The following is a 72,089-nucleotide window of genomic DNA, read 5'->3' as shown; positions in this document are numbered from 1 at the left end:
GTGATCCACACATAAACCAATCCAAGGATAGCGCTCCTTTAATTTTGCTTCAAGAGTTCTAGTCCTTAGAACTCAAATAGCCTCGCATCAGTTAAGTTTCTTGAAGAACTTAACTTTATCTTCTCAAGGTACTCTTCTGGACTTCTATTCCTCTCCTTAGAACTTCTTTTACTCTTGTTAGGATCTCACTTAGGCTTTTCTTAAATATAGAAAGCCTTATCTCAAAACTAAGGAGAAAAGGAAAGTCTTGTCTTAAATTAGGAGGGGACTTGGGAAGAGTTTTTGGAATGGATTGGAATGATCTAAAATATCCAACAATGTGAGCCTTTTATAGGTGACAAAAGGGCACATGGAGAAGAATCACAACTATTTTTTACACCCCTCAGATTAGTCACGTGTCAGAGGAAGAGAGCCTTCAAATAGAAAGACTCTTCCAAACAACGCGCCCTTCACCCATCACCGCGTGCGCATGCACAAAAGGGGCATTTATGGCATCCCTTCCTCTATTAGATAATTTTGAAAAAATATCTTGAATAATCCTCATTCGAATTTGATTCAAATAGTAGGATTATTTAGATGGGGACCACCTCCTTCTGCCCTTAGCAGAAGGACTCTTTATGCGAACCATCATGTGACTTCATTCCTCCACGCATGTGCCCCTAGATCAAGAATCATTTTAGGCATCTTTTCCAGTTTAGAAAATTTTGAAAACTTACCACGTTAATCCTTATTTGATTAAGGATTCAATGTAGGTTTATCTGTAAGGAGTGCCTCCTTCTACCCCATGGTAAAAGGACTCTTTCTGCGATGAGTCACGTGACTCTATTCTCGCACGTGCACTAATCATTCCAAGATCTACTCCATGCCAAATTAAGTTCATTTCATGCTTTAAAAATAATGCCAAGAAGGATGGGACAATGATCAAGTTGCCATATGGGTCAAAGTTCCAAAGCAATGTAGGAATTGGTGTGGTCTCCCATGCTTTAGGAGGCTAGGAGAGGAGTTATGGCGATGAATCTAGGATTCTAGGGCCGATTTGGGTTATAGATATTGGAAAATATGTCCTAAAATCAATTATTTGATGATTGTGCTAATTATAAATAAATATAAATTGATAAATAAAAATTATTTGATCTTTTTCATCACAAGATTATGTCTTCTAACGAACTCCTATGTTGTGATGAAGTCCTTAGGATTATTTTAATCAATAAAAAAAGATTTATCACATAATCCTTAAACTAGTTCACGATCAAATGATATGCTATTATTAGGATGATAGCGATATTAAGTGTTGCTCATTATATGCCATATGCGTTGGTTGTCCTTGTAACTAATGATGTGGAGACACTGATATGGCATGTAAGTGAGATGTAGAAGTACATCTCATTGAACGTGATCAACTACGGAGCACTCTGCTATCAAGAGTAGCTCATGAAGGGTATGGGTATAAGTATTTCTTCGACTTGAGATCATCACAGTGACTTACAAGCAACTCACTGTACTTTGGTGTCGGACTAACTATGTTTTAAATTTAGTAATAAAAGATTTTTGGGTACAGTCAAGTACTTGTTAAGTCTGTACATGAGTCAAGATGGAATTGATCCCTCTGAATTATTAGAAGTTAATGTATTAATATATTTCAATTTAGCAACATCTAAGTCTAGGTAATCCATATGATGGATTTGAAAGATTAAAATAGAATGTGGATGACTCATCTAGGATTGACAGTTAAATTCTAGGTTATTTTTTAGCATTAGGATCAAAGGAATGAATTATATGGTAGCCATACGTCAATAGGTTCCTAAATATTGCCTCACCATCATTCGACCTATCCGGACGTTGGGTTACTATTGCTACATGATTATATCGATTGGTTCAAAAATTTATTTTTATGCTACCGACATAGGTTCGAACCTATGGGGTCATACTTAAAAAAAGGTTTTGACTGATCATGTGGCTGATCAATGATTGAGAATTGTTCAAAGGCTTAATCGTCAATTCGATTGATGATTAACCTTATGCAAAAGTTGTAATAAATTTATTCATCAAGTGTTAGTGAATTAATGAAAGATTAATTAATAATTAAATTATTGATTAGTTTAATTTAATTAAGTAAAGAGGATTAAATGAAATCTAATTGAATTAGATTCAATTTGGTTTGACCCGATTAGGCTATGAGATGACCTAATCGCTAAGGGAGAATTGTTCCTAATTTGATTAAGATTTTAGTTTACTCAATTCTTAATTTGATTAAAACTTAATTAAAAATCTATGAATCTAATTGTATTGAATTTCATCTATTTATTTGGGCTTGACCAGATGAGATTTGGTTAAAAGTCAAATAAGGAAATTAAGAGTCCATATTGGAATGGACCCTTCTCCCTTATGCACCAAACTTGTGATGCCAACTTTCTTCATATACAAATAGTTTTTACATGAGATTTTTTCACACCAAAGAGTCCTCTCATCCTTCTATCTCATGTATAAATTTGGTTAGGATCTAATTTTATTTGGTATATTCAAATGAGATTTGAATTGGATACCATATAGATAATGTTTGACATTATCTATAAAACCTTGCCGCCAACTTATATTTTTTTCTTATGTGTGCGACATTTTGAGGAGGTTTTTATCATAAAAAATTAGTCAAAAAATTTATTTACCATGAAAAATATGGGAAGGGGCATCCCATATTTTTTTGGGCATGTATTGGCATGGAATTAGGAGAGGGGGCGACATCTCTTGGAAGAGTCCAAACATTATTGGACTCTTCACCCTACCTTATTACACGCCAATAAAAAGGGGTTTATTCTTCTCTTTTGTGCATGTAAGAGAGTAGAGAAAAGGGTCTTCATGTGAAAGGAGTTGGGCATGGGTTCAGGGCATGAAAAAGAAGAGGAGAGTCCTCTTCTCTTGGGTTAGCGTAAAACCTAGTTTCTAGGGTTTTATTCTTTTGGGTTTGGAAAGAGAGAAAAAATATGAAAAAAATTATTTTCTTCTCCATCTTTCTTTCACCTTTTCATCTCCTCTAGAAATCTATCTTCAATCTCTGAAAATATTTTAAAGATTTAAAGAAAGAATTCAGATCAGCCAAGGAGAAGGTCTTCACGTGAGCTAGCACTTCTGAGAAGACCGATCAGATCGAGGCTTCGAGTGGATTTTTCATAGAGGTCGGACGTATATGCGGCTGCAAGCAATAGCAAAGATCATCTTCACCATATCTCTTAGCAACAGTGATCGTCGACCTATGCTCAGGTATCGAGTTTTAAACTCAGATAGGTGCAGATTTGATCTACTGTTTACATCCATGCATGCAAATTTTATCATATGATTATTTCTAATTTTATATGCAATATATCATATCATTGATCCTAGAGTAGATTGATTTGATGATTAGATCATATGTAAGTTAGACTAATATGATTAATCTAGATATTTTTTGATGTATTTTATTTAAAAAATTTTTAAAATACATGCATGAAATCGTCTATATTTTCCAACAGTGGTATCAAAGCTCAGATTATGATATGTTATATGTGCATATTAAATTTAAATTTAAATTTTATTTAGATCTGATATGTGATATTTTGATCTAAATTTAATTAATGATTAATCACACAAACTGAAATAAGATTATCCTGATGTAGGGTTTACCCCTTACAGTGAACATGTTGTCTTAGTTTATGCTGATTTTTGATAAAATCTGATTTTTTGTATTGCATGTGATGTTTATGATCTGATTTAGATGTGATCTAAGATTGTGATCAGATCTGATGTAATTTAGATTAGATCTAAATTCAAACATATATGATATGTGATTAAATTAGATGATCTAATTAGCAAGTACTTAGATTGGATTAATCACCAGGTCGTTCGGTCATAGGAGAAAGAAAGATTTAAAGACTCTCTCTTTTCATTGGATGGGGTGCTCTTATGACGTATAAGGGTGTCATGTGATTAGATCCCATGAAGAAGAATGCGAAAGAAAAAACTTATCTTTCTGTAAAATCTTAGATCATGAAATCTTAGGTTTGTTGTATGTGATACAAAGTTGTATAAAAAATAAAATATCTAATCTATATAATTAAAATTATTTTAATTATAAAATAATAAAATTTTGAATCATAAAAAATTTTAGATATGATGTAAAAAGATATTTATAATTGATTTTATTTTAAAATTATGCAAGATTTTCAGATTCAAAACTCTTTGAATCATGCTTACAAAATTACTGAGCTGACCCAATTTTGAATTGAGTTGACCCAGTCTCTTTGTATAGTCGGTTCAATGTTAATTGAGTCGACCCAATTTCAGAATAAAAAATCTTTGTATAACATTTATTATAAATTATTTATAAAATAAAAAATTAAAATTATTTCAAAATCTAAATCTAAATCCATGTTGATGTTGAAACTTAATTAAGAATTAAGTATAGAATCGATTAGATCTAGAATTATGATTTCAGATCTAATGATATGGCATAAAATATGGGGCATGGGTTAGCTCAAATCAGGTCCTTTTAATTGGATTAGACCTAAGATTAAAATCAAAGAGTTAATTAACTATGTAGAGAAATTGATTAAGTCTAATCAAATATTGAATTAGATTAATCAGAATTTTTCTAATACAATAGTTGTAGATGGTCAAGTTCATGTCTTTGATTAGATCAAATAGACCTTGATTGTGGCTCAATGGTTGATCCTGAATCATTAGGCTGGTCAAATCAAAACTAGTTAATCAATTGCTGTCTAAGATAAGTTTGGCATTTCAATCGATGGTTTTTAATTAGGAGCGACTTACCTGATCATTTCGATGGTGTCTAAGGCAAGCTTAGTAGATCCTCTCATCGATCTCACTTACCTGATCAATTTGATGGATTATGTCTTGATTAAATCGCTAAGTGATTCGAGTTGACCCATACTATTAAGGTTGATCAGTGTGACTGATCTAGGTGTCAGTTCGATCAGCATGACCCTAATCCGATTAAGTGACTTGGTGAAGTCAGTGGAAAGATTGTGATCTATTGATTGATCTCTTCTTCTCTCTTCTCTAAATTAATTAAATCTTCTAAATTATTAAGTTCATAAAATGAGCTAGTTATGGAGATAACTAGATCATAACCTTCTATTAAGGTAAATGGTAATGGGTCCATTATTTCTGATTAATATTGTAGGCACCATCCGTCTGATATTTTTCTAAATGATAGAATTATTATTCATCATATGATGACTCTATTATACTATCTGATGATGGTTGGATTGATCGAATCATTCTCAAGTCTGATCATTCATTAGCTAGAATCACTGAGTAGGTTCATGTTAATGGTTTGATCTAACCGAAACTTTCAATGAAGGTCCATTGCCTATTGAAATAAAATCTGAGGCTAAATTAACTATTAAAAATTATTTGAAAAAATAATTGATTGAAAACCTATCCATAGGTGCATATGGATTGACTGAGCCATCCTCGGGCCTGTATGTAGTCTGTGTGGATTTTAGTACTCGCTAAAAAATTAAAGTAATTTTTTGAATTAGAGATAGAGACTCTCAATTCGTATAAAATAGTAGAAGAATCTTTAAATTAAAGTTCAAATCTTTAGGCTTAATCAATTCATAAACATAGAGGTCATGTATTTTTCTTTCAGTTATGGCTACATGTCTGTTGCTCCATTCACTGTTTGACAGTGAATTATTTATAGGATCCAACTTTGATAGATGGTATCAAAAATTATAAATAATTATAGAGCACGAATGGATTTGAAATATGATTATGGATCCAAGACTTAAAGTTTTCACATCCAACATACATGATGCAATCAAAGGTACTTATTAGAAGTGGCCAAATGATCGTATCACTGTGTGGTGTTATTGAGAGCAGTGAAGAACATAAAGTTAGTTGTAAATTCGATGGTGCTCAGTGGGAGGAAATCCTTCAAATATTGAAGTTCTTTTTGCACCTCTGAAGATGTGTCTTCAGTAGGGCAAGAATCTTTTGAGAAAGAAAAAGAAGGTGCAAAGAGTCGTACTTGGGCTGAGGAGTCCGAACAGACAAAAGAGTCTAAGATTAATCTAGTCTGGCAAATTCTTTTAATCCGAACAGGCTAAGAAAGAGAAATCAGTAAAGAATTGCTGGATAAAGTACTTATATGATAACATATTATGATTTCTCTATATATAACACTACTACCTGGGTATTGAATATTAGAGTCCATGCAAATTGTTGCATCGACTTTAGATTAGTAGAAAAATTGAAAACACCAAAAGATTCCTGAATGTTGGAGTTGAAAGTCATATTTCAGTTCTGATTTTAGAAATTTTTAAGCAAGTTTTCAATTCTAATAATATCATTTTAGTGATTGTCACTATTGTCTAATAATTTTATGATATCATTATGAATGATGTCAAAATTATGATGGATAACTAAAAAAATGATATAAAAGTCATAGCCTGTTAGTATAACGTACACATTAATTAAACATCCTAAAGTAGATTATGTCATGGATTCCTATCTTTGACAATTTAAGCTCAATCATTTAACAAGAATAGGATCAATAAGAGATAATTCTCGAAGTCAATGATTATGAATCATTGTCAACCTATCAATCTTATCTTCTTAATAAAATGACCAAGTCACCTTTTGTTAGAAAAGGTGAATGAATCAATGATGTTTTGAACCTTATACATACTGATGTATTAGATCTACGAACATGTTTGTCATAAATTTAAATTATTTAAAATATTCAAATAATTTTTTAATAAGGTAGAGAAATGAACTGGAAAGAGCATTGAAACTCTTCGATCGGACCAAGGAGTAGAATGTCTTTCTAGTGAGTTTTTGACATATCTAAAAGAAAATAAGATTTTCTCTTATTGGAATCAACTTTGTTAGATAAAGTTTGATCCATGATGGGATTTACAAGTCTGTCAATCTTTTATTAGGGTTATGCTCTTGAGACTATTTGTTATGTTCTAAACTGAATTCCGAATTAATCAATCGCAAAGACTCCATATGAGATATGGACTAGACGTAAGCCGATATTCTCTTACCTTAGGATTTGAGAGTGTTTATTTTATATCAAGCATTTGCAGATCGATTAGCTTAGAATTCAATTCTATATGTATTATTTTGTAGGATATCCCAAAGAATCCAGAGGATATAACTTCTACCTTGCTTAAGGACAAGAATCGTTCGGCATTCCTTTTGAGAAAATGAGTACCTTGATGAAGGAACTGATGCCTTTAATATGAAACTTATGAAGTCTGATAGGTAGAAGAATTGACACAATCTAGAGAACTTATAAAATTAGATTTGATTAAATCAAACTCGGAACCCATTGTAGAAGCATCATTAAAGAGATCCAGTAGAGTACTGCATCCATCGGATAGATACTTCAGTTTCTAGTTATGGGATGTGATCTTGTTGAAGTCAATGAGAGCAACAAAGATCTGATTGCCTACATGGATGCCATGCAGAGGTCCAACTCCGATTAGTAGTTTGAAGCCATAGAGTCCGAAATTGAGTCTATGAAGGTCAACGATGTATGGACACTCATTGATACACTCGAAAGGATAAAGTCCATAGGGTGTAAGTAGATCTTCAATAGGATCAGAGGATGCAAACGAGAAGGTAGAGACCTACAAAGCTCATCTGGTTGTCTAAATATATTGTCAATGTTATGGTATTGACCATAAAGAGATATTTTTTTCTATGGCAATGCTAAATATTTCGGAGCTGGAATATGTATTTTGATAAGTGATCAAAATGCATGGCTTTGTTGAGAATGAAGATGAACCCTGCAAATACAAATGGGTTAATAGTTCTATGAGTTTATTTTTTATTTTGTATGTAAATAAAATTTTCTTAATCGAGAATGACATTCCTTACATTATAAGGAATAAAGGTTTCGCTATTATCATTGTTCTCCATAAAGGACTTAGAAAAAGCATTCCTCATCCTAGGGATGAAGATCTATAGAGATAGATTTAAGAGCCTGCTTAGGTTATCCCAGTCTATATACATAGAGTGTTATGAGTAGAATTTGTTCTATCATGAACACCATGTATGAGACCAGATATAGTATACTCACTAGGGGTAGTGAGTGGATACCTGCAAGATCTGGGTGAGAATCTCTGGAAGGTCATCCTTAAGTATTTGAGAAATACTAAAGATCGATGATTCGGCTATGGAGAATCAGATTTGAAACTTAATAGACTTTGACTCCAATTTTTAGTTGGATATAATAATAGAAAGAATGTGTCAGAATGCATCCTTATCCTAAATAATGGAGCAATCTGCTGGAAAAATTTCAAGCAGAAAATTATAGCCAAATTCAATTTGTGAGGTAGAATGTATTGCAGCATTCAATGCTTACAAGAAAACTATATAATTGTACAAGTTCACTGGCAAGCTAGGAGTGGCACCCTCCAATGATAGTTTTGTTGTATTGTACAGCACTGGAGCCATAGCTTATGTCAAGGAGCCAAAGTCCATTAGCTTACCAACTATTTTGTATCGCTACCATCTTATTCGAAAAATCTATTAAGGTGACATCAAACTTTAGAAGATCGACAGAAAGGAGAACTTAATCAACCCATTTACTAAAACCTCGGTATCTAGGAGTTCTGAGATGATAAATCGAAGATAGGTATATGATACTATACTGATTGGCTTTAGTCCAAGCAGAAGTTGTTGGAAAATATGTCCTAAAGCCAATCGTTTGACAATTGTACTAATTATAAATGAATATGAATTGATAAATAAAAGTTATTTGATCTTTTTCATCATAAGATTACGTCTTCTAACAAATTTCTATGTTGTGATGAAGTCCTTAGAATTACTTTAATCGATGAAGAAAGATTTATCGCATAATCTTTAAACTGATTCACGATCAAACGATATGCTATTATTAAGACGATAACGATATCAAGTATAGGTCGTTGTGTGCCATATGTGTTGGTTGCCCTCGTAACCAAATGATGTAGAGACACTGGTATGGCATGTAAGTGAGATGTAGAAGTACATCTTATTGAACGTGACCAACTACAGAGCCCTCTGCTGTCAAGAGTAGCTCACGAAGGGTATGGGTATAAGTATCCCTCCAATCTGAGATCACCATAGTGATTTGCAAGCAACTCACTATACTTTGATGCCGAACTAATTGAGTTTTAAATTCAGTGATGAAAGATTTTTGGGTGCAATCAAGTACTTGTTAAGTCAGTGCATGAGTCAAGATGAGATTGATCCCTTCAAATTAATAGGAGTTAATATATCAATATATTTTAATTTAGCAAAATCTATGCTCGGATAATCCATGTGATAGATTTGAAAGATTAAAATATAATGTAGATGACTTATCTAAAATTAACAGTTAAATCTTAGGTCATCCTTGAGCATTAGGATCAAAGAGAAAAATTATACAGTAACCATATGCCAATAGGTTCTTGAATGTTGCTTCGCCATCATTCGACCTATCTGGACGTCGGATCACTATTGCTAGATGGTTACATCGATTGATTCAAAAATTTATTTTTGCTAGATGGTTACATCGATTGGTTCAGAAATTTATTTTTGTGCTACTGATTTAAGTTTGAACCTATGGGGTTACACTCAAAAGAAATTTCTGACTGATCATATGGCTGATTAACAATTGAGAATCATTCAAGGGCTTAATCGTCAATTCGATGGATGACTAACCTTATGTAAAAGTTATAATAAATTTATTCATCAAGTGTTAGTAAATTAATAAAAAATTAATTAAAAATTAAATTACTGATTAGCTCAATTTGATTGAGCAAAAAAGATTAAATAAAATCTAATTGAATTAGATTCAATTAGGTTTGATCTGATTAGGCTATGAGATGACCTAATCGCTAAGGGAGAATTATCCATGATTAGATCAAGACTTTGGTTCAATCAATTCCTAATTTGATTGAGATTTGATTAAAAATTTATGAATCTAATTATATTAGATTTCATCTATTTATTTTGGCTTGACCAGATGAGATTTGGTTAAGAGTCAAATAAGAAAATTAAGAGTCCATATTGGAATGGACTTTTTTTCCTTATGCACCAAACTTTTGATGCCAACTTCCTTCATGCACAAATAGTTTTTGCATGAGATTTTTTCACACCAAAGAGCCCTCTCACCCTTCTATCTCGCATCCAAATTTGGTTAGGATCTGATTTTATTTGGTATGTTCAAATGAGATTTGAATTGGATACCATATATATAATGTTTGACATTATCTACAAAACCTTGTCACCAACTTATTTTTTTCTCTTTATGTGTGTGATATCTTGAGGACATTTTTACTATAGAAAATTAGTTGGAGAACTAATTTACCATGGAAAAATATGGGAAGAGACATCCCATATTTTTTTGGGGCATGTATTGGGGTGGAATTGGGAGAGGGGGCGACATCTCTTAGAAGAGTCCAAACATTGTTGGACTCTTCACCCTACCTTATTACACGCCAATAAAAAGGGGTTTATTCTTCTTTTTTGTGCATGTAAGAAAGTAGAGAAAAGGATCTTCATGTGAAAGGAGTTGGGCATGGGTTCATGGCATGAAAAAGAAGAGGAGAGTCCTCTTCTCTTGGGTTAGCGCAAAACCTAGTTTCTAGGGTTTTATTCCTATGGGTTTGGGAAGAGAGAAAAATAAGAGAGAAATTATTTTCTTCTCCATCTTTCTTCTACCTCTTCATCTCCTCTAGAAGTCTATCTTTAACCTCTAGAAAGATTCTAAAGATTTAAAAAAAAGATTCAGATCAGTCAAAAAGAAGGTCTTCACACGAACTAGCACTCTCGAGAAGATCGATCAAATCAGAGCTTCGAGTGAAATTTTCGTAGAGGTTGGACACATGTGCGGCTATGAGCAACCAGCAAAGATCATCTTCACTATATCTCTCGATAGCAGTGATCGTTGATCTATGCTCAGATATCAAGTTCTAAACTCAGATAGGTGTAGATTTGATCTACCACTTACATCCATGCATGTAAATTTTATCATATGATTATTTCAGATTTTATATGCAACATATCATATTATAGATCTTAGAGTAGGTTGATTTGATGATTAGATCATATATATATTAGATTAATATAATTAATCTAGATATCTTCTATTATATTTTATTTCAAAAATTTTTAAAATACATGCATGAAATTGTCTACGTTTTTCAACAAAAGGATGAAAGGCTGTCAGTCTTCATAGTCTTGAGATCCAGGATCTTTGGGCCTTGAGGGGCTAACTTGTATTGAGCTAAGTTTGAGTCCGAGGGTGTGCGATTGGGTCAAGTCATGGACGTACATGGGCTTCATGTGATCTCAATCTCATTGGGTTAGCCATGGAAGTTTTTGAGTCAAGGGTCAAGTCACATTGGCCATGTATATAAGCACACTATGTGTTAGGGTTTGCTAATGATGGAATACAAATTTTTTTCTCCCTAACTCTCTCTCTCTCTATGTGATTGGTGCCTCTCCTCTCTCCTTGTAAAAAACCCTAGCTGCCATCTAGGTTTTGGGGGAGAAGGGCGCCGCATCCAAAACCCCAAAACCCTAGCGCCTTGGATTTTTTGGCACCTCCCCTTTGTGGCCACCACTCCCCTAGTTGGACACCCACTTTTCTCGACTGGTTGAGGACTTCATCAAGAGTCCTTTCAGATCTAAAAAAAAGAGTTTCAGATCTGGAAGGAAAAGAGTTTGGATTAGAGAAGAAATCCTATCAAGTGGCTACCGCATCCAGAAATCTACTGCATAATGATCTGAACGCTTGTTCTTCTTGTAGCTGGTTCCTCGTGCCTGAGTTTCATAAATTTTAGATATTAAAATTGTAGATTCCTAAGTTGATCATGCCTCTAGTATTTTGATTTCGGCTCAATCTAATTCTAGGTGGATTAGGAGAGGAGGTGTTTCGAAGAGGTTGTCGCACAAAAATCTGCAAATACCTGCAGATTTTTCAGTAACCAACCAATTAGGTTTTTCATGCTTTTCTTTGTCTCTTCTCTGATTTACTAGATGAATACCCAGATTTTCACATAAGAGATCAATTCATAGTTGGTATTGGAGCAATACCAGATTTCAACAATTGGTATCAAAGCTGGTTTAGTGTGGAGGAGGAAGAGAATTCTGCAATAGAAAATTTCAGATCAACAGAGGATCAACAGCAATTTTTAGATCGAATTTCTTCAAGTTTTGTAAGGAAGAAAAAGATCTAGGGGCTACTGTCCACCCTCCCTAGTTAGATATTTTTTTCAGATCTGCCTTTGTGTTGTTTGTGATTTGGATTAATCATGAAAAGTAGCAGGATGAAAGTTGGATTTTAGAAGTTTGATGGAAAGGAGAGTTTCACCATGTGAAAAGTTAGGATAGAGGATCTGCTGGATCAGATGGGATTGGATTTGACCTTGAAGGATATATCGGAGGGGATGATTGACAAGTAGGTCCTTAGAGAAAAGGATATGTGCCATGATTAGGGCTTGTTTGACGGATGAGGTGTTGCATGGCATGTTAGGAAAGAGATCACCCAAAGATTTGTAGTCAAGGTTGCATATGTTGTATATGGGGAAGAACATGTGCAATAAGTTAATACTAAAAAAGTAACTTTACAGTCTTCGGATATAGGAGGACAAGGATGTTGTAGGGCATATTTAGTGGTTCGATCGGATGAGCATGAATTTGCTCAATATTGGGGTGGAGCTTGGAGAGGAAGATAAAAATCTATTGCTATTATATTCACTATCTGGAAGCTTTGATCCGTTGGTTACGACACTACTATATGGTAAGAAGATATTGGTATACGAGGAGATCATGTCAGTGCTCAAGTCCAACGAGGAATGAGAATGGATGATGAAGAGGGAGATTTTTTAGGAGGGTTTTGCTATTTCGGAGAGGCCCGGGAGATGAAAGTAAAAGAGCGAGCAGGTGGGGCGGAGATAGTTCTAAAAAGACAACAGGGAGGGTAGGTGCTACAAGTATGGTGAAGAAGGATACTTTAAGCGGGAGTGTCCGCTTTGAAAGAAGTGCAAGGAAGGAGGAAAAAAGACTTAGATTTTCTAGGTTCAATTGCTATGTCTGAAGAGTCGAATGAGCTCTTGATGGTTTGGATGAGCCCATAAGAAGTGGAGGGTCTGAAACGACTTCAAAAGGATCCACAGAGTGCGAAAGATTTGAAGAGACAATGATGGTGATCGAGGTGTAGCGGCAGGCCCAACAAGATAGTGTTGGATGGCTGGCCTCAGATATAGGATTGACTTCTGTAGTATCAGATGGACTTCAGATTCATATGGAGCATCGAGTAGAGATGGCTTCACAGGTGGAGGGAGTTTTGGCATGAGTTTAGAGCAGAGGGGTGCAAGGGGAGGAGCGATATCCTAGCACCAACGCTAGAGTGGCATAGAGTTAGGTGGAGCAAAGTGTGCAGATAGAGAGGCATGGCTTTAAGAAGACCATGTCAGATGGAGCATCAACTACAGCGAGCGCCAGCATAAAAATACTGTGATCTCTATAGGAAAGTCCAAGGCAACAAGTGGTGCAGCTGCCAAGTAGAAGGCAGCCTATAATAAGTTCTAAAGTGGTGCCAAGGAGCAAGCAAAAGTCTTCAGCTATAGAGGTAGTCATCCCAAAGATCTTCAAGGGACTTCAAAAGCTGAAGAAGGTTGATGGTGGTAAAGATGTTCACACAAGGGACTGTCAGGGTATGTAGCGATGGTGAGATTGTATAGGAAGACATTGCTAGATTTGCCAAGGCTTAGAAATACCAAGGTAGAGATTATAGAAATTGGTGTGGTGCTCCCAAGCCTTGGGAGGCTAGGAGAGGAGTCATGGTGATGACTCTAGGATTCTAGGGCAGGTTTGGATCCTAAGGTAAAAGGCTATCAGCCTTCACAATTTTGAGATCCAGGAGCTAAGGACCTTGAGGGGCTAACTTATATTGGACTAGGTTTGAGTCTAAGGGTGTGAGATTGAGTTAAGTCATGGGTATACATGGGCTTAGGGTGAGCTCAATCTCATCGGATTAGCCATGGGAGTTTTTGGATCAAGGGTCAAGTCATATTAGCCATGTATATAAGCACATTATGTATTAGGATTTGCTAATGGTGGAATACAGATTCTTTTCTCTCTGACTCTCTCTCTAGTTGATGCCTCCTCTCTTTTCTTGTGAAAAACTCCAGCTGTAATCTAGATTTTGGAGGAGAAGGGCACCACATCCAAAACCCCTAAACCCTAGCACCTAGGATTTATTGGCGCCCCTCCCCCTTTGTGGATGCCACTCTCCTGGTTGGACGCCCTCTTTCCTCTACTAGTTGAGGACTTCATCAAGAGCCCTTTCAGATCTGAAAAGAAGAGTTTCAAGTCTGGAAGGAAAAAGGTTTGGATTGGAGAAGAAATCCTGTCAAGTGGCTATCGCCCCCAAAAATTTGTTGCACAAGGATCTGAATGCCTCTTCTTCTTGTAGCTGGTTCCTCATGCCTAAGTTTCATAAATTTTAGGCATTAAAATAGTAGATTCTTAGGTTGATCATGCATCTACTATTTTGATTTTGGCCCAATCTAATTCTAGGTGGATTAGGAGAAGGAGGTGTTTTGGAGAGGCTGCCGCACAAAAATCTGCAGATGCCGTAGATTTTTCAGCAACCAACCAATCAGATTTTCTACACTTCTCTTTGTCTCCTCTGATTTGCTGGATTAACACCTAGATTTTCATGCAAGAGATCAATCCATAGCTGGTATTGGAGTAATACCAGGTTTCAACAAGCAGAAGGATTTTGGTCCTTTTGCATGCGAAAATCAAAGAAGGCATGCGCCCCTCCTTTCTAGTGCGCCAAGAGTACAACCAAGCTTGGACTCTTGATTATAGCACCCCACAAGGCTATGTGGCACCATCCAATGGCTGCCACACCTAGATCTAAATCAAAATTTGTCCATGGCTCAATTTGGTTTGATCTAGAAGCAAGATTTGAACCGAATTGAATCCGATTCAAGGAACTAGGGTTTCCACACGTGCTAGCATGCTTACCAAAAATCTGATTAGATTCAAAATTTCAATCAACCATATAAGATGGGTCCTTAACCAATTCTTTTATATGTATGATCTATTGAGTTTCATATTTAGCTAGTAGTAGGTCGGATGCAAGTTGATCTAACTTGATTAGACTTTTTCTAATAGATTAATGTCCAAACCATGCTAATTCGAGTTCAGCAATTAGAACCCTTTTTAATTGAAAATTGAATTAAATTTTTTAATTTGATCAAACCTACAAGTCAAGATTGATATCTAACAACATATCATAACTATCCAGAAGATATAAAATTTGATAAAAATATCAAATATATCTTTCAGTGGCAAGTTACCATATAATTCAATCCTTCGATTATCCCGCATCCTGAATATGTTCATGAGTATGAAATCATATCAAACTCAAATACATATTCATATCAATTTTTCATCCAATGATGAACTATTAAAATTTTTTTTTAATTTTTATCCTACTTTGGCCAAAGACTTTTTGAATCATCTAGAGATGAGAACGTATAGGATGTCATCTTCTCTTACTAAAAGTGATCGATTTCTTATTGATGACTTACAACCTCCATACACACTTCTCCATATCCAGAATATCCCGTACATATCCTTAATATCATGCTTGAGTATAAACCAAAATATATATTTATGTGCGTAAGATTTCATGGTGGTCTCAGATCTAAGGATCACTTGCACAACTCCCATTTAGAGAATCATCTTTTGACATGCAAGTAAGGCTTCATAAGATATTCTCTATCGGTGAGTCAATTCAATAAACTCATAACCTAATGAGCATCCATATTCTTGTATTAGTATCCCACACAAATGATTCATAAAATTAGCCACCCTCTCTATCGAGCATACATAAAAGGTGCTGGTCTAACCAGAATATTGATCTCTGACTCAATATTCTTACGATCAAAAATATTTTTAGATTAGAGTTTTAGGATTTTAGATTTCATAGGCATGAATTCTTCATGGCCCTAAAATCATTGTCCTAATCTATGGGGTTCATCATAATCTTAAGTATAATAAGATGCAGCTATAATGATGAATTATGTCTTTTTTATTTTATAAATAAATAATATCATTATATGAGTTGGAAGATTACAAAGAAAAGTCCCATCGTATCACTCATATGATTATCTTGTAGGGTACTTTTCTTTCAATCTTTCACTTGTATTAAAGCTAATCACCTTTGTATCTCAATCTCATACTATCGAGATGGCGATCAAACAGTTGCTGTAGTATGGTCTTAGTGAATGGATCCACTATATTATTCTTAATATCAACTTATTCTTTTACTACATCTTATCTTTCGATAATTTTTCGAACGAGATGGAAGCGTCTGAGGATGTGCTTGGGCTTATGATGAGTCCTAAGTTTTTTGGCTTGAGCAATGGCCCCAGTGTTATCATAATAAACTGGCATTGATCATTCTATCTCAGAAATCATATCCAATTCTCTGATGAATTTTTTCATCCAGACAGCTTTCTTGATGGCTTCACTAACAGCAATGTATTCTGACTCTATAGTTGAGTCAGTTACTGCCTACTATTTGGAACTCTTCTTACTCACTGCCCCATCATTCAGGATAAACACATACCCTAAAAATGACTTACTATCATCTGGATTAAATTGAGAACTAGAATCTATGTAGCCTTCTAGTTTTAACTTTGATCCTCCAAATACAAAAAAAAAATATCTTTAATCTTTTCTCAGATACTTAAGAATATTTTTCATAGCTTTTCAATGATCCTCCCTTAGATCAGCTTGAAACTTGATAGCTATGCTTAAACTATAAGCTACATCAGGCCTGGTATATAGCATGGCATATATGATCGATCCCACAGTTGAAGCATAAGGGATTTTATTCATTTTCTTTCTCTCCTCAGGTGTCTTAGGATACATTTTTTTAGAGGGATATATGCCATGATTTACAAGCAGGTAACCTCTTTTACTTGCCTCCATGTTGAATCCCTTCAACACAAGATCTATATATCGAGACTGGAACAAGCCTAATCCTCTTAGATCCATCTTTATAGATCTTTATACTTAGTATATAGGATGCTTTATCCAAGTTTTTCATAGAAAACTTATTTGATAGCCAAGTCTTGATCAATTATAATATTGGGACCTCATTCCCAATGAATAGTATGTTATTGACATATAGAATCAAGAAGATAATAGTACTCTCACTTATCTTTTTATAGACACAAGGCTCATCTATGTTTTTTGATAAAGCCAAACTCTTTGACTGTTATATCAAAATAGATGTTCCAACGCCTCGAAGCTTGCATCAATCTATAGATTGATTTTCTTAGCTTGGATACTTGATTTGCTCTTTCACTTGAGACATATCCTTCTAGCTGACTTATATAGACCTCCTCCTCAAGATTACCATTGAAGAAAGTGATCTTGATCTTCATCTGCCATATCTCATAGTCATAGTATGCAGCTATAGCAAACAAAATTCGAATGGACTTGAGCATGGTCATTGGTGAGAAGGTTTCATCATAGTCAATTTCTTACTTTTGTCTTAAATCCTTCACCACCAATCTAGCCTTATAGGTTTTCACTTGTTCATCTACTCTGATCTTCTTCTTGAAGACCCACTTGCATTCTATTAGGGTCAAACCCTCAAGTGCATCAATCAAAGTCCCCACTTGGTTAGTATATATTGAGTTCATCTTGGATTTTATGGCATCTAGCCATCTGTCAGAGTTTCTATTCATGACAACTTCTGAATAGATAGTGGATCATCATCCTTGATGATGTTGATCTCATTGTCATTCTTAATGACAAATCCATATCTCAGAGGTGCCTGTTGTACTTTATCTGATCTTTGGAGAGAAAGTATGTATTATGGATGTACCTCATCCTTAGATATTTTTTGGTTGAGGATCACTCTATTGACCATCCACAAGTATTTCTGGAATGATTTGTAGGTTCTGAACTTCTTTGAGTTTGACATTCCTCCCACTACCCCCTTCTTGGATGAATTTTTTTTCAAAAAAGTGCATACCTACTAACAAGCACCTTTTATTCAGTAAAGTGACAGAAATAGTATCTTTTAGTTTTCTTAGGATATCCTACAAACCAATATTTATCTGATCTAGCACTTAACTTATGCCCGAAGATATTTCTGACATAAGTAGGACAGTCACAGATCTTCAGATATTTAAGATTCAACTTTCATCCTTTCCATATCTCATATGGAGTACTAGCAACAGACTTTAAAGGTATCTTGTTTAGAATATATGCGGCAGTCTCTAGGACATATTTCCAGAATTATATTGGAAGATCTGTAAAGCACATCATAAACTATATCATATCCAATAGAGTGCAATTCCTCCTTTCCACTACATCATTTAGCTGTAGTGTATAAGGAAGGGTCCATTCAGAGAGAATACCATTATTTTTAAGATGATCAAGAAATTCACTGGATAAGTATTCTCCTCCTCGATCATATCGAAAGATCTTGATATTTTTTTTATTTTATTTTTTGATCATACTTTGATACTCCTTGAACTTATCAAAGGCTTCAGATTTATGTTTCATTAAAAACACATATCCAAATCTTGATAGATTATTTGCATAGATGATAAAGTAGGAGTATCCTCCTCTAACCTGAGTTATCATTGGCCCATATACATCTGAATGTACTAGGACTAACAGCTCCCTTGCCTTCTCTCCATGTCCAAAGAATAGAGTCTTGGTCATCTTTTTTATGAGACAAGATTCATAATTTTTCAATGATTCATAATCATAGGGATTAAAGAACTCTTCTTTATACAAGTTATTTATCTTTGACTCATTAATATGACCAAGACGGCAATATCAGAGATATGTGATATTCATATTTTCTTTTTTTTTCATATTTCCATCAATATGAAATATATTTTCATTGAGTGCAAGAAGTCTTGCCCAAAGGCAACTTCAGCATATAGGTTCTCACAGCTTCTGCACTAATGGATTCTTTACTTGCACCGAAAAGTTTGTGTTCATCTCTTTTCAATCCTCTGATCCTTTACAGTTTCTTTAATGAATTATAGATATATGAACCACAAGTGATATCTAATACCCAAGTGTCAAAGACTGATGTACTCAATGAAAAGTAGGTTTGTATCATATATAATCCTTTCGGTGCAACACTTGCACTTTGCTTCAAACTTGCAAGATAATTCTTGCAATCTTTCTTCCAATATCATATTTTGCCACAGTAATAGCAGGTGATATTCATGGGGGCATCCTTTGCCTTCTTCTTTTTGAAAGCATTATCATTGACCGAACCAAGGTCAGAAATAACCAGAATATAGAAGATTTTCTCCTGTATGAATATAATTTGCAAGTTCCTCAATCAGTCCATATAGTTCGGATTGGTCCATATGTTTGCATCAATGATGCTACACAACGAGAGTAAAGTTGCCAAAATATAGAATTAATCTACATGAACTAAGAACAACAGTATAAGCAGACCACTCATGATGATATACATAACTAGATGAGGTCTTCTGTTTAGTTATGTCTCTCACTATTTTATCAAATACTATAGCCCACACCTATGATAAGCGAGAAACTCTAATTGATTTTTTTAGCAAGGTTGAGATCCTAATTTCTCATAAAAGTCTTATGGTTGCACAACAAACTTTTAATGAGTTCATAGGTAGGAAACTCTTTTTAATTTTATCTCATGTAATTCTTAACATAGTCTTACCTCTAAAATATTATATTCTTGTTGTTGCACAACAAACTATAATATTTTAGTTAAGTCAGTCCCTTCATTTTTATACAGTCATATTTGAATAATGTTGTCCTTGTGGTTGCACAACAAAGTGACACATCCAAAAATACCATAAGCATCAAAATGCACCAAGACTACCTCACATCAATCCCTAATAGTAAGTCTTGTGATTGCACAATAAACCTACTACAGTTTTTGACATAGAATTGACTTAGCATGAAGGAAGAAGGCTTATGTAGTGGTCCTAAACACCAAGCATCCCAAATTCAGACTAATTAATCCAATTAGTCAGGTAAGTGTAAGATTGGTGGAAGGCTCTTCGTATTTTTGCAATGGTCCTAATTAAATAACCATCGCAAAAGAACACTTGCCTTAGACACCAATCGATCAATCACTATCGAACTCGGATTGCTTTTGATTTCCATCACTATGACTTAATATAATTTTTAGGAGGGCTTTATAGTATCATGTACATCCTACTTAATTCATTCGCAATGGTACATAATCATGCTATGCCAGGTGTGAATCATATCTTGAATTAAAGCATCTAAATAGATCTTTAAGATATACTAGGGTTTGGTTATTCAATCAGACTCATCTCATGATTCGAATCGAACTTGTTCGAAATCCTAGATGATCACTATCTAGATTATATTTCATAATGTACTTCATACATTCTGTAATGATGCATAATCATACTTTAAAGAAATGCATCTAAACATATTTTTAAGCATGACTAGGGTTTGGATGTTTAATCAGATTCAACTCTTGACCCGCATTGAACCAAACCAATAACTTTAGGTAAAATTAAATCATGCTAACATGCTATCCTTCGATTGTATTACTCAAGGAGGCTCTGATACCACTGTTGGATTTTAATGGCATAGTGAAAGGTTTAGGTGTTTAAAATTTTTCATTCAAACACTCAGGTGCATCGAAACCCTAGAACCCAAGAACCATTGACAATACCAATCAAAGCATGGATCTGTAAGAAGTATTAGGAAGCATACCTCTTGAATTTTAATTTAATGATGAATTACTTTCACAAAGCACCCAAGTATTTGCTCTCCAATGATGATTCACACAGAAACTGATCTAAGGATAGCACTCCTTCTTTAATCTTGCTTCAAGAGTTCTAACCCTTAGAACTCAAATAGCCTCGCACCGATCAAGTTTCTTCAAGACCTGACTTCACCCTCTCAAGGCACTCTTCTGGACTTCTATTTCTCTCCTTCAAAACTTTCTTTACCCTTGTTAGAACCTTACTTAGGCTTTTCTTAAATATAGAAAGCCTTGTCCTAAAATTAGGGAGAAAAGGAAAGTCTTGTCCTAAACTAGAAGGGGACTTGAGAAGAGTTTTTGGAATGGATTGGAATGATCTAAAATATCCAGCACTGTGCACCTTTTATCGGTGACTAAAGGATGGGTGGAGAAAAGTCACAACTCTTCTTCATGCCCCTTAGATTAGTTGCATGTCAGAGGAAGAAAGCCTTCAAACAGAAGGACTCTTCCAAGTAATTGCCCTTCACCCATCACCACACATGCATGCACAAAAGATGCATTTATGGCATCCCTTCCTCTTTCAGATAATTCTAAAAAAATATCCTAAATAATCCTCATTCAAATCTAATTCAAATGGTAGGATTATTCAGATGGGGACCACCGACTCTTCACGTGAACCATCATGTGACTTTATTCCTCCACGTGTGTGCCCCTAGATCAAGAGCAGTTTTAAGCATCCTTTCCAATTCAGAAAATTCTAAAAAACTTACCATGTTAATCTTTATTTGAATAAAGATTCAAATGGCAGGTTTATTAGTAAGGAGCACCTCCTTCTACCCCATGGCAGAAGGACTCTTTCTGCGATGAGTCACGTGACTCTATTCACGCATGCATGCCAACCTTTCCAAGATCTCTTCCACACCAAATTAAGTCCATTTCATACTTTAAAAATAATTCCAAGAAGGATGGGGTGTTGATCAAGTTGCCATATGGGTCAAAGACCCAAAGCAGAAGGACTTTGGTCCTTCTGCATGCGAAAATCAGAGAAGGCATGTGCCCCTCCTTTCTAGCGTGCCAAGAGTCCAACCAAGTTTGGACTCTTGGTTATGGCACCCCACAAGGCTATGTGGCACCATCCAATGGCTGCCATACCTAGATCCAAATTGAAATTAGCCCATGGCTCAATTTGATTTGATCTAGAAGCAAGATTCGAATCAAATCGAATCTGATTCAAGGATCTAGGGTTTTCAAATGTGCTAGTATTTTTACCAAAAATCTGATTGGATTCAAAATTCTAATCAATCATATTAGATGGGTCTTTGGTCAATTTCTTTATGTGTATGATCTATTGAATTCTACATCTAGCCAGTAGTAGGTTCGGATGCAAGTTGACCTAACTTGATTAGAGTCCTTCTAATTGATTAAGGTCCAAACCATGCTAATCCAAATTCAGCAATTAGAATCTTTTCTAATTGACGATCGAATTAAACTATTTAATTCGATCAAATCTACAAATCAAGATTGACATCTAGTAATGCATCATGACTATCCAGAAGATATAAATTTGATAAAAATATCAAATATAATCTTCAGTGGTAAGTTATCATGCAATTCAATCCTTCGATCATCTCACACTCCGAATATATTCATGAGTATAGAATCATATCAAATTCAAACACATATTTATATCAATTCTTCATCAATCAGTGATGACTCTAATGATGAACCATTAAAAATTCTTTCTAATTTTCATTCTGCTTTGATCAAAGACTTTTTGAGTCATCTAGAAATGAAAATGCATAGGATATCATCTCCTCTTACTAGGAGTGATCGATTCTTTATTGACTGACTCAGGATCTTCATATATACTCCTTTATATCCAAAATATTCTGTACATATCTTTAATGTCATACTTGAGTATGAACCAAAATATGAATTTATGTGCACAAGATTTTATAGTGGTCTCAGGTCTAAGGATCACTTGCACAAATCTCACTTAGAGAATCATCTTTTGATATGCAAGTAAGACTCCATAAGATATTTTCTATCGATGAGTCAATCCAATGAACTCATAACCTAATAAGCACTTATAATTTTTTATTAGTGTCCCATACAAGTGACTTGTGAAATTAGCCACCCTCTCCATTGAGCATACATAGAATATACTAGTCTAATCGAAACATTGATCCTGACTCAATGTTCCTATGACTAGGAATATTTTTAGATTAGAATTTTAGGATTTTAGATTTCACAGGCATGAACTCTTCATAGTCCTAAAACTATTGTCCTAATTTATAGGGTTCATCATAATCTTAAATATAATAAGATATAGCTATAATGATAAATTATACCTCATTTATTTCATGAATAAATAATATCATTACAAGAGTTGGAAGATTATAAAAAAAAAAATTATCGCATCACTCATGCGATTGGCTTGTAGGACACTCTTCTTTCATTTTTGACTTCATAGAACCTTTTGTACATCTTCTACAGAGATTCATGCAAATGATTAGTTAGATGAGGCTTCATGTTATGGTTGTTTTGAGAATCAACCTTCTTTTAGTGCATCGCATGTAAATAATGATAATATTGATCCACATGTTGGAATGGGCTTCAATTCAGTATTCAATATATATGATTTCTACAATGCTTATGCAAGAAGAGCTGATTTTGGAATCACAACCATATTCGGTAGGTCCAATAATAAAAAATAATTATACTTTAAACATCTAGCATGTTGGAAGAAAGGAGAATCGAAATGTCACTCTTCGTCACTACTACAAGGCTGATGACGGACCAAAAAATCTTCTTCCTAGCCTGTAGGAGAAATGATTTATAACAAAAAAAGGAGCATAGGAGGAACAAGGGAGGAGGGGGCCAAGGATGAAAACAACATATTATAAATTTCTTATTGGATGTCATTATTTATAAATCAAATATTTTAATTTCATCAAAATTTGAAATATATTGTAACAGATGATTTGAAAAATATGTTACTTTAATAAAATATGATTTTAAATTTAAAATATATTATATGAACTGATTGTAATTATATAATATTTTTTACTTTATAATTTTTTTTATATTTGATGATATTTTTTATACTGGATGTCATAATTTTAACTTATAATATTATAATTTTGATCTAGGATATCATAATTCTGTATTTGATAATATTTTCTATATCAGATAGTCATAATTTTAATCTACAATATTATACTTTTGATTCAGGATGTCATAATCCTGCATTCGAAGATATTTTTTGTATTAAAATGATATAATTTAAACTATAATATCATAATTTTGATCTAAAATATCATAATTCTACGTTTGGAGATGTTTACTATATCCGATGTCATAATTTTAATTTATAATATCATAATTTTAATCTAAAATATTTTAGATCAAAAGTATAATATTTTAAATTAAAATTATAATATTTTGGTATAGAAAATATCATCAAATATAGAATTATGATATTCTTGATCAAAATTATAATATTGTAGGCTAAAATTATGACATCCGATAAAATAAACATCTCTGAATATAGAATTATGATATTTTAGATCAAAATTATGATATTATAAATTATAATTATAATATCATAGTATAAAAAATATCTTTGAATACAGTATTATAGAAATATAATATTCTGTATCAAAATTATGAAATCATACATAGAAACTTTTTTGAAGTAGAAACCATTATATAATTACAATCAATTCATATAATATATTTAAAATTTAAGATCATATTTTATTAAAGTAACATATTATTCAAACCATCTATGATAATATATTTCATATTTTGATGAAATTAAAATATTTAATTTATAAATTATGACATCCAGTAAAAAATTTATAACATGTTATTTTCATCCTTGGCCTTCTCCTCCCTCATTCCTCTTACACTCTTTTTCTTGTCATAAATCATTTCTTTACCATAAATTATTTCTCCTATAGGCTTGGAAAAATGTCCTTTGGTCCACCGGTAGCCCTACAGTGGTGACGAAGAGTGACATTCCGAGTCTCTTTTCCTCCAGCATGCTAAATATTTGAAGCATAATTTTTTTTTGTTAGTGGACCTACCGCATATGGTTGTGAATCCAAAATTGGCTCTTTTCATATGAGCATTGTAGAAATTGTACATATCGATTACTAAATTGAAATCCATTCCAATATGATGATCAACATTATCATTATTGTATGTGGTGCACTATAAGAATATGGATTCTCAAGATAACCACCACATGAAACTTCATCCAACTGATCTTTTGCATGAATCTCTATAGAAGATGTACATAAGGTTCTTTAAATTCAAAAAATACATAATTTTAACATAAAATATCATAATTTTAAATTAAAATATTATAAAATTATTAAAAAATATTAATTTTGAGATATTTTATCTATAATATATCATAATATTAATTTATAATATCATAATTTTAATCTAAGATGTCATAATATTGTCAAAACATCTCTAAAAGATGTTTTTTCTATAAGATGTTGTAATTTTAACATAGAATATCATAATTTTAATTTAAAATATTATAAAAATATCAAAAAATATATTTAAAAGATATTTTATCTATAAAATATCATAATATTAATCTAGAATATCATAATTTTGATTCAAAATATCATAAATATATCAAAAAATATACTTAGAAGGTGTTTTATCTATAGGATATCATAATACTAACTAAAATATCATGATTTTGATATAGGATATCATAATATTATTAAAACTATCTTTGAAAGATGTTTTACCTACGGGATATCATAATTTTAATATAAAATATCATAACTTTGATCTAAGATATCATAAAAATATTAAAAAATATACTTAAAAGATATTTTATCTAAGAATACTATAATATTAATTTAGAATATTATAATTTTGATTTAAGATATCATAATATTATTAAAATTATTTTTAAAATGTATCATAATTTTAATATAAAATATCATAATTTTGATCCATGATATCATAAAATATCAAAAAATATATTTAAAAATTATTTTACCTATAAGATATTATAATATTAATTTAGAATATCATAATTTTGACTTAAGATATCATAAAAATATCAAAAAATATACTTGTAAGGTATTTTATCTATAAGATATTATAATATTAATTTATAGTATCATAATTTGATCTAGAATATCATAATATTATTAAAACTATTTTTAAAAGATATTTTATCTATAAGATGTCATAATTTTGATCTAAAATATTATAATTTGATCTAAAATATCATAAAATTATCAAAAAATATCAATTTAAGCTATTTTATCTATGAGATATTATAATATTAATCTAGAATATCATAATTTTGATCTAGGATGTTCTAATATTATTAAAATAATCTTCAAAATATATTTTACCTTTAAGATATCATAATTTTAATTTAAAATATTAAAAAATATAATTAAAAAATATTTTATTTATAAAATATCATAGTATTAATCTAGAATATCATAATTTTAATTTAAGATGGCATAATATTATTAAAATTATCTTCGAAAGGTATTTTACTTACAAGATATTTAATTTTGACATAGAATATCATAATTTTTATCTAAGATATCATAAAAATATCAAAAAATATATTTAAAAAATATTTTATCTATATAATATCATAATATTAATCTATAATATCATAATTTTAAACTAGAATATAATAATATTATCAAAACTATCTTCGAAAGATATTTTACCTATAGGATATCATCATTTTGACTTAAGATATTATAAAATTATTAAAAAATATCAATATTATGATATTGTATCTATAGAATATCATAATATTAATTTAAAATATCATAATTTTGATGTAGAATATTATAATATTATTAAAATTATCTTGAAAAGATATTTTATCTATAGAATATCATAATTTTAATATAAAATATCATAATTTTGACCTAAGATGTCATATAAATATCAAAAAGTATGCTTGAGAGGTATTTTACCTATATGATGTGATTATATTATTTTATAATCTTATAATTTTGATCTAGGATATCATAATATTGTTAAAATTATGTTCAGAAGATATTTTATCTATAAGATGTTATAATTTTGATATAAAATATTATAATTTTGATTCAGGATATCATAAAAATATCAAAAAATATACTTGATAGGTATTTTATCTATAGGATATCATAATATTAAATTACAATATCATAATTTTGATATAGGATGTCATAATATTATCAAAACTATTTTTGACGATATTTTACCAATATGATGTCATAATTTTAATATAAAATATTATAATTTTGATCTACGATATCATAAAAATATCAAAAAATATACCTAAGAGGTGTTTTACCTAGAAGATGTTATAATATTAATCTATAATATTATAATTATGATCTAAAATATCATAATTTTATCAAAACTACCTTCAGGAGGTGTTTTATATATACAATATTATAATTTTAACATAGAATGTTATAATTTTAACCCAGAACATCATAAAAATAATAAAAAATATATTTGAAAGATGTTTTACCTATAGGATATCATAATATTAATCTAAAATATCATAATTTTTTATCTTAAATGTTATAATATTTTAAAACTATCTTCGAGAGATATTTTACCTATACGATGTCATAATTTTAACCTACAATATCATAATATGAGCCTATAATGTCATAATTATAATCTTGGATGTAATAGTATTGTTAAAAATTATCATGTATAGAAATCATGATATTATTAAAAATATTATTTTCCTTCAAGATGAAATGTTTTTACAATTTTACAATCTGGTTGGACATTACAAATGCTACTCTTCCCTCTCTTTTTTCTTATTTTATTGAGCTTCTGTCTGTGTGTCCGAAACTGTTAGCTAGCATGTAAATAATATTATCCATCCAAACAATATATCCCACCTATCAGAAGATAAAATATCATCTGTAAATCTTTTATTACAACTTTTTTGTAATTCCATTATTACAGCAGCTCTTTTGTTAGTTAAATGAAATTAATCATTAGGTATGTTCAAATGAAGTTTTTTTTCAATTTTTCTAAGAAGATTGCTATTTTTCTTTCGCTAGAAAAGGTTTGAAAGTTGCAAACTAGCGGAAATCAAAGTTATCTTTTGATCCCCTAGTCAAGCACACGACTAAAAACAACAGTAGAGAAAACATTGTTCTGGAAACATTGAGGTAGTCTTTTGATACTGCACAGTTAACCAGGGGTAGATAATTTTAATTCTAGTAACTATCTTTCGACTTTTTATCCTTTGAGTTAATAATATCCTCTATTTAGTTCAAGGATGAAGATTAATGGGTTAAGTGGTGGACAAAAGGAAAAACTTTTTGTGGTGCGTCACTCAAGCGGGGCCCGGTTCAAATGAACTTTATCTGCTGCATTTGTGGAGAACAGCTAAAAAGATAGCATGGAACTCTTGTAGAAGAAACACTCCTCTATATGAATCAAGTTCACAGAGACAATGGAATATAATATGATACAATGATAAATGTATGTATATAAAAAATTTTCACTATCATTAATTGTTCACATCTATGGTTTAAGTTTTTTTTTTCCCTCCTTTTTCTAACCATTCCAAATCAATTATAGGCGAAATAGAAACTAAAAGCTTTATATTTATTGCTTTCTTACCTATGCTCCTAATAGGTGCAAAAATTGATGGTACGGATAGTATTAGAGAACTAAAATATATATCATATAATATATAAATTAAAAATTCAAATCATTGTGCATAATGTACAACTTCCAAAACATGTATAAACTAGAAATCATCAACTATGATCAGCTTTTATGGAAATGGACTTTCTTTGGTTATTTTGTAAATTCCTAAATATCAGGGGAGTCAAGCAGAAAGAGATTATGAAATTATGGAAAGCTTTTGCTCCTGGTGACATTTGATCAAGAGAGGATGGCTTTATGCTCCCTCTGGAGCCCTTAATTGGCTCCTGCAAGAAGAAATAGTTACTCATCTGATAATTCACTGTCTAGTTTCAAAAATATTTGGGTTCATTTTTGTCAGAAGCTAAACATTTCCTCAGCTTCTCAATGAGTTCGGGATCTACTGGTCTAAGGCTTCCGTTCCAAGGCAATTTCTGGTAGGGTGACACATCGCAATCTTGACTATTGGGTGGAGAATTTAGTTTCTTGGAAACCATGTCAGTCTTAATAGACTCTTCTTGTGTGGATTTTTTGGATGAATATCTTTCAAAATATTTAACTTTGCATTAATATCCTCCCATTTGCATATATATGCTTATAAAATATTTATTATAAAATATTTATTTTATATGTATATCCTTCTTTTTCTTTTTTTGTTTTGGCATGTGTATCCATGTTATTTAATACCATTAAAAATCAGTGGTTTAAAATTGAAATGACTGAAATACATAGATGTATTAATAAAATTATGAAGATATACATGCAAATAATAACTTTACAAAATTATTCAAATAATTTCTCATATTTAGAAGAGTATACATATAAAAAAAATCACTCATTTCTTAACAATGTTAGATGGTGTGGATATTTATAAAAAAAAAAAAAGATATACATGTAAAATAAGTATTTGATATAGGTATATATGCAAATACTAATTTTGGGAGGAAATTCATGCAAATTTGAATATTTTGGAGGATACTTATGCAAAAAACTTTCTTGTATTTATTTTATATCTCATGAAATAAATCTTAGAAAACCCAACATTTTCCCAAAAAAATATACATTAGAATTCAATAACCTTTGATGAGTAGATCACACAAATTACCATATTATTTTATCCAAATAATTTGCTTTTATGTACAAAATAAAATTATCTTTTATGCATAAAGCATATGCATCAGTTGGAAATTCTAAAATAAAAAAAATTTAGTGATATAGTGCATCATGAATAATGTAAATGTTTTTTTCCTTTTTTTTTGGCGGGGGAGGTGGTGGTAAACAAAAATGTGAATATTAGTATTTCAAAAATTAATGATATATTCTTCTCCAAATAATGATGATAATTGAATCAAATAGATAGATGATGATAAATAGATGATCTAAATTAGTTATTATCTTAATTACTAACATTTTATGCTTTCGCAAATTTAACCTGCATTTCAAGAATTGACCTAATAGCGAGGCCAAGTCTTTTGTTTTTGGGACATAGGGAAGTCAAGTCTTTTTTTTTTTTATTTGGTAATGGGTTTTAGTTATACCTTTCTTATGAAAAAAATGATTGATCTTTTTCTATGAGATGAATCATTGGATCACATTTCGTACAATTTTCAAAGAGCTCCAACCTTTAGATTCCATCCACAGCATAGATCACAAAACTGGCATCAAATTTTTAAAAGCAGACAAAATATGATCCAATGGTCCAACCCATAGAAGAAGAACAATCACTTTTTCGTGCGAAGATACATATAACCCGAACCCTTTGGCACCTAGCAAGGCTAAGTCCAAGCACGGCCTCCATCCGTCAATCAAGCCCTTCTTTCGTGCAGAAAATGCAACCCCTGCCCTCATCAAGTCCTCTCCATCGCCATTAATTCGGTAGACTTACAGAGATGACCTCCAGTCAATGTCAGTGAAGATATCCTATCGAACGAAGGCTTGGTCAACTCCCCATAGAGTCACCGGCCACCACCATCAGGCTTCAGCAGTATAAGTAGCCGACTCCACATGAAAATTTAGAAGCAACATCAGAGAAGAATGATTTTGGTACATAACAAGGTCGAGTCTTTTGTTTTTTGATAGTGGGTTCAGGTTGTATCTTTCGAAAGAATGATTGATCGCTTTTTGTAAGGCAAACTATTAGACCATGCTTTGCATAGTTTTCAAAGCACTCTAACCTTAATGTTCTCTTTGTAGCACATATCACGAAGTTGATTGTTTTAAAACTATGCAAAATACGATCCGATAATTAACCTCGCAAAAATATATAGGCCAACTAATTTCACACGAAAGATACAACCCAAACCATTTGGTACTTAGCGAGGCTAAGTCCAGAGCACAAGCTCTATCCATTAATTGTGTTCTTAATTTGGTACTTGTGCAAAAGAAAAAAAAAATTATATATGTAGAACAAATATTTTTTTGGTAGAATGCCAAACATGTATTTGATGAGAGTATACATGCAAATGCTAATTTTGAAAAGATATTCATACAAATTTGAATATTTTGGAGGTTATTCATGCAAAAAGAAAAAAAAAATCTTATATCTATTTCTATACCTAATGAAATAAATCCTAGAAAACCTAACATTTTCTCAAAAAAATATACATTAGAATTTGATAACTTTTGATGGGTAGATCATAAAAATTAGCATAATATTTTATCCATATAATTCACTTGTTTGTATAAATAAATTGTCTTTTATGAATCAAGCATATGCATGAGTTGGAAATTCTAAGATGAAAAAGAATTTGGTGGTATAGATCATCATGAATGATGAAAATATATTTTTTTTGGTAAACAATAATTTGAATATTAGCAGTTCAAAAATTAATGATATGTGATTCTCCAAATAATGATGATAATGAACAGGCAATTTAAATGGATAGATGGTGATAAATAGATAATATGGATATGTAGTATCGTAATCAATAATTTATGCCCTCACAAATTTGACCCGCATTCTGTGAGTTGACTCGACAGTGAGGCCAAGACTTTCATTTTTGGCACATAGCGAGGCCAAGCCTGTTGTCCTTGGTACTGGGTTAGCATTGTATCTTTCGACAGGTTGTATCTTTTGAAAGAATGATTGATCTTCTTTCAAATAGTAAACCATTAGATTGTATTTTACATAGTTTTTAAAGTGGTTCAACCTCTACATTGCATTCACAGCACAAATCATGAAGTTGATATCTCGCTTTAAAAATCATGCAAAATACGATCTAATAGTTTATCTTGCAAAAAGGAAGACCTTTCACTCTCCCACACAAAAGATACAACCTAAATCTATGGTACTTAGTGAGGTCAAAATTTCGAGCACCACTCCATCCATCAATCGAGAAGATATTCATTGCAATGGTGATGCCACATCAAAGTTGTCACAACCCAATCAAAAATTAAGAATCGATGGCTAGTGTGTGGTATTATTTATGGGAATTAATGAAATATATGGTGCTCGATGAAATACAGGCGCTCTCATTGGGTTGTGACAAGTTAAACGTGGTATCACCGTTGCAACAAATATTTTAATCACATTCCGTGCAAATCGCAAAGCAAGTCGAACATCTGCATCCGTCTGATGCACAGCTCTTAAAGCACCTGTTCCACAATCCAATGGTGGATTCGTGGGAAGGAAGGGGAATTCTCCTTTCGCGCTGAAGATGCAACCCCTGCCCCCGTCAAGCCCTCTCCATCGCCAATAATTCGGTAGACTTACAGGGACGACCTTCAGTCAACGGCGACGAAGATATCTAAGGCCACGAAGACTTGGTCAGCTCCCCAAAGAGTCACCGCCACCACCAGGCTTCAGCAGTATAAGTAGCCGACTCCACATAAAAATTTAGAAGCAGCAACATCAGAGAAGAAGGAATTAATGGCGTGGCAAGTAGCGGTGCTGCTTCAAGTACTTGTGCGGCTATCCTCAGCACTTGCGGCCGCACCCATGGCTCAGCCAGGATGCCGGGCGAAATGCGGCGACGTCAAGATCCCCTACCCCTTCGGCATCGGCCCCGGCTGCTTCCTCCCTGGCTTCGACATCACTTGCAATACCACCACCAATGGATCCAAAGCATTCATTGGGCATGGCAACATTGAAGTGTTAAATATCTCCCTAGTCGACGGCCTACTGAAAGTTAAAAATTTCATTGCTCACGGCTGTTATGACGGGTAGGGTAAAAGAGTCCGGCAGAACAATCCGTGGATGCAACTGGGGAGGACGAGGTCCATCAGATTCTCTGACACCAGCAACAGGTTTGTGGCCATCGGGTGCGACACTATCGCGCACCTCATCGGCATGGACCACAAGTTCACGACTGGGTGTGCTTCCACGTGCAACAACACGAGCTTCGTGACGAACGGGACCTGCTCCAGCATCGGCTGCTGCGAGATCGGGATACCCAAGGGGCTCAGGGCCTTCACAGTCGGGCTCCACAGCTATTACAACCACTCCTACTGTTCGAGCTTCAGTCCTTGCAGCTATGCCTTCCTGACCGACACCACGTTCAGGTTCAACGCATCGGATTTCTTAAGCTTCGAAAACGTTACGATGACGCCGACGACTCTGGAGTGGGATGTGGGGAACAAGACGTGCGAGGAGGGGGGCTCTGCATGCGTCGCCAAAAACAGTGAATGCTACAACTCGACCAATGGCCACCACTGCAATTGTTCCCAAGGCTACGAAGGGAACCCCTACCTTGCTGATGGATGTCAAGGTAAGACGACAGTGCATGTTTTTCACATTAGCATTTTTCTTCTCCCTCCCATGCATGGGATAATTTTACCGTGGAATTGGCTTATACATACCAAGCCATATCTATCTATCTACCTATATATGTCCGTATGTTCTTGAACCACTCCGTTTTCCATGTTCTTTCAATTCTTCTTTATGCCCCTCAAAGCCTCTATTTAGGCTGAGCTTTATGCTACTTACAGCCAGCTCAGACCTGACCTCTGCCCTCTCCCTTTCGTTTCTGTACTTCTGTTTCCAATTCTTTCGTTTGCTTAATGAGATGCAAGGCGGTGACCTAACTGTATTTTCTCACAAAAAAGGGACCCAATTTGGATAATAGAGCTTCTGACATTAGTATATTGGCTTCCATCACAATAAAAGGACATTATTATAGTGGCTTCAGCATGAAGACTAATTTACAGCAATGGCGACTTAACTTGGATCTGCTGAGAATGATATGTCATAAATTTATTCCTTGCCTTCCATTTTAGCGAAGGCCAAAGACTCGACCATTAGTTATGATGAAAATCAATCATTCTTTCGATATCCATAATCACCCTTTCTTCTCATTTATTTTCTTCAAAAAATAGGTACTCCAACTTGCTTTCCCTTTCATTTCTTTTGTCTTGGCATATGGATTCTTGTAATATTTTTGGTGGCTTGACAGATATCGATGAGTGCAGAGATCCACAAAAGAATCAGTGCGTGAGCCATTGCATAAATACGATAGGAAGCTATTACTGCGGGGGGATGGTCGAAAGGATGGAAGCCGTTGCACCACCGAATTTCCTTTTCTTGATGTGGTTTTAGGTAATTATCTATCATTTAGCTGCTCTTTCCTCGGACTAATATTTGGAATGTAAAGAGTGAAACTTGGTGGTGAAAAATTAATGAACCCCAAAGGTTTCCATTCCACATGGTACCAGACATATCTACTCATAATATTTGTTTTTTGTTCAGTATAATATTTTTATAATTTTATTTTGCAATGATCCAATATCTTATTCAAAAGGATTAGTCAGAAGTTATAATTCGATTTCTTGGTTCCGTATAACTTGCCAAGATCTTCAGCGGAATCCTAAGCTGAGGGGGCTAGCTAAGACTCTCTCATTCATATATTATTCCATCCCTAACATCCGATTCGATAATAATAAGAGCGGATTCAAGACTTTCAACCTGAAGCTTGGCTCTCAAGACTGAGACTGTCCTACTAGGAAAAAGATTCTATATCCCATACGCATTAACAAGCATGCTATTGGCTTTTAACCGGATTGCTACTCCTTCGCTTGGAAGACCTACTGAACTCCTACTGGTTGAATGGCATTCCTACTCTCACTAACAGACTAAAAGCATGACTTCTTAGCTGGCTTACGGGTGAGAGGGTTGGTCGTTGTCGTAGTGAGCGGGGTTCCGGAAATAGCTATTGCAACTAATCGTTGTTAGTTCTACTTTTTACTTGTTTACTTGGTTGTTTTTGGGGTTGGATGAGTAGTTAACTTGAAGGAAGGAGGTGCAAGCCAGGAAAAGAGTACGTTGCACAGGCTGCAGGAGAACAATTTTGTTCCGGTTGTTTTTTGAACAGAACATCAATCAAGTCGGTGATTGAATCGAGGTGAACCGGGTATTTTAGAAGCAAGTGAGCCACCGGTAGCCTAAGCTCGCCCTCGCTTCTTCTTTGTTGCTGAGTCAATAGATCCTGATCGTAATCCTTGATGCACTGGGAAAAAGCCCCATTGAACTACCTTCCTTTGTTTTCCACTCACGAAGCTAGAGAACTGGATTGAAAACACAAGGCAGGGGAAAGATAGGCGATGGGACCAGCTGTAGAGCAGGTGGCCTTTATCTACTCGAGCAGCTTCATATTCCTCGTCATTCTTTTAAACCGGGAAAGGACAGGCAACAGTAGGCATAGCTCCTTCTTGGAAGATCCTATCAAAAAGATTTAGGCATTCCTTACTCATTCATTAACTCCCATGTCATCCTCACCCTCCTTCCCCTTCGAAATGAGAAAAAAATAATATGCTGGATCAATGGCTTGGAACAGAAGGTATGCTGCAAGCTCTGTTGCCGATTCGAATAAGGATAGTGAACAAGAGCATTTGCTGATGAAACTACTGCTTATGTCGGATCTGGCCCCTCTATTTTTTATCTGAGACTATGAAATCTCTGTTAATCTTTGTACATCCACTGCTTAACCGTCGAGTCAAACTAAGTCCAAGAGAGACTCAATAGGACTCTTCTACTGCCTATGATGTAAACAAGATGAGCTTTTTTTTTTTTTTTTTTAGAGAATGGTAAGCCGGGCCAATCAATTTTTCTATTAGCGGTGATAGCTTGTAGCTTTGTGCGTAGTCCCATATTAATTGTATGCGAAAAAAATCTTAAATTTTTATATGTATAGTGCCAAGAAATTCAAATATTAATATATATCTAGCATTTTGAGTGAGATCCTGATCAAAGGAACATAAAGCAAACAATCAATAACATATAAATATTAAATAATTATCATATAAATTTAAATAAATAATAATACAAATACATTACTTAGATAACTAAGTATAAAGATAACAGTTTTTAGAGGTTAAGATCATCCAAAAATCAGGTGCCTTCTGTTACTTGTTGTTATAATGGTTGATTAGCATCAACTAGTTGTGCAATCAAATATTAACGGTCGCCTGTAGTTTGATCTCTTGCAACCAGGCAGGCCTATGCAATCATCAACCTCACCTATTGTACTTGTTGCAGGTGCTGGCTCCGGCTTCCTGTTTCTGTGTGCCAGCATACCTTGGTTGTGCTGGATTTTAAGTAAAAGGAAACTTATCAAGCTCAAGGAGAAGTTCTTCCAACAGAATGGCGGTCTTTTGCTGCAACACCATATCTCTTCATTAGCTGGTGGTGGCCGTGATGATTCCATTATGAGGATATTTACCTCTGAGGAGCTCCAAAGAGCAACCAACAACTACGACGAGGATTGCATCATTGGTCAGGGAGGCTTCAGAACGGTTTACAAAGGAACCTTGTCAGACAAAAGAGTCGTCGCGATTAAAAAATCAAAGATTACAGCCAAGGGTGAAATCGAGCAGTTCATAAACGAAGTCGTTCTCCTCTCCACCATCAACCATAAGAATGTGGTGAAGCTCTTGGGGTGTTGCCTAGAGACCCAAGTGCCCTTACTGGTGTTTGAATTCATGTCAAATGGAACCCTCTCTCACCACATCCATGACCAAGGCCGTCGAGGCTTGTTGTCCTTAGAAAATTGACTGAGGATCGCTGCAGAGGCTGTTGAAGCACTGGCCTACCTTCACTCATCAGTGTCCACTCCGATCATCCACAGAGATGTGAAGTCCACCAATATACTCTTGGATGACAGCTACACAGTTAAGATTTCGGATTTTGGTACTTCAAGGTTGGTTCCATTCGATCGAAACTGCCTCACTTCACTGGTGAGAGGAACAATTGGATACTTGGACCTAGAATACTTTTAGTCTGGACAGTTCACAGACAAGAATGATGTCTATAGCTTTGGAGTAGTATTCATCGAGCTCTTGATAGGTGAGAAGGCTCTGTCGATGAATAAATCTGAAGAACATAGAAGTCTTATGAAACGTTTTATTTCTTGCATGAATGAGGGTCGACTTTGTGATATTCTCGACGATCACATCCGCCACGAGGGATCCATGGAGCAGTTGATGGCAGTTGCGGAGCTCGCCGAGAGATGCATTCGATTGAATGGAGATGAGAGGCCCATAATGAAGGAGGTGGCGACCAAGTTAGAGGTTATGAGAACATTCAGCAATCACCCATGGGTTAGTGAGGAGATCGAGCCCCTGTTGGCAGAGCCACGGTTGAGCGAGCCAGCATTTTATGGTGTCGGTAACACAACCAGTGATGGCAATTCTTCCTTTAGCGGGTTGGTGCCACTCAACATCACTAGATGATTTCAGACTGAAAGACCATCAGGATCGTCCACGGTGCACCCCCATCAGAAGATAAAGGGTGCTTTACGAGCAAGTATCATGTCATACATGGCGCACATTGTTTGATACCGTCCTGATAGTAGCCATCAAAAACTATAAAGTACATGGTGTTGTGGCTCACTTACTATGGAAGATCCTTAATGCTCAAGAAAATATCTCTTCTATAACCACAACCATGGGACACTCTATTGATCATATCCATATACTATGCTAATTAATTATGATTGTTTTTATTATGAGTATATCATCAATGTCACTATATAGTACTATGTGGAATTCACTTTTTATGCAACTCTATTTTCCAATGATTCCCCTACAGCATTTGGCAAGATGATCTGATGAGTTGATTAAAGGCATGCCATTTGAGATTCACTTCAGTCAAGAATAACCAAGCCTGTACTGTACTGGATTTATCAGCGGACACCACTCAATGTGCATCAAAATTTGAGCTATCCAACATCAGATTGAATTAGCGTGCAACCAGGAGTCCCAATACATGATTTTAGACAATCTAAAACTGCATTGCGCTACAGTAGTCTGGCCTAGGTTGGGACTGACATAAATTTCATATTGACTTCTGGCAGTATCATCCTGATCTCACATGGTCACATTGGGGCTGTAGTTGTTCTATGCAGTACTACTATGGGGCTCTTATTGTGTGCATACACGAATAATTCTCTTGCTATGTCGCAAGAGGGGATTAGTGCAATTCCTTAGATTTTGCCATATATGAGAGGGTAATCCACTATAGAGTTATTTTTTTTTGTTTTTTTTTTCTTTTTTTTTTGGTAACAAATGAGGACCTTTATTCATTCATAAGAAAGTACAAGATTGCTATGAAGCAGGTTTACAAAATAACACATACCCTGCCTATTTCCGTAGCCCCAAAACAAAGTAAAACCAAACCTATAAGAAAAAAGGAAGCTATAAAAGGAGGAGGATGTACAGGATAAGCAGAGTATGATACAGAGCTGTTGTACAGACCCAAAAAGTAACAGTTGGAAAGAGTATCAAAAGAGTAACCCTGTGAAAGAAGAAGCTGTGGAGAAAGTATAAACTGAATTCTGATGTATAACCCAAAAAATACATTGATGTAAAGGACTTCTGCAGGTAATCCGATAATTCCAAACATCCTGAAATGAATATACATGCAGCAACAGCAGAGGCAAAATAAGTTGTAGTTTTCTGATAGACAGCAGCAGAGAAACCTTGATCAGGATCCAGAATGGGAGGTGTACAAGAGAATAGCAAGAAATGTGTGTGCACCCAAAAACCAGATACACTACAAGCATCCTTGAGCAGTGATTGCAAGCAACAGGCCATCTCTTGAAATGAAAAGAACTTATGAAGTAACCTGCAACCTGATGAGGACCATGGTATAAAAGTACAATACTCCACCATGAGTGAGAAGTTAGTTGTTATCCCCATAGGCACATAAGCATCATCATAATATAGTTGCATAGATATCCCGTACAAATTGGACTCCATGACACAAAAATGGAAGGAGCAACCCAGCATACAATATATACAATCATTAGTCATTAACACCGGCAAGAAAATCAAAAGAAAATTAGTAAAAATATGCATATTTTTATGCTTTTTTTCCTATTTTTTTCCTTCCTTTTTGCTTTGTTCTTTTCTCTTTCTTCTTCTCTTCTTTTCTATTTTTTTTCTTTTTCCGTTTTTCCTTCCATCTGGTTTTTTCGCATTCTCCTTGGAGACTTGCAATGCTGTATGATATGAAACATCAGAAAGGTTGTTGAAAGAGCCAAGATCAGCAGCATTAAGTATGAGTGAAGCATGAAGTATGAAATGTGCAATGTTTGAAGGCCGACCTGCAGCAGCATTGGTGATTATGATGCAAGATGGCACAAGTAGCAAACTTTGAACAATATGAGACACCGGCACATAAGTTTGAAGATGTACCAGCAAGGAGCTTTTGTTAGCATGTGTTTTAAACTGTGTAGAACCATGAACTGAGGCCTTCATGCATAAGCAACCAAAGGCCAAACACTTCTTCTCCTCTTTTGTTTTATAATTTGACCTTCCCATTTTTTCCATTTCATCCATCATTTTCCTTTTTTTTCCATTCAAGTTTTCTTGTATCTCACTTTTTTTTATATCTATGTACTTCTTTCTTTGGGGTAATTCCAATTTACCCCAAGTTCCTGTTTTTTCCTGTCTATTTTTTGTTAACTTCGTTCACTGATCTTTTTTGAGTGGGAGCCATGACGACAGGAAGAAGCATAGTAAGACAACAAGGTATAAGATTATTCAACTGGCATAGGAGAAACCTTGACATTAGATGTTGCTCCATCTCTTGTTGATTGCCACATGATGATATCATATGTGGACTTAAACTGATTTCATACACTTGCAACCTTTGCCCTATAGCATGAATACCCTTCAGCATGATACCCGTAGTGTGGCTCATGTACTAAAACTTAACCATCATGAATTGAAAATAAAACCAACAAGCTGACTCGTCCTGCAAAACCAAAATAGCAGTTAATTCATAAAGGTGATTTAAATACCACAAAAGAGAGAGTATACTCCTATGAGGATTAGTAAAACAATATTTATCGATTATATGAGATTCCATGAGCATCATCTTGTATAAGATATTATTACGATCAATCTCCTGTTGCGCCCGTCATCGGAGAAGAGCACCTGCAAAAGAAGTCCTCACTGACTGAAATTGTATCTGGTGGGGATCCTCCGATGCTTAAGTCAGTGGAGAGTAGTGAACAGCAGATAAGAATTTTAAATAGCAGAGTCTCAGTCCAGAAGTGTCTTATCAATGCTATTCATTTACCTCCTTTTTATAGGTGATTCAGATGTAACCGTCGAGCATATGGTCTTATTTTTTATAGCACTAAAGGGCAATTACCCCAATTATCAGGTCATAATCATGGAGTTAATTGACTGTTTATGTCTATTAATGATCATGACATGTAGTTGATAACCATTTATAATAGTTAGATATGTAAGTTTCACATATTCCGACCTTATGTGATCGTGAGAAGATAAACCGACTATATATCAGTAGTCATAAAAATCTGAATAAGCATCAATCGGTAACTCTGATATACCGATGGTCATCGATCGGATATTAACCAAGTTATCATGGTTGTCCATTGATAGTTGAGAATACTCGACTGTTGGTTGGTTAATTGATTATGGGTCGGCATACTATGTTTATGAAGCCGATCTAGAGTCGGAATCGGAGTCGGTTGAATTATCCCAACAGTTGCCTCCTACTCCCAAGTCTAGGGTAGCTCGACGTGCATATTGTCACGTGGTTTGTCATGTTGGATGAAGGGAGTTATCACGTCATGTGCTGTTTCGAGCCTCGATTCAGTTGCTGGCATTAATGATTTTTGAAATATGAGAGGATTTTAGCTATTTTGTTGTTTTGATATCCATGAGATTATCATTGGGATGTCATTTTGGGAAGATAACTCGATACCCGGAGAATCTGGATGATTTGAGTAGATCTTGGCCACGTGTCTAAATATCATTGGCTTTGAGCTGTTCATGCGGATAATGATGAGATGGCCTGATCTGAAAGCAGGTGCATCAAACTGTCCGATCAATGATCGGTCTGAATGTCGTCACGTGTCGATATCTTAGAAGATCCTGATTTGATTGATTTCATCCAAACCGTTGAGGAATCCTATATATGTAAAGTCGCTTTCATCCAGGCTTTACTTTTGCATTTGTCGCCTCTCTGCAACAAAAGATTATGCTGCCCCAATACTAGGAGCTTTCCGAGTTCTGTCTTTCGTATCATCTTTGACTTCAGGTCGAGTTCTCCTTCCTTCTCTTACGATTTTTCCCTTAGGATTTTTTCTCCTTTTTTTTAGTTTTTCATTTTCGATGGTCAGTAAGAAGGCTTCATCTTCTCTGGATAGTCGGTTGGAGAATCTAGCCGATGACTCTCTTTCAGGTCCGAAAATGAAAGTTTTTTCTTTATCCAGGCCCAATGTTGAATGGGTCCGGGAACAGTATCGTATCCCGAAGCAGTATCAGCTTCCTGCTCTTGGTCCGGACGATCGAGTGAACTCCCCTCCTCCGGACCAAGTTGCATTTTATGTCAAGGACCTTTAGACCGGTCTTCGATTCTTGATTTCGAAATTCATTTGGAATCTTCTTGACTATTATGGTCTTTGTCCCGCTCAACTGGCTCCGAACTCTATCCAACTGATCATTGGTTTTGCTTTGTTATGTCGGCTTATATCGACTGAACCTTGTCCTTCTCTTTTTCAATCTTTCTTTATCCTTCGTCCTCTTCCCAAGGCCAAGGGTTGGTGGTTCTTCAACTTGAGGAAAGATCTTTCTTTAATTTTCGATCTTCTATTGTCCATTTATGGATGGAAGAAATTTTTTTTTGTTTCTTCTTCTTCTCCTTGGGGCTTCCCTTCGTGTTGGGGAGATCCAAAAACTGGCCTCGATGAGAATAGTCGGGTGGAGACTACTGATCGGAAAGATTTCTTTCGAATGAAAGATATGGAAGTTCCACTGCAATGAGAGTTGATGACCGAACAGCTCTCTATGATGCAGGACTTAGTTCAGTAACTTCTTTAGGTATAACATAGTCAGTCATTTCACTTTTTCTTTTTGTTTGTTTATGAATTCTGTACTGATTTTTTCTTTTGATTGCAGCTATGTAGACAAGGGTCTAAGTTTCAGCTGCTGACATCCACTTGCATGCTACCAAGAAGAAGGTAGCAGCTGAAGCTGGACCTTCCTAACCGTCGAAGAAGAGTTGGATCGCTACTCCATTGGTACCGACGAGGAAATCCGACATTTCATTGGAGACAGTTCTCGAGCCGATCATAGCATTGTTGGCCCTGACAACGCTTCTTCCGACTGAGGCACCATCTGCTAAAGATAAGACGGCGAGAGATGACAGAGCTGCAGCAGAACCATCGGTGGCTCCGTCGGTGGAGGTTCGGGCCGGAGCGGGAGTCGCTGCCGAATCTGAGCAGTCTGTGGCTGCGCCAGCTATTCCTCTAATGGAATATTCTCGGGCGCAGTCAAGCACTGACTTCTCGGTGGTCTCAAGCGTAGGATCACCGATCGAAGATCGGGGGAAGGTGTCGGCGACTTCGGCTGATGATGGATCATCTGCAGGCCTTCCCACACTCCTTGACATCAGGATTTTTTAGGGTGAGTCAGCCTTAGCCAACCCGACATTGGTCAAATGACTCATCGAAATTGCTCTTCTCTCGATTGATAAGGAAAACAAGAAGAATCGGATGGTGGCCGATATGTTCTCTTCCTTCTACCCGACGATACTTGAGGTAATTTTCAGATGTTTCTCCTCCTTTTTTTTTTGGTTTGACTTGACTTATCTTCTGTTTTCAATGAGCGCACGATATGCATGCTTTAGAAAATAGATATCAGAAGATCGCTAACTTTTGTTGATCTTGGATGGATAAGGTGGCGATCGTCACCACTGAGAAAGATGCTACCATCAAAGAACTTCAGGCGGTAACTAAATGGAAGAAAAAGCTTCAAGAAGAAGTCTCCCGTATAATGACCGACCTTCAATCGTGCAAAGCTGAGCTTGTGTCGGCTCATCAAAACATCACATCTCTCGAATCTCGGATCAGGAGTAAGAAGCACTCCATCCATCGGCTCCGGAGAGAAAGGGATGGATGTATTAAAAAGTTGGAAGCGAAGCATGGAAGGCATTAGGTCACCGTAGAAAGGCTGGCACTGGTCGAAGCTGAGTCGGCCTCCGCAAGAGCTGAAGCTGAGTCGACGAGAGACACCCTGAGTTTGGCTATTGAGAACTACAAGAATTCTGAAGAATTCAAGGAGAAAATTCTTGAGGACAGATTTACCTCATACTGCATCGGATACGAGGACGACTGAGATGCGGTCGAAAAATTATATCCAGACTTGGACTTGAGTAGTATCATTCCTCCTGGTTCAAAAGAAGAGGCTGCTGAAGAGGGCATCGCACCGACTAAAGAAGATGCGCCGACTGCACCAGGGCCTGGTCCAATTATCAAAGCTGTACCAGAGCAAGAAGATGAAGAAATCGACTGATGATCAATGTAGCATTTTCTTTTTCCTTTTATAATCAGATAAATTTTGTAATCAAATTTTGATCCAATTTTATAATTTTCTCTTCAATGAATAAAAATGAAAATTTTTTAAGTACAAACTTTTTCTTCTTTTATGTACTTTCAATGTTGTAGAATCATAGTCAGACAACCGAATATCCATCGGTGAATCGTATATTCAGTAATAACTGTTATAGAATTTATCTGTTAGTCGAGTATCGGTCGACATACTTTACCTTTTAGGTATTTGGATAGATGGTGGTAAGTCGAATATCTTTTGACTGACCGTAGTCAAATCGGTATGTCTAGATATTTGATAAACGATGGTAAGTCGAATATTTTTTGACTGACCGTAATCAAATCGATGTATTTTTGATTCGATCGGAGTCGAATCAGTATAATATTTCACTTAGTTAAAACTAAATCGGCATACGTAGTTGTTCGACTAGAGTCGATTTTTATAGTGAAAACTGAAATATAGTCGGTATGTCGATTTTTTACAATAAAAAATCAAGATACATTTGATAAGAATTAACCATTCATTTATCAATCTACTATCATTTTATAGTTGGCTGAAGTTTTCATGATTCTAAAATTCAATATTTCATTCTGAATATTGTACATATGAACAACTTTATTGATAATACATCTTCAAATTATCGGCATTCCAAGTTTGAGGAATAGTTGTTCCATCAAGAGTTTCTAGCCGACATGCATCTGATCGAAGTATCTCGATTATTCTATACGGTCCTTTGCAATTTCAAGATAATTTTTTCTGATCTAGAGGTTTTGAGACTTCTGCCTTTCTTAGAATTGGATCTCTTGGATGGAAGATCTTCGACTTAACTTTGCATTATAATATTGGGCTACTCTTTGCCGATATGTTGTCATTCGAACTTGAGCTTGCTGTCAGACTTTCGAAAGTAAGTCCAGATCAGCCCTCTGACATTCTGAATTATTCGGCTCATTATACTATTCCATCCTTGTTGATGGCAATCCGATCTCAAGTAGAATTATCGCCTCTGTTCCATAGGCTAGGTTGAACAATGATTCTCCCATTGGTATATGAGGAGTTGACCGATATGCCCATAAAATCAAATACAGTTCTTCCACTTATAGGCCTTTAGCTTCATTCAGTCCAGTCTTAAGATCATATAGGATTGTTCGGTTTGTTACTTTCACCTTACCGTTAGATTGTGGATAGCCGACTGATGTGAGTTTGTGCGTAATATAAAATTTCACGCAAAACTCTTTAAAATTTTGATTATCGAATTATCGATCATTGTCAGTGATAATGATTTGTGGTAGATCAAATCTGCAAATGATCGACTTCTAAATAAAATTTTCATCTTATTTTCAGTAATTTATACCAAAGGTTTAGCTTCCATCTATTTGGTGAAGTAATCAATGACAATCACTATAATTTTTTTTTGATCAGATGCTAGAGGAAAAGGATCTAGAATGTCAATTTTCTATTATGCAAAGGGCCATGGTCCAACAATTAATGTCAGCTGACTGACCAGTTGATGTTATATATTTGCATACTTCTGATATGGTTCACATCTTCAGACAAGTTCAGCTGTATCTTTCTTCATGGTGGGTCAAAATATCTTTGTAGTAAGACTTTATAAGCCAAAAATTTGCCTTCCAAGTGATTTTTACAAATCTCTTCATAAACTTCTCAGAGTGCATAGTCTGCATCTACTGGTCTCAAACACTTCAGTAATGAAAGAGAAAATGATCTTTTATAAAGTTGGCCATTCATCAAAATATATTGCGAGACTGTCCATCTGAGTCTTTTGGCTTCTGAAGGGTCTATTGATAAAGTTCCATCAATCAAGTATTGGATGATCGGATCCATCCAGCTTGGTTCATCATTGACTTTAGCACTTCTTTGACTTTATCAATACTTGGCTGTTCGAGGCATTCAATGATTGTCTGACCCAGCGAGTTGAATGAAGTAGTTGCAAGTCAGGAAAGTACATCAGCTTGAGCATTTTCTATTTTTGGAATATGAGAGATCTCAAAATATTTTAGAATTGATATAAGATCTTACACCTTCTGAAGATACTTCATCATAACGGGGTCTCGAGCTTCAAACTCACCCTTAACTTGCTTGGTAGTCAACTATGAGTCAGTAAGGACCTTCAGGTTGTCAACGTTAAGTTCTTTGACAATCTTTAAGCCGGCTAGGAGAGCTTCATACTCGGTTTTGTTATTTGAAGCTTTAAAATTGAATCCAAGGGCATATTCAGTTACAATCCCTTCGAAATTGGTGAGGATAAGACCGGCTCCACTGTCTTGTGCATTAAATGCTCCATCACTATGTAACACCCATACCGATATTGAGTCGGGCTTGAGAGTTTCAATTGGGTTTATCTTGTCATTGGATTCATCTTCAGGATTATTGTCAGGTATAGTATATTTGGCGACGAAGTCATCTAAAACTTGTGCCTTCATCGATGGATGTGGGCGATATTAGATGTCAAACTCACTGAGTTTTATTGTTCACTTTATCATTCGATCTGAACTATCAAGTCAATACAAAATTATTTTCAATGGTTGGTCTATCAAGATGACAGTGGGATGTACTTGGAAGTATGTGCGAAGTCACTGCGATGATATAATTAGAGCATAAACCATCTTCTCCATCTTTGAATATCTTATTTCGACATTATGAAGCACCTTCTGGTATAGTAAATAGGTCGTTGAATTCAATTTTCATCCTCTTGGATGAGTACCGAACTACCTCTGTTGAAGTTGCCAAATAGAGATACAAAATTTATCCCACCTTTGATTTTGTAAGTAGCGATGGAGATGCCAGAAATCTTTTTAGATCTTTGAAGGACTATTGGCCTCGTCTGACTATGAGAAGTCTTTTGCTTATCTCAAGATTTTGAAGAAAGGCAAGCATCTTTTTGCCCACCTTAGATGAATCGACTGAGTGAGGCGATCCTTCCATTAAGTTATTGTATCTCTTTCTTGGAGCTTGGATGCTTCATATTGATGATAGTCTTTATTTTCTCGAGATTAGCTTCAATTCCTCGTTGTGACATAAGAAATCCAAAAAAAATTTCAAAAGTTATCCCAAATACACACTTTGTCGGATTCAATTTCATCTAATGTTGTCAGAGTATGCTGAAGGCTTCTTCCAAATCTCGAACATGATCAGAAGTTTGGAAGCTTTTCATCAGCATATCATCCACATAGACTTTCATATTTCATCCGATCTGTGCCTTTAATATTTTGTTGACTAGCTATTGATAAGTAGCTCCAAAATTTTTTAAACCGAATGGCATTACTTTGTAACAGTAGATGTCTTTGTCGGTTATGAAGGCTGTGTGCTCCTCATCTTCGGGTGCCATCTGAATCTAATTGTAACCTGCAAAGACGTCCATGAAGCTTAAGAGTCGGTGTCTTGAAGTCGCATCAACTAGTTGATCAATCTTTGGTAAAGAAAAACTATCATTCGAACAGGCTTCATTTAGATTTGTATAGTCGATGCAGATTCTCTATTTTTCATTGACTTTTCTCACTATCACTATATTGGCGAGCCAATTAGGATAATTAGCTTCTTTGATGAAGCCAGCTGTGACGAGCTTGTCGACTTTTTCGTCGATGACTTTCTGCCTTTCAGGAGCAAAAAATCTTTTCTTTTGTCTCATCGGTTTAACTTTTGGATCAATATTTAGTCAATGAATTATTATCTCTAGAAGAATGCCTGGCATATCAGTAGCCGATCAAGTAAAAATGTTGGTGTTTGCTCTTAATAGATTTATTAATTGTTGCTGCTCCGGATCAGGCAACTGCGATCTAATATAGACCATTTTCTCAGGATCTTCTTCTTTCAACGAGATGGAAATCAGTTATTCAGATTGGTTCACCCCTTTCTTCATTTTTTCTTTGATCTAATTTATCGACGGACAAAGAGTTTTTAGATTTATTATTTTGTGTGGAGATAAGAAAGCAGCATCAAGCAAGCTGTTGATCTCCACGCATTTCTCCGACTCCGTTTCTAGTTGAAAATCGGACCATCAAATGGTATGTTGAAACTACTGCTCTCAAGGTATTAAGTCCAGATCATCTAAGTATGACATTGTAACCCGATGGAACTCGGACAATAGTGAATGTCAAGAAAATAGTACTTTATTATGGATCTGTTTCTGCGGTTAGTGGGAGAGTAATTTCTCCTTCCACAGTAACTGCACCTCCAGTGAAACTGACTAACGGTGTTGAGATTTTTTTGAGTTGATCCGTCAGTAGTCACATTCAGGAGAAAGTCAAGTAAAAAAGAATATCCATTAAGCTTCCATTATCAACTAAAATTTTTTTACATCATAATTCGCTATCGTTGCCAAGATAACGACAGCATCATCATGGAAAGTTTGTGTTGGAGTTTCATGGTTTCATGTATACAAAATTTTTTAAAATAAATATGCAGCAGAATTTAAATTTTTTCAGATTAAATCTAATTTAATCTAAGCATGCATAAGATCAGATCTTCAAACCATAAACAGGATCATCATATGTGAGATAAGATTCAGATATAAAAATCAAATAGAGAAAAATAAATTAAGAATATACCTTAGCATGGATCAATTTTCATCGTGAACTGATGATCATAGTTGTCTTTTGAAGATTTTATATTACTGCACAAGCGTCCAGTCTCTACAGATATCCACACGAGACTTTGATCTGATCAGAAGTCTTTTGATTTCATCGGGGTGCTAGTTCCCTTACAGAGATCATATTTTGATGGTTGAAAATTTATTTTTCTCTCAAGACACTCTTAGAGAAGAAGAAGAGGTAGGAGGATCTTAATCTCTATGTTAGAGATCATGAGAAGAACCATTTCTTCTCTTTTGTTTCTTAAATCCATGCATCAAATCTCTACAATAGAGATGTATGAATTTTATTCAACTTTTGGATAAAGAAGAGAGGAGACATCTATGTCCAAACATGGACAAAAGGGAGAGAGAAGATGTCCAAACAACCAACACTTGGTTGTGTAAGAAAGAAAGGATGAAAACCATATTATACCTCATGCCTCCCTTCTTCACGCCGTCTCACTTTTCTCCCATATTTTTCACGCACACAAAGGCCTCTCTTTTGGGTGTCAAATCTGATCCTATCTAATCTTTCTTACACGCAAAAAGGAGGAGAAGGGATGGTGTTAAAACTGGTTGGGCATGGGTTGATTTGTTGGCGCATGGATAGAAGGTGTTTTAATCTCATGGGACTCTCCTTTAGGTAGCTGTTTTAAATCCAATAAAATTTCAATCAATCTTAATCATATTAGGACCAGATTAGATCCAAATAGATAAAAAACTAAATCTGATTTGGAGCCCAAACTATTTAGATTAGATGTCACCTAATTGAAGAAAAAGTCCTAGTCCTTTTGGACTCTCCCTTGGTGCTTGAGTTAAACTCAATTTAATCCTAATCCAATTAAGATTTTAGTGCATCTATGGAAATGAGAATTTTTAGTTCAAATAGAAACTCATACATCCTAGTCTAATTAGGAATTGAGTCAAATCCAAATCCTAATTCAAATAGAAATCATTCTCTAATACAATTTAGGTTATCTTATAACCTAATCAGGTTTGATCAAATCAAACTCATGTCAAGTCAAATTAAATTCAATTTAATTAGACTTGATACAAATTCCATAGTTTAATCAAATTGAGCTACTTAGCAATCCAATTGCTAATTAATCCTCTTTTAACTCACTAACTCTTTAACGAGTTACATAATACAACTTTTGCATTGGATCAATCATTAATCAAATTGATAATCAAATCCTGTTATGATTTATAATCGTAATTCAACCATCTAATCAGTTAAAAGCCTCTTTTGTGTGCGACTCCATAGGTTCTATTCTGTCTGATAGTGAGATATATTATGATCACTATCACAATATCATTGAAACTCTTTTCAATGAATTGAAACCGTTCCAACTCTGTCCATCAAAGATCATCAATCATCAAGATGATGCTCATGGGTCTCACAATCCATCAGTGACATCTAGAGTATGTAGTGACAATCCAGTAGAATAAAAAGTGATGAACCTCTAGGTGCATTTAACATATGATACAATCCCTCTATCGTGAGTCTCAACTAAATGGCAGGTCATGGATGAATCGTCAAATCTCATCATTGGTCATATGATAGATTCAATCAGCTCGAGTCCATATGTGATTCTATGAAAACTCTTTTCCATCAATCATACTACTATGGTCATAGACTTAAAGACTCAGCCTCTTAAATTCCATAAGACTACTTCCTTCTGCTAGGATCGATAGATCCCATCTTGATGCGCATCCTACTCCTACAGTGGATCAATTGTCACCAACATTTACAACAAGGGCTCATTGAGATCCATGTTAATGTGTTAATCAAACTCCAGCAGCCTCACTGCGAGCAATAATACCATCTCAGATCAAAGGACCAGTCATACAACTGCAACATCGAGAAAGTTACTAACGAGTGAGAAGATATCTATGTGACTTCTCGTGTTGGTCATGCTCAGTGCTAGTTGTTCTCTAACAACCACCTGCACTTTCGCTCTAGTATTTCTACACTGCAGACTCAAGATCCATCTGTCCGAAGGAAGTGATTCGTGCACTGATCTTTCGGATCAATCACCATCCCCATGATGATCCTATAACCAAGAGCAATTGAAGAATTAACCATCAATGACATATGTCTCAAATTCTCAACTCTTTGAGAATATGTGTCATCATCTTATTAATCTCTTAGATGATTCATAGATACATAAACATGAATGGTAATATAAATACCCATAAAGTACAAAACTATGTCCTAGAAATATTAAATGTGTCAGTCAAGATTGGCTTCTAGGGCATACATTCAACAATCTCCTACTTACACTAAAGCCAATTTGCCATATATCAAGCCTCATCTTTACAAGACAGACTTTAGTCTTTGGCTAGCTAAGTGACTTACCAATGGATCATCCACATCACATATGGAGTTTGCTCTCTGCACCTCTATATATTTCTGCTTGAGGTAGTCGCATGTTCTGCTGCTCTATGTGCTTGGATATCTGGTAAGACCTAAGCTCCTTAGCAAGGGCTATGGTGCCATTATCTTTGCAGTATAGTGTCATGGCATCTGATGGCATAACATCTAATTCTGCAACTAACGTTAAAATCAAAATGTATCCTACACATCTACAGTGTACTTAGCTTTCATCGATCGATTATTTGGAATCCTTTCAAGATATCGATACAGGAACACATCCCATGATGTAGACATTGTATCATTAATATCAGACATATAATCTGAATTGGTGTATCCTTCCTTTCTTAGCTTTGATCCTTTTCTAAATTGAGAACAAATCCATAGTTCTTCTTAATCACTTAAGGATTTTTCACAGCAATCCAACACTTATAGCCTGGATACAACTGATATCTACTTGTGACATTCATAGTATTATCTATATCAGTTCAAGTACAGTACATGGCACATATCTATATCTGAGAGGGTAGCTGACCTCTCTCTGAGATTTCTATGTTGAACCCTTTCAGCATCCAATCTCTATACTTTATCTGTGAAAATACAAGCATCTAATTGCAGCTATCTCTATAGATCTTTAGGATGCTCGCTTTATATCTTTTATAGAGAAATCTATATTCAACCATATTTTAACCAATATCAATATTGGATACTCCCACTGACCCTTTTGAAATACATAATTCTTCTTTTTTGATCAAACAATTTGATCATATCATCGAAATGAATATTCCAACTTCAAGAGTATTGTCAACTTTGTGATCTCCTATCACAAGAAGTGAAATCCATAGGCTATTCCACATAGAAATCTTCAAAAGATCTCTACTCAGAAAAGCCATTTCACATCCCTTTTTTGGAGTCGATATCTTACATCGCCTCGTTGTAGGTTGTGGGATCATCTCTATGTTTCCTATCTCTCATGAGAAACGACTCTCTATATCCTCTGTTAAGCATACCCAAGTATCTTTCGAGAGGATTGGAGATCCTACTATGTATACGAGGTAGAGAAAGAATATATGTCTACTGGCTCATCATGAATAGATTCTTTTGGTCCTTTGGCTCATTGCTCTTTAGAGACACTCTCTTCGAGCTTAACTTTCCTCCCACTGTATTATCTTGATTAAATAATTTTTCAAGAAGATAGCATATTGGGTTACAATCACATTATAATCCTTTCAGAAAGTAATATCCCAAACTCTTTTAGGATGAGCTTTATAGATCTATCCTCTAACATATCTACCTACTGTCCTAGACACAAGTTGGATATCCTTGAATTTTAAAATAATTAAGATTCAATTCTCACCATGTCATATCTCATACGGTGTGGTAGGAACAGGTTTAAAGTGAACCCAATTTCATAGAAATAAAGCATATCCTTAAAGAAACATAAATAAATCAGTGAAGTTCATTATAGATCGGATCATATCTCATATAGTCTCATGACTCTTCTTATCTCGTTGAGCTAAGATGTACTAAGAGCGGTCCAATATGAAACTATACCATTTTATGAGATAACCAAGAAATTTCTTTCAATGGTAATGCATCCTCAATCCGATCAAAGTACCTATAAAAATTTTTCGATTTGCTTCCCTACTTACATCTGAATTCTTTGAATCTTTCAATAATTTCAGATTTATATCTCATATACTTATCCATACCATGATTGATCATCAGTAAAGATAACAAAGTAGAGATAACTCCTTGGTTAGCACATCATATAGGCTACACACATAAAATGTGTATAAGGATAAGTATCTCAGTGGTCTTTTTTCTCTTGTTCCACAAGAGTAGCTTAATCATATTTTTTTAAAGAGATGATGCACAAACTAGATATGACTCGGTAGTCAATGAGCCCAAAAGTCTATAATTCTTCAGTTTGTTAATCATTTCTTCTCCAATATGACTTAGCCATAGGTTTCACATATACTTTAAGATTTATCTCAATTCTAGATCTCTCAGATCCAATAGCATTCACTACTTACTCAATTAAGTTCACAGATGCATCACCATGCAAATGATAGGGATTGTCTCTAAGAACTAAATCCAAACGATAATCACAAAGGATAGATACCTATGACGATAGCAGCAACTGTTGCCCTATAGCCAATTTAAGGGTTACTTCCTCAGCCCTCTATCTTTCCATCGACTCTACACTAGAGTCTATAGCTCAACTGGGAGAAGAGAAAATTATAAGGATAGCATTGAGCAATTTTGACATGCCTACTCTAGGCGTGTCATTATTTCTTTAGGCTCTTCAGGTATTTACCTCTGAGCTCGTTCAAGGTTCCTTTGTTATAAACATTGTGATCAATTCAGATAAAGTACCATGATGATGTTTCATATGATAGTTCATAATAAACTACCCATATAAACTAATTAGGGATCGCAGGATCAAATCCATAAGCAATACCTTGTGCATGGTCATGTTGAGCCTTTCAAGCTCCTATCATTATCAAATAACGATCATAGACTAACCGCCCATCATGCATCAGATGCGCTGTGCGACTCTGATCACCTCACAATACTTGTAGATGAATCAATATATCATTGACAGTAAATATGTGCTCATGCATGCGTTGGAGTTCATCTAACATGGACTTCAACATATAGCACCTATCTTTATTGTCATTATCCATCCATTCATCAAGTATAGCTTGTTGACTATGGATTGGACGGATTGTTAACATCAAAATAATCTGGTAGAGAATATTACTTAATTTTTTAAAATTAAAAATAATTCTTAGATATATGAGTCAATCTATATAATCGATTTTGATTAATCGGTTGATATCTAAGATTCAAGCTAGAGGATTGAAAGCTGACATAATGAACAACAGAGAGTAAAGATTCTAATTGAATATTTATACTTATTTTTATAATTTACTTTAAAAATTTTTAAATACAAAAAAAGATTCTCACTATTTTATCAGATCTCCCACACTCTCCGGATGGAGAAATAAAAATCCTAACACGATAATTGGATTTTTAGTGGGTGCTGTGGTCCCACCGATGCTGTACACCTTACCTAATAGTTATTGATAACATGAATAAACATCGATGCATGGACAACTCTTTACCTAAATACTTTTCTAAGCATGTTGCAGTCACTTAATTTTTAAATCATGTGGGCTCACCTAACAGTTATTGCCTGCACTCCTTAGTTAAGTCAGACCCACCGTTCATAAGTAGGTGCAAAGCCGTCATTAGGTCTCTCACCTAATAGTTATTGGATCCAACCCCATCTTTACTCCGAAATAATTCTTTGTTAATAGAGTGGTTGCATGTTCTCGATGCAACTGAACCACTGTGATCAGCCGAGAATAATCAACGTCGGTAGCATGCCCGCACATCTATAACGATGGAAGACCTTCGACTTAATATTTATGAAGAGATTTAGATTTATGTCTCATCTAATCAGTCATCACATGACTGATGTAATTGGTATGAGCTAAATCAAACCACTAAGCAACCATATTTAAGACTTAATCTTTTCAAATTGGCTAGGTAAGGGAGATTAGTGGGGGTTCCCCCATTACTTTCCTTAGACACCAATAAATTATTCAGGTAAGTGAACAAAATTAATTAAATAACCATCTTTCAATTACTTACCTTAGATACCAATTTGATAATTGATCCGAATAGGTTAGCTTAGGTGAATCAGATTTGAGCCATAGAACCGAATTAGGTCCTTAGGTTAATCGATTCTACATATGGGCGTCAATCAGTTCGATCAACAATAATTGTATGATCTTAAACTCTATTGATCTTATTTTAATCAATACTTGACTCGATTTGATCAACAACTAAATCTATTTGGACCCAACATGATCAAATCAAAAATCTTTTGATATAATCTAATTACATGATCTAATTTGATCTACCCATGACCAATCCCTCATGCATAAATACTAATTTTGGATCTTAAATCAAAATTTTCAGATCTAAATCTTTTGCATGAAGAGTAAATTTTAATCTTGAAATAATTTTAGATCATACATACAAATATATATCATATACATAAATAAGTTCAGATTATAGAAACAAATTTCAGTCCTAAACATACTTTCATATATTATATATATGAATCAAAATAAATCTCAAAACTCTTTTTAGATCTAAATAACAAAATATATATCACATATATGCTAGAAAAATTAAATCTAAAAGTCTAATTTAATTAAAAATTTTAACACAATTCTAGAACAATCATACAACATAACAAATTATGTCAGGACAACCTTATGTCAGAACGACATCAAAACCTTTCAGATCTAAAATTTTTCTCTACAGATTTTAAATCTAAATCTTAATCTCATGCATATAATATGGCTCTGATACCACTGTTAGAGTTTTATAGTTTCATGCATGCAAAATTTTTTAAAATAAGTATACAGTAAAATTTAAATTTTTCAGATTAAATCTAATTTAATCTAAGCATGCATAAGATCAAATCTTTAAACTATAAATAGTATCATCATATGTGAGATAAGATTTAGATATAAAAATCAAATAAAAAAAATAAATTAAAAATATACCTTAGCATGGATTAATTTTCACCATGAACTGATGATCATGAATATCTTTCGAAGGTCTCTTATAGCCGCACAAGCATCCGACCTCTACGAATATCCACATAAGACTCTGATCTGATCAGAAGTCTTTTGATCTCATCAAGATGCTAGCTTCCTTGTAGAGATCGTATCTTGATGGTTAAAATTTTTTTTCTCTCTCAAGACACTCTTAAAAAAGAAGAAGAGATAGGGGAATCTTAATCTCTACGCTAGAGATCATGAGAAGAATCTTTTCTTCTCTTTTTTTTCTTAAATCTATATATCAAATCTCTACAAGATGTATAAATTTTATCCAACTTTTGGACAAAGAAGAGAAGAGACATCCATATCCAAATATGGACAAAAGGGAGAGAGGAGATGTCCAAACAACCAACATTTGGTTGTGTAAGAAAGAAAGGATGAAAGCCATATCATACCTTATGCCTTCCTTCTCTACGCCATCCCACTTTTCTCCCATGTTTTTCATGCATACAAAGGCCTCTTTGTTGGGCATCAAACCTGATCCTATCTCATCTTTCTTACACGCAAAAAGGAGGAGAAGGGATAGTGTTAAAACTGGTTGGGTGTGGGCTGGTATGTTGGCGTATGGATAGAAGGTATTTTAATCTCATGAGACTCTCCTTTAGGTGGTTGTTTTAAACCCAATAAAATTTCAATCAATCCTAATCATATTAGGACCAGATTAGACCCAAATAGATAAAAAATCAAATCTAATTTAGAGCCTAAACTATTTAGATTATATGTCACCTAATTAGAGAAGGAATCCTAGTCCTTTTGGACTCTCCCTTGATGCTTGAGTCAAACTCAATTTAATCCTAATTCAATTAGGATTTAATGCACCCATGAAAATAAAAATTTTGAGTCTAAATAGGAACTCATACATCCTAATCTAATTAAAAATTGAGTTAAATCCAAATCCTAATTCAAATAGAAATCATTCTCTAATGCAATTTAGGTTATCTTATAACCCAATTAGGTTTGATCCAATCAAACCCATGTCAAGTCAAATTAAATCTAATTTAATTAGACTTGATACAAGTCTCATAGCTCAATCAAATTAAGCTACTTAGCAATACAATTGCTAATTAATCCTCTTTTAACTTACTAACTCTTTAGCGAGTTATATAATGCAACTTTTGCATTATATCAATCATCAATCAAATTAATAATCAAACCCTATTACGATTCATAATCATAATTTAACCATCTGATCAGTTAAAAGTCTCTTTTGTGTGTGACTCTATATGTTCTATTTTGTCTGGTAGTGAGATATATTCTAATCTCTATCACAATAACACTGAAACTTTTTTCAATGGATTGGAACCATTCCAACTCTGTCCATCAAGGATTATCGATCATCAAGATGATGTTCGTGGGTCTCACAATCCATCAGTGACACCTAGCAGTATATAATGACAACCCAACAGAATAAAAGATGATGAACTTTTAAGTGCAGTTAACATATGATACAATCTCTCTATCGTGAGTCCCGACCAGATGGCAGGTAATGGATGAATTGTCAAACCTTATCATCGATCATATGATAGATTCAATCAGTGCGAGTCCATATGTGATTCTATGAAAATTTTTTTTCATCGATCACACTGCTATGGTCATAGACTAAAAGACTCAACCTATTAAATCCCATAAGATTACTTTTTTCTGCTAGGGTTGATAGATCCCATCTTGATGCGCACCCTTCTCCTACAGTGGATCAACTATCACCAACATCTACTACAAGGGCTCATTGAGATCCATATTAATGTGTCAGTCAAATTTCAGTAGCCTCACTGCGAGTAGTAATACCATCTCAGGTCAAAAGATCAGTCATACAATTATAGCATCGAGAAAGTCACTAACGAGTGAGCAGACATCCATGTGACTTCTCATATTGATCACGCTTAGTGCTAGTTGTTCTTTAACAACCACCTGCACTCTTACTTTAATATCTCTATACTGCAGACTCGAGACCCATCTGTCCGAAGGAAGCGATCCGTGCACTGATTTATCCGGATCAATCATCATCCCCATGATGATCCTATGACCAGGAGTAATTTAAAAATTAATCATCAATGACACATGTCTCAAATTTTCAACTCTTGGAGAATATGTGTCATCATCTTATTAATCTTTTGGATGATTTATGGACACATAAACATAAACGGTAATATAAATGCCCATAAAGTACAAAACTATGTTCTAGAAATATGAAATGTATCAGTCAAGATTAGCTTCTAGGGCATACATCCAACAATTTGTATTCTCCAGACATCATCTTTCGAAAAAAAAATTATATTATCAAGTTGTCATTTTTTCGCCGACTGTTTTTCGAAAGTTGCCCCCCAATCTTTCTGTCGCCCAGAAATCATATTAATGACTTTCGCCATTGGTCGATTGTTGATTGTTTCCTTAGCTTTGTGGCTGAGGCTGTTGGTCGGTGGGAGGTTTAGTCGGATGATCTTGTCGAAACTTCTCGAGGTAGCCTCGTCGAATCAAGGCCTCTATTTTATTTCTGAGTTGGATGCACTATTCGATATCGTGTCCGTGATCATGATGAAACCGACAGTACTTCTTCGTATCACGGCTCTTCGATGGCGCCTTCATTGGTGGGAGGTGTCGAAGATACTCCTCTCCTTCGATCTCCATCAAGATCTATGCATGGAGAGCAGAAAGAGAAGTATAGGAGTCATATCTGCCATAGCTATTTGGCTTCGGACTCCATCATCGAGGTGAAACTCGTTTATTGGTGGTTGGCCTACTTGATTCAGTCGGAGCTTCACTTTTTTTCTGTTTCTTTTTCTAGCCTTTTCCGTCTGTTTGACATCGATAAGAAGTGCCCTTATCTGCGCGGATATACTTGTATGTGCACTCTAAAAGTTCTGTATAGATTCAGAGGAGAGTTTTGTCCAGAGAATAGATAAATCTGGATCTCCTCAGACCCCTTTTCATAGTCGATATGACCATATCTTCATTAGGTCCCTGACCTCAAGTGTGACCATATTGAAATGAGCCACAAAGTCTCTTAATGTCTCTGTCTTGCCTTGCTTAATGGAGAAGAGACTGTCTGATGTCTGTAGCACCTTTTGACTAGTACTGAAATAGGCCACGAAAGAATGCTCAAGCTGCTCGAAAGAGTTAATGCTTTTCGACTGAAGCCCAGAATACCAAGCTCGAGCAGTTTTCTGAATAGTCACTGGGAAGCCGATGCATAGAAGGACGTCGGTTGCCCCCTAAATCATCATGAGAGCCTTATAGCTCTCCAAATGGTCGATTGGGTCAGTGAAGCTGTCGTATGGCTCCATCTACGGCATCTTGAACCAAGATAGAGTCGGTTCATCCAGGATGTACTGAGAAAGAAGTTGGGCAGTATGAAAATCATAGTCACTAGAAGATTTCTGCCCTTCTACCTGAAGTTGGGCAAGCTGGTGATCGATCTCTTTGAACTTGCATTCGTAGTCATCGAGCCGCCGTTGTCAGGACAATCTGGGGATAGAACCTCCTGAAGAATTTAAGGATGGAGAAGCAGAAGGTGTACACGGCCTTTTTCCTTTCTTGATCTCATGTACATGGGAAGGAGAAGGAGAATGCTGCGAAGAGTGGGCGGCACAATGGGAGTGCCGAGAATGCGGTTGCTCATCTCGATGAGAGTGTCGAGACGGTCGCTGCTCTGGAGATGAGGAAGGTGAATGCCGTGGTGGATGGTGGCTATACTTAGATGGCACTGACTGAGCTACCAGCTCCTCTGCTAACAGCTGCTGCTGGAGGCTTTGGATCGCCTCCGTTAATACCTTCATTTGCTGTATTAATGCAACAATTTATGTGTCTGTGGTAACCACAGGACGCAAAGAGCTGAGCTCTGCCAATGGAGGTGGGGGAGGGATATCTTTCCGATGGAAAGAATGCCTCACTGATCTTGTTGAAAGTTAGGCTCCGATTTTTGACATGGTTGCTTGTATCTGTCCCCTTTCTAGTACGCCAATCTATTGCGGCCAATCTCCTGTTGCGTTCATCGTCGGAGAAGAGCACCTGCAAAAGAAGTCCTCACTGATCAGAATTGTGTCCGGCGGGAATCCTCTGATGCTTAAGTCAGTGGAGAGTGGTGAACAACAGATAAGAATTTTGAATAGCAGAGTCTCAGTCCAAAAGTGTCTTACCAATGCTGTTCATTTACCTTCCTTTTATAGGTGATTCAGATGTAACCGTCGAGCACGTGGTTCCACTTTTTATGGCACTAAAGGGCAATTACCCCAATTATTAAGCTATAATCATAGGGTTAATGGGCTATCTATGCCTATTAATGATCGTGACACGTAGTTGATAACCATTTATAACGGTTAGATATGTAGGTTTTGCACATTCCGACCTTGTGTGATCGTGGAAAGATAAGCCGACTATATATCGGTAGTCGTGAAGATCCGAATGAACACGGTCAGTAACTCTGATATACCGATGGTCATCGATCGGATATTAACTGAGTTGTCGTGGTTGTCCGTTGATTGTTGAGAATATCCGACTGTTGGTTGGTTAATTAATTGTAAGTCGGCATATTGTATTTATGAAATCGATCTAAAGTCAGAATCAAAATCGATTAAATTATATATATATATATATATATATATATATATATATATATATATATGGTCATCGATCGATATTAACTGAGTTGTCGTGGTTATCCGTTGATTGTTGAGAATATCCGACCGTTGGTTGGTTAATTAATTGTAAGTCGGCATATTGTATTTATGAAATCGATCTAAAGTCAGAATCAAAATCGATTAAATTATCTCAATATATATATATATATATATATATATATTTTAAATATTTGAATTTATGTAAAGTTACATTCACCACGTCATGAGAACGCTAATATGAACCAATCGGACGATGTGATTAGCTCCACACCAGATTTTCTATACTGCATGAGCATGTTGCACAAAGAATTTCGCCTCTTCAATGTCTCTTCCGAAACAAATATTAGGTCTTCCGTCGGTGAAAACGATGCGTCGTTCGCCCTCCCTCTCTCGCCAGACAAATCAGCGTGATTCTCGCATTGGATAAGTCTCGGTGACAGGATAAAAAAAACGAGCCTCTCTCGTGGCTCCCTCCTTAATCCCAGAAGCGGAGATGAAGGAGTGAAGACCTGTTCCTGATTCTCCATCGAAAGCAAAGGTACATACCCGTCCTTCTCCCAAGATTTCTTCGCCATCGTTCGAGAAGTGATAAGAAACCGGAGGATTTCGTTCCTAAAGGCTCTTGCGATTCAGATTAGGTGATTATTTTGGTTCTCAAGGGTTATATATGGCTCCAATCTCGTTGATTGCTATCAATGGAGTTATGCATCCTCATAGTTGTTCTTTAAAAGATCCGCCAATACTCTTGTGTGGTCATGGTTCCAGATTTAGAGTGCGAGTTGGCAAGCTTTTGCCTCTGGGGATGAAGCATAGGGATCTTTCTTCTTCCTATTCGCTTTCTTGTTGTTGTTCTCAATTGGATTTTTTACTGGGTTTTCGTAAGAAATCCAGAACTGGGATGCTGTTTGCTAAGCCAGTTGTTGCGAAGGTTGATGGAAACAACAAAGAGAGCTATACCTATTTGGGAATGACAGGGAAGCAGAATTCAAGGAGGCGGTTTTCTCTGAGATTGCGCCCGAGACTGCGGTTGCTTTCATATAGGTTGAAGAGAATTCCAATCAGGGAGTTGATAGGGGATGCTGCGACCATGTTGCGCAGGAATTCGAAGAGGGTTACATTGTCGGCAGTGGTTTCTTTTGCGCTAGCAGTGTGCTTCTTATTCTTGAAGTACACAGCAGTGCCTGCCTCAAAGGTTGTTCCATACTCTGAATTGATATCAAATCTTCAGAGCGGGCATGTGTCGACTGTTCTTTTCGAGGAGGGTTCTCGCAGAATTTACTTTAACATGCGTAGTGATAGCTGTGAGAGCTCAAATTCAATAGTGGATGCATCATTGTCTATTGATGTTGCATATGGGAGTACAGCGAGATCATCAGAGAGCATTGTAAGTGGTGGTGGGAGGAGAGCTAGTTTTACTCCAAAGTGGCAGTTCTCTACGAGAAAGATTGACCATGATGAGAACTATCTTCTTGGCTTGATGAGAGAGAAAGGAACCATGTACAGCTCTGCTCCTCAGTCTGTTCTTATGTCACTGAGGAACATTTTGATCACAGTGATTTCTCTATGGATACCATTGACTCCTCTCATGTGGTTGCTTTATCGGCAGCTTTCAGCTGCCCATAGCCCTGCGAAGAAGCGTCGTCCTAGTAACCAGACGGTTAGTTTTGATGATGTGGAGGGTGTTGATGCAGCTAAGGATGAGCTTATGGAGGCAAGTTTTATTTGTTTCTCTGTTCAGCGGAACATATTGTGTTAATTAACTTTTTGTTTCTATGATTATATATGGAGCTTGAGTTTGAGCTTTTTGTTTGATGGATGCTAGCATGCTTTATATAAAGAACTTGATAGAAATTGTTATATGCTTATTCCCCACCTTTTCCATGCTCCATCCTGCATATACAATAATGCCATAGCTAAACCACAAAATTCATGCATTACTTAATAATTATATACACCCTACCTGTTCATGTATCTGTTGAATATTAAATAGTGGAGATCACCAACATAGATTGATGGAAAAAGTATGAATGTATATAGTACCCAACTCTGCATTATGCGCTACAGTCAGGAAGTTTAATGTTGCTGCTTAAGCTTGAACTAGCTGAATTTCCACCAAGACAATGTAATTTCTTCTACCAATCTCATCATGACTTGAGCTATCTTGCACTTTCCCAAATTTGAAACCTGCACCTCTCACAAAAACTTATAACTGATTATGAAGAAATTGATAGAATGTTCTGCCATCTGCTTGCGAAATTCCGTTGATTCTTTTTTCTTTCTTTCCTTTTCTTTTCTTGATGATGAGAAAGGTGGGAAACTCATGCAAGATATATTCCTTTTTAGGCTACTTTGAAGATCAGGCTCTAGTTAACACATTGGGTGGCTGAAAGATATCCTATTGCTATATTTCTCCTTGCTTTACTCAACAATTATGCAACCCCTAAAACACAAGAAAAGGAAAAGAAACAAAAACTTTACCAACCCTTCACCTCTAAACTTATTTTGCACATGTTGAGAGATCACTATCATAGTCATCACAGTTGCATAAATTTCTAACTCCCAATGCCCAAAGCTAATGCCTGCTTGTTGGATACTATTAAATCTCTCCCCTCGCAGTTCATAAGCTTGCATTTCCATAATCCTAATTTTGGAAAGGTCATTACTGAATTCAGATTCAGATAAGGCTTATGCTAGAGAAGACTTTTGGCTTGGATCATCAACATCCCTAAAAAGATAACTTCTATTTAAACTTACTGTTAGAGGTCAAAACTCTGACATTGAAAGTTATTTAGTACCGGTATATGGAATTAAACATGACTCTATTGGTGCACTCCAGGGCACAATATCCATTATGCCACAATATACTGATACAGTATAAGCAGTAGACACCAGGACTGGAATAAATTGCTTCTATAGATCTTCATGAGCTATACCATTATATGGTGGTAGAATGATACAATATGATGTGATACTGGCTGATAATGGTTGTGAAAGATCACAGAAACCATTTAGCCACATCAGCCTGAAGTGATACGTATAATTTGAGCAAATTTGATTCCTTATGTTTTCACTCAAATCATCCAATCTCTTGTAAGTTTCTTTTCCTTTTGCAACTTTCTGTTTGATATTATATCAGACTTTTATGCTAATGTTAGCATTGACGTTCAACAGATAGTGTAATGTACATGATAAGGCATTCTCATCAACAATCAAAATATTTGTTTAGTATTGTTCAGATTAAGGAAATATCTTTTGGTATTCAAAGCTAGTTTTTTCTCATATAAACATTGCTACAGATAGCCAACATACAAGAGGAAGTATAGGCATATCATAACTTGTAGCTCTATGTGTGCATCTATGGAATGCCATCTGTAGATATTGTGACAATGTACTGCACCTTAAACTAACTCTTTTCAATCTTGACAAGGTTTGACTCTGTTCAAGTAACAATAATCCCTTTTAGTAGCTCTTCACCTTGTTTGCAAGCTGCCATAACGATTTCCTTGGCACCATGGGGTGCTTTATTCATTGATAATGTTTGAAGGTCAACACCATCTTCTGATTGAAATCTATCATTGACTTTAACCTTGAACCATAGTGTCTTTTCTTGATCTGGCATTGGTCTTCATAGATCTTTAATTTTAACTCTAATATGGCAAGTCAAGGGGCTTTACCATTTGAAAGGTGAAGCTAGGCAGGCAAGCAAGGTGCAGCGAATGAGCTAGGCTGGGCCTGGACCCATGTAAGTTGGGTCAGTCATGGTCTTGCTTATAAATATTTTTTATAGTTTAAATTGATTCTTACTCTGGGTCTGGCACCAAATCTTGAGCATATGTCAGGATCTGGCACATGATGCTGAGACCCAGGTCCAAGTACAAACCCTGTCCGTCCCTAATCCTACGTCCTAATTGGTTAGTCCTCTTCCCTTGACTTGTATTTATGTTTCTAACATGTTTAGACCTGCATTTTCCCAACTTTCCAAGATCAAAATTTATGAAATTGTTAGTCATACATGATTCTTGTGCAATGAAGTTAGCTTTAAGAGGTTGCCCTGCGATGGAAATGATTGGCCTTCATGACAGGTTGAATAGGTTTGCTGAGGCCTCGTGTTCTATGATAGAACATTAGAATGATGGATGGTGTCTTTTCTCATGCTTAGAAGGAATAGACAATTGGTAAAAACCATCCTCCCTGCAAGTTACAATTTTTCTTCTTTATATAGCTTTAATCACCTTAAAAGTATGTTTCTGCCAACCAGGGAAAAAAGCCTTTTTCAGTGCTGTGTTTACCTCCTTCAAGCATTAATTCCCATCCCATTTCTTAGTGGAACTCCTATGAACAACCTATTAACCTTTCAAGTGCCATTTAATCTAACAATTTTTTCATTATATGTATTGTGTTTTGGTGAGTATGATACTTGTATGGATCTTTCTATAGGAATACAGTGTAATCTTGATAATTAATTACAGTACAAGATCTGTAATTTTTAATCTAAGTGATTATTGTTTTAAATAAGTTTATTTGATTCTTCAGATAGGAGATGGAAGAAATGTTAACTATGCTTCTTTTATAGTAACCTATTTTAACCTATTTTTCACGTTCCTTATTCCTGTCGTCACCTTCTGATCAAATAATATTGTTTCATAGGTTGTTTGTTGCTTACAAGGATCAATAAACTATAACAAGCTTGGAGCAAAATTACCTAGAGGTGTGCTGCTTGTGGGTCCTCCAGGAACTGGGAAAACATTACTAGCTCGTGCAGTAGCTGGAGAAGCAGGAGTTCCATTCTTCTCTGTTTCTGCTAGCGAGTTTGTAGAATTGTTTGTTGGAAGAGGAGCAGCACGCATCAGAGACCTTTTTAATGTGGCAAAAAAATGTGCACCATCTATAGTATTTATTGATGAGCTGGATGCAGTGGGAGGGAAGCGTGGCAAAAGTTTCAATGATGAGCGAGATCAAACTTTGAACCAGGCATCCCTTTTAAACTTCCAAACCTATTCTTTTACTTCTTTGACAATTAGTTCTGTAAACATGACTTGGTTTATGTATCTTTCCAGTTGCTGACAGAAATGGATGGATTTGAGTCAGACACCAAAGTGATTGTCATTGCAGCAACAAATAGGCCAGAAGCATTAGACCCAGCTCTCTGCCGACCTGGTCGGTTCTCAAGGAAAGTTCTTGTTGGAGAACCAGATCTGGATGGGCGGAAAAAGATTCTTTCTGTCCATCTAAGGGAAATACCTCTGGAGGAGGAATCCCAGGTTATTTGCAACCTTATTGCATCTCTCACCCCAGGTTTTGTTGGTGCTGATCTAGCCAACATTGTAAATGAGGCTGCTCTGCTAGCTGCCAGAAGAGGTGAGTCATGTGCTCTTTTAAAATCATCAAATATATTGAGTGCCATTTGGGTTATCGTATGATTATTTTTCCAGATCATTTTTTTGACACTATCCTGTGGATATATTGCTGGAAGTTCTGTGGAAAACTATAACTTGCTTTCATTCTTTCTAATATTGGTATGCTGTTATACCTTTATCCTCCTTGTGCGATCTTGTTTGCCTGTGTTTTGGTCTTTTGCTTGATAGATGGTGTATGTGCAACAAAATATCTTTATGAAAGACAAGGAGAAAAAATCACAGGGGAGCACCAAGAATGAGATATTGATGAAATTTGGGTTGGCTTTCCTTGTTCATAATGGTTATAAACTTCACATTATAAGTGTATCATGAACCCAAATTGATGGATCTAGCAAATTCTTTATTTTTGTTTATTTATTTAGTTCATATGAAGAGCTTCATCCATTGTTGGGTTCCTAGTTGTCGGACATGGTGGTGGGAATTTTTAGGGTTAAGAGGGGTCAAATGGGGGAGAGGGAGAAGTTTTGGTGGGTTTCATGGGATGAGAGAAAGGAAGAGTGACTTGAGGTTGGGGAAGTTTGGTGGGTTCGATTGGGTTAAGCATTATCTGAACCCTAATATATTACTGGATCAAACTGATTTGAATCATCCTGGTGGGGTCACTAAATGGGAAGTCACCTACAAGATATGCATAGTCAGATTGTATTTGGACTGAATCTAGGTCCTGAGTAGATTGACATTATTTATTCCAATTCCTGATTGTTAGGAAGGCGATCAAAGCTGAATGTAAGGTCCATATCCAAGTCCAATAGATCACTTACAGCCACACTAACTAGGAGCATGGGCATAGGAGTAGTTGGGTCATTTGCGAACAAGATTCATTAAATTGAAGCAGTTGGCATGATAAACCACAGGTCCACAATCTGTATTAGTTAGAAACTACATATTATTATGACCAAAAGGAATTTAAAGACTGCACAACCAGTGTGGGAGAGGCCACCAAAGAAGAGTTAAACTGACTTTAGGATGTCTTGGAAGTGGTAATATGAGATGGTTATGGTCTTAAAATATTCCTTATATTGTGCCTCTAGAAGTCTTTTTCTTCTAACACTTCTAAGCGCAAATTTGAATTGGATTGTTTGAAGAATTAGGTGGTCATACTTGAAGCCCTTTTCGTTGTTGTCAAATATATTTTCTCTTGTATATTAAGATGAAGCCATGCTGTACTCCTAATACCTTTTTGTTTAGTTCTAATTGTTTCTCATCAGTTTTTATTCTTAAAATGAAAAACTGGTTTCTTTGGTTACCTTTTCTTCTTGTTGGCCAACTGTACCCCAAAATTCAACATCATATTTGGATGATATTAGAATGAGTTGAGGGATATGATCACATGGAAGGGGGGTTGCTCGTGACTGTAAGAAGCAACTATGGTGATGGATGTGCTGATCTGGTCATCCTTCTGCTTTATATTAATAGCTATCACCTACCTCAGCTATGTCATCTCTGTGTAATATGAGAAAGGTGGAAATTTGAGGGGATATTAAGGGAGTTGAGAGGGAAACCCATTGGTAGAAGTGTTATAAATTTATGTGGATAAGGAAAACTATGCCATTTCATGGATATGGAAACACACAAGGAGATGGAGATTCAAAAAATGAATCATATTGCTGAAAATGATAGTGCTGTAACTTTGCTACATGAGTGGGTCTGCATGCTAAATGGTACACAGAAACTTCTCTAAGCCTGTCCATCATGGGTGACCTGAATTTTGTAATCTTTGCTGACATGTGTGGTGCATATGTCATGTCTGCTCATTCATGTAATAGATTTGTTGTGACGGTGATTGTCCATGACCTTCTTCATCTTGCTTGCTTTTAGTGCCATCTCATTAATTTTTTTGATATATTAAAATATTCACAAACTTTGTAGATGGCAAATCTTTAGCTTTCTTGATGTGCAGGTGGTGAGACTGTGACCCGAGAAGATATAATGGAGGCAATTGAAAGAGCTAAGTATGGAATTAATGACAAACGATTGACACCCAGTGCACTAAGTAAGGGTCTTGGTAAATTGTTTCCATGGATGCCTTCTTTAGTGGGAAGGAATGGAACAGGGGATGATGGTTTACAAGGCGTAATGGGCTACCAGGCTTTAAGCTAATGGTAATCATGTTGAGGTATGCAGCTTCTTAGTGTTGAAGTATAATATGATGTTTCAGTTAAATTTTTCATTGCAGTAAAAAAATGATAATGTACAGGACATTGTCTTAGGGTTTTCATTGCTAGTACATATTAGGTCTTGTTAGAGCAGTTATGTGGTAAACCATATATAATTTAAAATATGACGATGCTAGAATGCAAACAATGTTAATTCAATCTTTATTAATTTTTCATACATTTAATGATGAGGGCCAAATATAATCCTGATTGGCTTAATACCAGTACTTCACCTAATATATACATATATATGCACACTAAAATGGAGGCTCTGCTTGCTTAGAAGCTCTCCACTCGCCATGTGGACACTATCATTAATAAGGTATAAAAAGCATGTAGTAATCAAATCAATGTATTAATTAAATCCTTCTCACATTCTACAGTGTCATTCATAAGGTGAAAGCCATGTATTGATTAAATCATTGTATTCATTAAAGTCATGTATTCATTAATTATAGGATGTGGAATAATAGTTTTTAACAACTTGTCGCATGGACAGTAATATTCAAGATGAGATTTAAATCCTTCTCACATTCCATATCATCATCAATAAGACGACAGCCATGTATTAACTGAATCAATGGGAAAAGAGAGTTGACACTGAAAATGTAAACAAACAATTGCAGGCTATGAAATCCTGGTTTTTAATTTGTTATATAAATATTATAACACTTAGAAAGGAATTTATATACTAATTGAAATAAACATATCTACTGTTCATAATTTGTTTAATTTAATATCATACTTATATATAATAGAAGAAAATATATAAAATAATTTTTTTTTTTAGTTTGTTTTGAAAATATATTTAATATCATGTGTAACAATTATATGTTTATAATTTAGTTTTAACTCAAATTCAAGCTAGTCTATGCATATTTGGCCTTGAAATTTAGTATAATCTATATTCAAGCCTGCATATATGTAATTTACTCCATGGCTTCAAGTAACAGCTACTATTAGTGTTGTAATCGTGCCACAATGGTTTTGACAAACCTACATAATATTTTAAGTATAATTTATTACACTGCTATATCATATTTCCAAAACATTTTGAAAACAAATTAAAAAAAAAAAAATCTTATTCACATGTCGCACGGGTTATCTGCTAGTTTTAAATCTAATTTCTTTATTGTTGGTGATGTTTTCTAAATGTATGTATAATGGGATGAAGAAGAAACAAACCAAAACCTTTTTTGATTAGATCTTTACCCTTATGATTTTTGGAGGTTGTATTATGTGTAATATTATAGGTAATGGTTATTTATAGAAAACAATCTGAAGAAGAATATGAAAGTCTTATTTTGCCATGATTTGTAAGAATTGTGATATGAAGGGATCTATCTTTTCTGCTAAATATTTATTACTATTCTCTTTTTTGTTTTTTTTTTGATATTAGGGAGGCAAAGCCTCCTGCTTTATGGAAAAGAAGGAAAGAAAATTTGCAAGATCAAACAGAAGTTGGAGGGAGAAACAACGTGCCTAGGGGGCATGAACTAAGTTGCTAGCAAGCGAATCTTACACCAAAGTCTAGGGAAACATAAAACTTCTTGTTGATGTACCCTGAATAGTCCTGTCAATCATCAAATTGAGGGTAAACTTTAGAACTGTAATATATGATGCCGATTTATTCAAAAAATTCCGGCATCCCATTCCTTCCAACAGGTCCACAACAGTTCCTGCTGCTAGCTAATTGATGGCAGGATGCATGTCCTTAGGAATGAAGCTCGGTGTCCAGGTTGTCCATAGTGCCACCGTAGAGATTTGTTTTAGTTCATCTATTTGATAGTCTATTGCCATGCTTTGGCATCAAAAGATTTTTCCTGCCTTCTTCAGATGGCTTATTTATTTATTTATTTATTGTGATTATGGAGGAAAAGGAGGGGCAGGGGGCTGATTGGTGGTAACCTTTTATAACTAGGAAGTGCCTTGTGCCTGGCGGGACCATTTGGTTCTAATAATCTATTAAAAAATATACCAAATCTCTGACATTACCATAAGATATTCATATGGGCATTCATCTCTGGATGCATTAGTGAGACTTCAGCTCTTGCTTATGAATGATCTGATCATTCAAATATAGTTTTTTCCTATACAATCATTAATTAGATGAAATTGACATCATGTAGACTGCCAGCCACTTGTCATATGCATATTTAGGTTGTATTACAAAGTTGAATGCTTTTGCTGCATGATCTGTAAATGTTGTTAGGTTATGAGTGCAGAATCAAATCCTTCAATACGAAATTTGGGCAATAGCTGTTACGCCTCACATTTTCATATAGGCAATATACTTGATAGCAGGTCAAAATGAAAAATAGAGTGAAGAATGCTATGTGTGCTGCTACAGAAACTGTTTACAAACTGTTAAGGAGCCCCAGTAATGAAGAATTAATGTAGGCTATAGGTTTCTACAGTTTCATATCAGTCAACGTTGTATGCTATCTTCTTGAATGTTAATTGATTATATTAGCAAATGTACTATATGAAAATAATATATTCATTTGCTTATGGAACACTTGTGCAGGATGTCAGGAATCCCTAAATGAGAACCTTGATGGGCTGGGTAGACGTGATATCCAGTACTTTTGAAAGCATCGAACCGCATCACCATATTTTTGCCTGTCGCTGGGATCGGTAGAGATAGATTTGCACATGGAGACACATAATTAAGTGGCATCGGGTTCAGCTTCAATTTTAAGCCCCATTGGTATTCTGTGTTGAGCATCACATTTTCAGCACTTTCTGTGCATTTTTGAAGCTCGTGATTCTAGATAAGCTCTGGTCCCTAGAGCTTGATTAGGGATATCATTTGATTGCAAGAATCTTATATGATAAGCAGCATCTTTTAATCTTTGCTAGCATGCAAGCTGTTGTTGATTCATGAATAGTCTGGCTGAAGTAATGGCTAGGTCAGAGCAGATCAGAGCTAGCTGATCCAGGAGTCTTCATGAAAAATCAGTGTGTTCTGCAGAAAATGGACATCATTGCAAATGCTTCCTTTCAAGTTTATCTAAATAATAGCAAAATGATGGAACAGATCCAGGAATAGCTTCAAGAGTAAGTCATCATCTTAGAAGTTGAGCAAAAATTGCTCAGGTAATAGCAAGATGATGGAACAGATCCAGGAATAGCTTCAATAGTAAGTTACCATCTTAGAACTTGTTAATGTTTGATAACTTTTTCTAGAGCATAGTATTGGAATTATTCAAGTGATCCATGACATTGGGAGCTTAGTAATCTAATCATCGATGTACTAAGCCTGATGCTGGGTCAGACGGAAGCATCATCCTGATCAGAATTGTTGGAACCTTTTAAAAGGGTCAACAGGTTCAGTTTCTAAAACATAGCTGGTTCTCTGTATTTTATTATCCTCATGTAAAAGTCTTTATAGATTGAAGCTCACCACCTGGATGTGGAAATTTATATTCTATGAATGGGAAGTATGAAAGTGGGTGCTTCACTTTGGGTCATTTTTGTTGTCTCTCCTTGAATTCATGCATGACAGAAATTAAGGAGGTGTTTAGTCGGAGGGAGTGGGGGTTTGGAATTGGCATGGGTGACTCCCATTCCAACCGTTTGATTGGGAGGAGTTCTATTCGGATTCTGATTCTAGGATGAAATGGGAATGGCTCAATCTATATATAACTCAATCTCTACTCTCCTCTATGGATTTAAATTTTCATTTTAATTCTGATTTGATTCTGATTCCGGTTACGATCCAAATGCTTCGAAGAATTTGGCCATTTCGATTCTGATTTCAAGCCATTTTGATTTTCATTCTTATTTTGATTTCGATTGTGAACCAAATATCTCCCAACAGGAGAAGATGTGAATAGTTGGTCTGCAGCCCTCTACGTGCCCTGCTGTAGATATAAACTGTGTGAGCATGTGGAACTAAATAAAACGACAGAGCATGTGGAACTAAATAAAACGACAAACAACTTGGATTACTAAGTTGTCATTTAAAATTCCAGAACATTTTAAGTCTTTATATTTATTTATCCATGCAGGTGTTTAAAAAAATGTAGGAAAAGTGGGATTTCGATCCAATGCACACAAGTCAGGCAATTTGTGGAATAAACTTAAAGTACAGATTCTCAAATTCATGTATTATCTTTTTGCATAGTTGTTTACCAAACTAATGCCATTTCAAAAATTTTTTATGAAAATAATATAATTTTTAACTTATTTATTAATTAATACAAAAGATAAAAATATCATTTGAAATGATATTTTTTTTTAAAAAAATATTATTTCAAATAGCAATTTCTGTCCGGTCAGTCTACCCCTCTCCTCCGACTAAAAAAGCTGTAGCAATCGAAAAAAAAAGTTTCAGCCAGATGAAATGGCACTTTTAGAAGTGGTATTCATAATGATGCCTCCAAAAATGCTATTCATAATGACACCACCAAAAGCACCATTCGTCTGAATGGTGCTTTTAGAGATAAATCCTTCTATGCGGACGAATGGCACTTTTAGAAGCATCGTTCGGTGCTTTTAGGGATAAATCCTTTCATGCCAAATTGGCATTTTTAGTGTGGCATCCCCCCACCCCCTGACCATACCCCCCCCCCCTCCCCCCTCGACCTTCTGAATTGCATTTGAAAACTTGTATCCAAACAAAAAAATTCTACAACATCCTAATACTTGAAATTAAGAAGCAACATATCTAAACTAATATCTGACAGAAACAAAAATTAACAATATAAAATAGAATATGCCCATGTCAAGTAAATAATATACCCATTTATACATCTACAAAAAGGAATCTAATATACTATAAGTCTAAAAAATGCAATCTAAGTACCATAAAGGCATGGTGGTGCCTATGGTCACTTAGACCTTCTCTAAAAGATCCTCAATGGCCGCTCCTATTCTTATGTCACCTGTGATAACTCCTCTCCTATATCAATGAACGTCTCGTAGTCATGCATATCAAGAATAATAGATACTATTTGCCTATGATTTGTACTATACCTTCATACTCTATCTTGATGTATCGGAGTATTTGCAAGCTGAGTGACCCTCTCAACCCCATCATCTTGATCCAAG

The 72,089-nt window shown here is 35.2% G+C and overlaps 1 protein-coding gene and 1 pseudogene across 1 annotated transcript; both read left to right on the top strand.

Annotated features, from left to right (window-relative positions):
- Positions 1–22,562: 22,562 nt before the first annotated feature.
- Positions 22,563–41,254, top strand: LOC105032000 (wall-associated receptor kinase 2-like; annotated as a pseudogene).
- An 18,593-nt stretch (positions 41,255–59,847) lies between these two features.
- LOC105031994 (probable inactive ATP-dependent zinc metalloprotease FTSHI 3, chloroplastic) lies at positions 59,848–70,507 on the top strand. Its single transcript, XM_010906312.4, has 5 exons — positions 59,848–61,172; positions 64,109–64,432; positions 64,519–64,819; positions 66,779–66,994; positions 69,562–70,507. Exons 1-4 carry the CDS (start codon positions 60,129–60,131, stop codon positions 66,976–66,978), a joined length of 1,869 nt encoding a protein of 622 aa, XP_010904614.1. The 5' UTR covers positions 59,848–60,128; the 3' UTR covers positions 66,979–66,994; positions 69,562–70,507.
- Positions 70,508–72,089: the final 1,582 nt, after the last annotated feature.

The sequence above is a fragment of the Elaeis guineensis genome, chromosome 1, assembly GCF_000442705.2.
Source record: "Elaeis guineensis isolate ETL-2024a chromosome 1, EG11, whole genome shotgun sequence".
Classification (NCBI taxonomy): Eukaryota; Viridiplantae; Streptophyta; class Magnoliopsida; order Arecales; family Arecaceae; genus Elaeis; species Elaeis guineensis.
Note: the sequence above shows the minus strand (reverse complement) of the source record. Positions and strands in the feature narration are given on the sequence as shown.

Excerpts from the sequence above, each read along its gene's own strand:
- LOC105031994 (XM_010906312.4), top strand. The coding sequence starts at position 60,129 with ATGGCTCCAATCTCGTTGATTGCTATCAATGGAGTTATGCATCCTCAT. Across the intron at positions 61,173-64,108 it reads CTAAGGATGAGCTTATGGAG|GTTGTTTGTTGCTTACAAGG; the intron begins GCAAGTTTTATT and ends ATTGTTTCATAG. Across the intron at positions 64,433-64,518 it reads GAGATCAAACTTTGAACCAG|TTGCTGACAGAAATGGATGG; the intron begins GCATCCCTTTTA and ends GTATCTTTCCAG.